The sequence below is a fragment of the Arachis hypogaea genome, chromosome 15, assembly GCF_003086295.3.
Source record: "Arachis hypogaea cultivar Tifrunner chromosome 15, arahy.Tifrunner.gnm2.J5K5, whole genome shotgun sequence".
In the NCBI taxonomy this organism is placed as follows: domain Eukaryota; kingdom Viridiplantae; phylum Streptophyta; class Magnoliopsida; order Fabales; family Fabaceae; genus Arachis; species Arachis hypogaea.
Genome location: NC_092050.1, coordinates 20806496 through 20867443, shown reverse-complemented (window position 1 = coordinate 20867443; position 60948 = coordinate 20806496). Strand labels below are relative to the sequence as shown.

Here is a 60948-nt window from a genome sequence, read left to right as displayed (position 1 = left end):
ATTTTTAATTATTTTATTAATATAATTATATGAATAATAAAATTTTATTAATTTTTTATTAAGGTGATACTGTATGTATCATTAAGGTGATACTAGTTTCGTTTCAACAATTTACTTCGATACAAATTTTAATTTTAAATTAATTTATTTTTTAAAAATATTAAAAGTGATCATTTTTAAATTTATTTTTTTAATTTTTTTTAAATTCTTCCAAATTATCATTCGTTCTCTCGCCTTTTTTTGCTACCATCCAAAATGCACAAAAGTTATCTTTCTTTTTAATGAAATGAAAATGAAATGAAAAGTAGAAACAGATAAAAAGAACCAATGTCTGCGATAATTTCTTATCATCTTCCATGTTCATAATAAAAATTGTGACTCTACGCATGACTCATAATTTTCCATTACAGTTAATTAAGCGTAGCCCTATGTTTTTTAATCCAATTCCCTACATTTATACATTATAAAACACTACTTCGATCAGAGAACCCTCGCTTCTTGTTCAATTCCAATTAAAATTCTTCATTTTATATATATAGTAAACACTGCTAATTTGTTATTTTCATTACATTTTAAATTTTTTTTGAAATTGTTGTTGTCGTTCATACTTTTTAAAATATTTTTATCAAGGTTTAAATTTATAGTTCAGGGTTTCTTATTTTTGTTGAAGTTATATTTTGCTCTAAATTCAAATGCACTAATTTTTAAGGAAATTAATTTTGTATTTTTATTGCTGGACAGAGAATGAAAATATAAGATATTAAATCTAAATATATATTTTGTGCATTTATTTAAATGAATTTTAATTATCGTTAGCTGAATAAAATAAAAACTAAAATTTGTTAATTACCTTGTTGTATTGATAAATATGTAATAGCTACTTCTAATGGAGCACATTTAAAATGTTGAAGAAAAGCATTATACTACTCATTTATAGATTATTTAGTTACTAGTGCAATTAAATATCTTTTAAATATTATTTTTTATTTAATTTAAAAAAATAAAAAATAAATAATTTTTTTAATTTTTTGACTAACTAATACATAAAAATACGTAAATATTTAAATTAATTAAATAATAATAAATTTTTAAAAAAATTAAATAAAAACTAAAAATTAAAATAAAGTCAACTAATATTTTTCTTTAGCTTAACATAGAATTAAAGTGAAAAAGAATACAAGTCTAAGAAAAGACAAACAAATGTTTGTTATAAGTTAGAACAGTAGGCAAGTACATACGCATTTACTGATTTACCTGTTAACGCCTGTAGTGATCTCAAATTCTCAATTGGAGTTACCGTAGAATACTCCGCATCTATTAGTTAGGCAAATTTTGTTTTCCGATAACGAAAAATTTGTTGTTAACTTAATATTGATAATTATATATAGAACAATGCAATATACTAAACCGAATTTATTATTTTTAACTAATATTTAATTAATATTTTATATTCTAAATCTTTAAATATTAATTTTAAATTTTAAACATAATTTTAAATTCTAATAGTATAAAAATAAAATATTAATAAAAAATATTGGTTAGTATTAATAAAAAATATTAGTTTTTTAATATTTTTCTTAAATAAATTTATATATTTGTTATATTAAGTTTATTTAACTATTTTGACAATAATTAAAAAATATAAAATAAATAAATAATAACTAAATAATGTAAATAGAATAATTTTAGATTATTTTAAATTAATTTTTTTATTGATTTCTAAATACTTTGTGTTCTTTAAATCTAATCTGATAGATGATTAGTTATATTGATCGAAAAAAAAATGTTCTTGAGTGAGAATTAGTCATAGGGCTTCTTTATGTTTAGTAACACTTACACTTCCAACTCATATTCAGTTAGCCAATAGCGTAGTAGCGTACCATTCCTAAACTTGGCTTTTACTCGGTTGTAAGGTCAAGTGCGCGGCAAACTGTAGCTATAGGCTTCTACTCGGTTGAAAAGTCAAGTGCGTGGCAAATTGTATCTATAAAAGCGGGCATAGGGAAAGCAGGAGTTTTATCACTTTTCACAAACTAACATAAGCAACCACGCACTAAGCCATCAATTTCATTCTCACTCAAATTAAAAATGATGACATGCAAATTGCAGTTAGGGGCATTTGCTAGCAGCAGCAACCATTCCAGGCAGCAAGGAGCACCCAATAAAGTGCGCTCCTGTTTGATGGTTGCCACTGATGATCATCAAGACACCTTTTTTAAGACTAACCTCCCTACCAAATTGGCCAAAACTTATGTGCCTACTATAAAACCCTTATTAGAGAAGGAGCTGCAAGAGAGTAATAATAATACTGATGCCCCCATCATTAACTCCGGTAAATTTGGTAGGTTTGGAGGCAAGTTTGTACCTGAGACACTTGTAGTTTGTTTGAGCCAGCTTGAAGCTGAGTTCAACAAGGCCCTACATGATGAAGCTTTTAAGGTTAGAAAATTCACGTCAAGCTAATAAGCTTCACATGCATTATGCATGAACAACAATGGAAATTAATGAGTTACGTTTCGTTTCGTTGTTATTGTGGAATGCAGGCAGAGCTAGCAGAGGCATTAAAAGACTTTGCAGGGAGAGAGACGCCACTGTATTACGCGCGGCGGTTATCGGAGTACTACAAGATGAACAACAATGGAAAAGGCCCTGACATATACCTCAAGAGAGAAGATCTCAACCACGGTGGCTCCCACAAGATGAACAACGCTCTTGCACAAGCCATGATTGCCAAACGCATGGGTAGAAAGAGCGTCGTGACGGCCACCGCAGCTGGACAACACGGCATCGCAACCGCCGCAGCCTGCGCTAAGCTTGGTTTGGAATGCACAGTGTTCATGGCCGCCAAAGAAATGGAGAAGGAAAGTTCTAACGTGCAGTTGATGAAACTGTTAGGTGCTAAGGTAGAAGGGGTTAATGGAAGCTTCAAGGACGCAGCATCGGAGGCATTTCGGTGTTGGGTGGGAGAAATGGAAAACAGTTACCACTTGACGGGTTCGGCAGTTGGGCCGCACCCGTGCCCGACGATGGTGCGTGAGTTTCAGTCAGTGATAGGGAGAGAAACGAGGAAGCAAGCGTTGGAGAAATGGGGAGGGAAACCAGACGTGCTGGTAGCGTGCGTGGGGACTGGATCTAACGCTCTTGGTTTGTTCCACGAGTTCTTAGAAGACAAGGATGTGAGGCTCATTGGTGTTGAGGCCGGTGGGTGCGGTTTGGAGAGTGGAAGACACTCTTCCACACTCGCCACTGGTGAAGTGGGTGTGTACCATGGAGCCCTCAGCTACCTCTTGCAAGATCAGGATGGACAAATTATTGGACCACACTCCATTGCCCCCGGGTCCGTATTTATCGATCTTATTATTATTAAATGTTGTTGGTTACCTATATTTTTTCTTATTATTATTATTAACTCCTAATTACTTAGTTACTGCATGCTCTTTATTTTTAACCTCAAAGTAATTGGTTCGTTGTTTCAATTTGCAGGATGGAGTATCCAGGAGTTAGTCCTGAGTTGAGTTACCTAAAAGAAACCGGACGCGCCGAATTCTGCGTTGCAACTGATCAAGAAGCTCTTGATGGTAAGGCACATTTCACCTTTATTATGCTTATTGAACACACAGAAATTAATTAATGCTTAAACTCTTGAAGGTTTTTACTTTTTACTAATTAATTGATGATGTTTGGCAGCTTATGAAAGATTATGCAAATTGGAAGGCATATTTCCATCATTGGAGGCTGCTCATGCATTGGCTATCTTAGATAATCTGGTCCCTACCTTATGTGACGGCAGCAAGGTCGTTGTAAACTGCAGTGGTTGTGGAGATAAGGATGCAGCTGTAGTCTTTGATCGCAAATTATTTCATGGAAAATTTTAAGCACACAAAGGGCAAATAAAGAAGAGAGAAAGAAGAGAGAGGGGGGGGGGTTTAAAAGCAAAATAAAATAAACATCCATGTTACGCCATGGGGAAAAATTTAAGAAAGGAATTGATAGAATGGAGGATTAGACAAATAGGAATAATTAATTCATTATTATTTTGTTTGTACCAATCCGTGTATAGTCCATCCTCACTTTGCCATTTTGGCCAAGTTGTATAGTATAAGTATAGTTGCTTTAATAATTTCTTCCCCCCATATGAATTGAAATCGTATATATGTTGTCTCCTTAAGCACAACTTTTCAACAGCCTCATACAATGCAAAAAATCTTTGATAAACATTAAGTCTTTGAAAAATATGATATATGAGCAATAAACTTCAACGAGCTAATTATAATGTAGTAATTCCATAACTTCATTTTTATGTTCCAAAGATTTAAGGTTTGTTAGTTTTTTAAGAAAAAAATATTTAAAAAAAAATGTAAATTATAGCTTCTAAAAAAATATTTTTTATTTTTTTAATACTTTTACTTTTATTACTAAAAATTTGTCAAATACATTAAAAAATAAAAAAAAATCTTTTTTCATTAATTTTTTTTATCAAAATAATAATAATATGGATGTTCCTATTAACCAAGAAAGCTATACTACAAAATAGTAAAAAAAAAAAAAAAAAAAAAAGGAAACGTATAAAAGGAGGACATAGAAAATTTTTTCCTATATGTTAATTTTTTTTAAAAAAAATCAAATGGTGGTAAATTAAATCTGGTCAATTCACAAGCCCTAAAATTTATTTAAATTTTTAATATCTAAGTAGAATTTAATTGATATACACTAACCTTTATGCTTATCCAATCAAATGCTTTCCTTAATAAGAACGAACAAGACTTTTGAATGGGTAAGCTACTAAACCAAAACATTTTCTTATATAGCAATACATATGCTTTTACTTTATTGAATGTCTATGTTTTTCTATATTTTTTTATTTTTTATATATACCTATTAAACTAAATCATGATTTTTTATAAATTGGGATAATAGATAACGAAAAAATACAAATTGAGAAGCAGCAATCGAAAACAAAATGAGTAGTGAAACTAATAAAAATTGTCGGAACGTAGAGTTTTATTGAATTCAATGAATTAAACGTGTTTATTGATACAGTAATGCAATGTAATTTTGCTGATAAATGAAATCTACTGCAGAATAGAGCACTAACAACAACAACTAACAGTATTTGACGGTAAGAAATTAGGAACACTACTAGTGCAACTATAGCTATACATGATTCAACTCTACCTTAAAAAATATTAGTAAGTCCTAATTAAGGGTGCACAAAACGGATGTTTGGTTGACCCGCATTCTTTTTCACTTACTACTCTCTTGGTAGGTTCCCTGCATACACAAACGAAACAAGGAAGAAGAGTAAATAATAGCAGTAGTAAGCTAATATAATGTAACTAAGATCATATATAAAAAGCAAATACCTATTGATTGAGGACATAGTAGAGTCAAAGTCAGATCTGCATTTGGAATGAACAATGGGCCCTAGTTGATGTCTGTCCAGGGAGGCCAAAGTTGTTCCCATGGGTGCCTTAAGGTATGTGGCTCCTCTATACATCCACTCATCCATTTCGTCGCTGTAAAACTCATCGAAGCCTTCTCCACACAATGCACATCGACTCTGATCCTTTTCAGCAGGAACGCCTAACTCTTCCTCATCTTTCATTTCCTCTGTATCCTCGGGAGCCAACGAACCCTGGAATCGATTCCTTTCCCGAAGCCTCTACACCACTTAGCCACATGCTCCCACTTGCAAACCATTTTTGAGATCCCTTCTGCTTCCGGCTTTTCGACATTCGGTTCCTAGTCACATGCCAATCCATATGTCTACTGTGCTCATCTTGCCTTTTGAATCGGAGACCGCAGCTCGTGCATTGTTTAGGAAGATCACCGTATAAGGCACTGATTACACCTTCAAGATATCTGGATCGAACTCCATCCCAATAAAATCCTAAAACATGAGTTCATTTAAATAACTATCCCAAATCAACAAACTAGAAAGGGAGGGAAACTAATGAAAGTATAGTTACCAGTACGGTGGGTGGATTGGTGGGTGGATTAGTTACTGAGATCACACCGTGGTTCACTAGTGAACTAATCAAATTAAGATATGCAGGTGGTGGTTGACTTGTCACCGAAGCATCGGCATGGGGATGAGACATCATTTGTGATGGAGCAGTTGGAAGGCTTGGATGTAAAGGTGGCAAGGTTCCCCCATGTAAATGTAAACTTTGGCCCTGCATATCAGGTAATGGATTTGAGATGGGCGTACTTATTGGGCACCATGACTAATTTGTGTTGAAGATGGAACTTGAGGTGGAAGAAATTGTAGTTGAGGAGGTTGTCCATGATTTTGCAGGTTAGAGGAAATTGGTCCAGGTTGATTAGGCAACTGGTCATGTATAAACAGAGTTCTATTTGGACCATGACCCACATTGGTGTTATTATTAACGTTTATTGGTTCAAACAGACTCCTAGGACGTTTTTGCAATGAAAATGCTGGATTCAAGCCGAAAGGACGGGTAGCATGAGCATTGACAGCAGGGGGAGCAGCCCCAATATTAAAGGGGTACTGTGAAGAATTAGATAGATCATTAGATAACTTCCTTTTCCTGGAGAATCTAACACTTGATTGCATAGAACTGCTGTTTCTACTACAGTCTACTAATCCTGGATTCATATCTTTCCAATCAAACTCCTCTTCTTCAGTGTCCTGCCATGATGCCAATGAAAACTTGCTCCCTAAACCATTTTTGCCAGGCTGCTCCACCAACAAAAGCTTAGTACTAGGAATTTCACAGCCTTAATTTGTCACAACTATATGCCTCAATAAGAGCTCTTGGACTTTGACGTTGTTGTTCATCATTGAGATTATAAGTCTTGGAAGTTTGAAATATGTTCCAACCATCACTAGAAAATCTATTTTGCTGTCATTCATTCAACCCTCTTTCTCTTGTATTACCTACAGTTTCTGTTGAGTCCAACCTATCACCACCAACCTATGACGATGAAAACCAACACACTGTCAGAATGCAGCTTATCTGTCTACAGGATCTCTCTTTCTATTAAGAGGTATAAACAGACACCTTTCTATTAAAACAAAAATTTGGCGACCACATCATTCAGGTTGAAACACACAATATATATATATATATATATATATATATATATATATATATATATATATATATATATTATTTTCATCAATCATGACAAATAGCCTTAACGTATCAACAAAATCACTGATATTTTTGCATACAACACATATTTCACACAAAAGCTTACATTATCCATAATTGAACTAGAGTGTTTACTCTGCTGGCTGACAATGATATTGAGATCGGTAATGATGGGGTTCACATTGGAGGTGAGTTCTGACAAGAGCCCATGTGTCTGAACAATTTTTTTGGTAGAGAAAGCCTTGAGGTAGGCTTGGCGTCGTGGAAGTAAGGCGTTAAACCGGCTGACGAGTATGGAAGGAGAAGGCTCGTGCATGATACCATTCTCCATTTGTGGGCAATGGAAGTTTAGAGAACTTTTAAACTTGATGAAGGAGAACTGGAATTATGTCGAATTAAGAGAAGATGAGATTGGATGAGATGTAAACGGGATTGTGGTCTCTAAATAATTATTTATAGAAGTCTAGTTAAAATTTGCTCAGGTTCAACAACAAATTTAATTTATTCAAAATTGACACTGAACCAGTGAAAGAACAGGGTCGAAAATTCGAAGGGAGCTCACCTGGTTGACTGGTTTCGAGACGCGACCAAACAAGAAGACAATGACCACCACCACCACCCGACGGAGTAGATGCTGCTTGACTGGTTCCGTCTGCTTCTGCCGCCGATGAAGCGAAGCAGGGGTACGAGACTGCGACCACGAGCTTATGAGTGCGAGACCGAGAGCGAGGGAGTGATGAGTGCAAGACTGAGAGCGAGAGAGTGATGAGGTGAGGCTGTGAGAGACTGAGAGTGACAACTGACGAGGTGAGGGGAGAGATGAGAGAGTGACGCGGTGAGGTGAGGCGGTGGAGTGTCGAGAGAGAAGAGAGATGAGGCTGGGGGTGGGGGTGGGGGCTCCATTCAGATTAGGAGATAATTAAATATATAAATAATTTTTTTATTATTAATAAAAATATAAGATATTTTAAATTTATTATATTTTATTATAAATAATTTTGTATATTTTAAATATTTTAAAAATTTTAAAAAATTTTATAAATATTAAATATTACATATTACATATAAATATTTTTATTAAAAAATATTTTTTAAATAATATTTTTATTTTTAAATATCAAATTTTTTAACAAATTTTAGATCAGGCCATACTAAATAACAAGACAGATTTAATACATAAAAAAAAGTTTATAGTAGGTCAAATTTAGACTAATTAACTACATGATAAACCAGACCTATTAAAATTAAAGCCTAACCTGTTTCTATTTCTAATTCTAAGTCCCTGTCACCCAATACTCTATGTTGTTGTCGTGCGTGTCAAGTCAGCATACCTTCGGATCTCCATAATCATATGAGCTTGCAGTAAAGGAATTCTTTGTTAATAAAGTTAGGTGGAAAAATAAAACCCTAAAGATGAAGGATTTTCACCAAAAAAAGACAAAAAAAGAAGTTTGTAGTAGTAAAAGCATATTAGAATTAGGTTATTTTTGTCACTTTTACTCTGTTAAAATATTAGTAGGTAACCCGCGCATTCGCTCAGTCTTAAATAGATTCTTTTCAGTTAATTTTACTTTTAATTCTTAGATTCTAATTAAATACAAAAAATTTAATTTAGTGTTACAATTGATAATAATGACTATTCACTTGTGAACATGGTCACAAATTTACGATATAAATATCAGATGATTAAACATATTTGGAATGAAAAGAGAAAAAATAATATAATTTAAAATTTAAAAACATATAGCAATTTGGTTAAAACTTTTGTGATGAAGTCAGTAAATTTCTTAATATGCTTGCATAATAAATTACTTATCTCTAATAACACAATTTTATCCGAATATTCTCATTAACTATTAAAGACCATTCAATTCTTTTTCAATAGCTATTAATTAAATAATTCTTTTCACACACTGCTTACAAAATAAAAATTATATTCTAGCTATTAAAACTAAAAACTAAACATCAAGCATCTCACTCATCCATATGCTCATCAAAATTATAATTCGAATCTTTTAGAATAGCAAGTTATTGCTTATCTCTGATAGACAGACCACTACCATATTTAACACTTGGACTATGTAAACATTTGGTACTCTGATTAATAACATCCTAAATAACATGAAAAAAGAACTGAACAATAATCTTTAGTATCAATATCTACTCATATACTTCATTGATTATACAATTTTATAGAGATCACCTTGCATTGTGGATCCCTCAAACATGCAATGTCACTTGTTGGGTTATTAACAGAAATCTGTATTGTTTTAGAAATAGATAAGTTAACACATATATAATTAACTTACATTAATAGTTTCAAAAAAGCTGAACAAAAAATAATTTAAATTCTCAAACTATAGAAACTACGTGTATACCAAATGACTTGATTTGAAAACAAAAATTGAAAACACTTGCAGTCACAAAATTATTTGAGCTTGAAACAGCATTACCCACAGATTAAAAATTTAGATGGAGGCAACAATTTGTTTTCTAAAGGAATATGAGAATCATCACTAAATCAACAAAATGTCTTTAGACAGTAAAACAGGGGTAAAAGGCAAAAAAGAAAAATGGTTCTATAATTATTGTTTAGATCTCAAAAAGATAAAATTAATTTAAAAAAAAAAACCTTAGTCATGCTACATAATATCAAGTAATAATATATATAAAATCTGAAATACAATGTGTTATATGAGAATATAATTATAAAAAGATAAAAAAAATACAAATATAATATAAAAAAACATAAATATAGTAATAGGCATAAATCTAGATTATCTCTTACTACTCAATTTTTGAACTTAGAATATATAAATTATAAATTATATCACCAAAGCAATCAGTAATATCTAAATTTATACTCTATTTTATATCACCAATTGCATGTATTTAATTTACATAATCACTTAAAGATATTGGTTGAATAGCTTCTTCTACTATATTATTTTTCTAAAATAAGAATTTTGAGAGTTGAAGCAGAGCTGAATAGAAAAAAAAAACTCTATCACAATAACTGATCTAATTAGATTAGTCTCTTTCTCTCCACAAAATAACTGCAATTCAAAAGATAATTTTTCAGTTTTTTAGTAATGTAAGAAAAATTTGATAATTCTCGTATTGTAGAATAAAGAACACAAAATCAAAGCTCATTCGTTCATATGCCTGAAAGGTCAATACAAAGAACACAAAATCAAAACTCATGACTCCATACAATAAAAAATCAACCAATTATGTATATATCACGTTCTTGTTATGCACATTTAACAATCCAACATTTTTTTCTTTCATTCACTTGCATATTGATCATGTTTTCAACTTAAACAAAGAACAACAAAAGAACATATTTATAGAAAATTTTGATGCATTGGTTAATCGTAAAGCAAACCTTCCTCCACTAATGCCTTTTTTATAAACAAGGAAGTGTTATGTCCAAATCAATAGCCGTAATGATGAAGCAGCAAACAATTAGGGACATCAAAAGAGAAAATTGTAAAAATTATATTACGCATCTTGTTCATGGATCTAACTTTAAAATTCAAGTGAATCAAAATAAGTATTAATTAACGGAGAACACAAAATTATACTGACAAATAGCAACACCAATATTTCTTTTCAATGCATACAAACAACATTTGTTAATTACTCAAGAGATAGAAGTTATTGGAGATAAACTGTTCAAACAAGTTTAGATAGGAAACACGTGCTTTGAAAATCAACATTTCCCCCATTTGTAGTAGGACGTAAATCACCCCATAGAACCAAAGTAGAAAAAATTGGATATATACATTGGGGCCGTCATCATTATTCACACATGAAAGAATAATAAATCTAAAGATGATACCAAAATTTTTCATCATAATTCATAACAACTTAATAAAGATTACAACCAGAGAATCAAACTTGGTGCACAGATGAATGAGCTTATATTAAGATCAAAGGTTTTTTGATTGCTTATTACTATCCTCACGCACAATCTTATATAGGAACTATTAAGGGTGTGAATGGGTCGGGTGAAGTCGGGTGAAGTCGGGTTTGATGTGACCCAGACTCGACCCGAAATATATACCGGGCCTATTTATTATTAGACCCGAACCCGGCCCTAAACCCGATGAAACCTATACACTTTCGGGCCATGATTATACCAGGTGAAAACTGGGCCGTTAACATTACATTACTTTAATACCTTCTTATAAGCTAGCATGTGAAAATATCCAAATTTCTAAGACTCCAACCATTATTTGACATGGTAAAATTCACTTAGAAAAATATAACAAGAACCAACTCTTCTCTGAAATTAAAGCGTAACCATAATCAATACCAATATTGTCTAATAACACCAAATATTTAAATCAATACAAATAACACAATATTATGCATTAGTCTAAAATCTTATGCATTTTAAACATAAAATATTAACTTATAGTCTTATAATAACTAATAACACAAAATATTAAGGTTTATAATACTTAAATTTCACATAAGAATAGCCATCATCCATCACAAATAACACAAAATATTAATTGTGTATGATGACCGGGCCACCGGACCGAGTTCGGGTGACCCGAGCTATGCCCCGAACCCGACCCGAAATAATGACCGGGTCTATTTTTGAGACCCTTACCTGGCCCTAGACCCGGTGAAATCACACCTAATTAGCCCCTAAAATGTTTGGGCCAGGCCGAATCGGACCATGCACATCCCTAGGAATTATTCACAAAATCCTAATTTCTAACACAGATCCAATTTCAATCGATTTGTATTGCAAGACTCAACAAACTCATACTTCCAAAAATTCACCTTCATCATCACACATTAAAAATTAAAAATTAAGTATTTCATTTACAAATTTTGCCTTCTTTTTTTTTTTTTTTGTTAAATTTCTGATCATTAAAATTTAATAAATTAAAGTAAACTTTAAAAGTATCAAATATACACTACAAATACACAAGATTAAATGATTTTATTAAAGAGAAAAAAAAATTTAAGTTACACTATTCTTTCTTCAATTGTATGTTAATTGTTAGTATTAGTTAGCAAAACCTTTCTTCAGCTAATACATTAAAAATTCAAGTAGCCAAACACCAGAGTAAGCAAGAAAGAATAATCTAGAAAACATCAAACCATATTCAATTATTCTTGAACCATGACTTTTGAAGGATGGTTTAATAACTAATACCAATTTAATCAAAAGAAATTTCAAACGAATTCAGCACAACCAAGTAAAAACAAAAAAGAATCTAGTATCCAATATTACACGACTTTAAAGCTTTTGTCATTGATAGTTAATTTTTTGAATGCCACAAAAATAAGAAATAAAAGACATGAATTGAGATAAAAGTTCTAACTCAAATTCTAAACACCTATAAAAAAAATTCAACATAAAAAAAACCAGAATTCAGAAATTTAAATCATTAAAAAAACTAGAAAAGAAGATATTTGAACGAGAATGAGAAAGAAGAGTGAACCACAAGTTAAAAGATGTATATTATCTATTTAAGATTCGACTTGGAAATATCTAAGAAAAGAGTAAGACTGAGGACAATTTCATTAATTATAGAAATTTGAATCAATCCTTTAAATATTTAAAGATATTCATCATATTAAATTATTTAATATATTAAAGTATTTAATAAATTTTATTTTTTTGTATGAAAATATTTTAGATACTATTTACATGAATAAATTAATTTTAATATATAAATTTTAAGCATTTCAATAATATGATTGAAATAGTTATTATTTAAACTGACTTAAATTATCTCGATTAATTTTTTTTAGAAGTTTTGAATTTTGATAAGAATATTGTTTCTTAATTAATAGTTACGTGGTATATGTGTGTAAATTAATATTATAACAAAAATAAAAGTTAATTTTTTAGAAGAAGGAAAACAAAAAAATTAATTTGTTTTTTATGTCATAAATATTATAACAAAAATAAATTTTTTAATTGAGTGAGAGATATAAAACTATTTTTTTATTTTTTATATTGTTTAAAAAATTTAGTTATACACATATTAATATATGATATAATTTTTTATACTTTTATTTAAAAGTGCTATATTTTGTATAAATTAATTATTTTAAATAAAATATAATTGATAAGATATATAATTTGTATGAAATAATAGTTCAGGTAATCAATAGAAAAAAACATTATATCATCATAAAGCAAAGCAAAAAAATTTCAATTTAAGAACACCCTATTCTTCACAATTTTTTTTGCTTCGGTTATAGTCAGATGCCTGATCCCATTTTCCTTCAACCATCTCTTCCCCAGCAAAACATTCTTGCACTCTATTTTCATTCAATTTCAATAACTTAAAACCTTCATTTGATTTTAGAAAAAAAATTTCTGGTCTCAAACACCACATCTCAAATACTCCAAATTAAATAAAATACCCATATCACCACTCACGTTCAATACCTAACTTCCCCCACTATATCCCCCCATCTAATTTTTTTTAAATAAAATAAAAAAAATTTTTAACTGTAAAATAAATTAATCTATTTTCATTTTTTAGGATTCAATTTTTTTTTAAGGTACGCTGACTTGACGCGCACAACAACAACATAGGATATTAGATTATTAGGTGGCAGAGACTTAAAATTCTATAAATAGTTATTTAGAGGTCACAATTCTGTTTACATCTCATCCAATCTCTTCTCTCAATTCGATATAACTCCCGTTCTCCTTCGTCAAGGTTAAAAATTCTCAAATTCTATTGCGCACGAATCAGCTACAATACAAATGGCGAATGGTATCACGCACGAGCCTTCTCCTTCCATGCTAGTCCGCCGGTTTAACGCCTTACTTCCCCAGTGCCAAGGCTACCTCAAGGCCGAAGAAATTGTTTGGACGTATGGGCTATTGTTGTCAGAGCTCACCTCCAATGTGAACTCCATCATTAGCGATTTCACTATCATTGCCGGCCAACAGAGGAAACACGCCAAGGGCATCGCGGATGCCATTTGCAATCGGATTCTTGAGGTCTGTCTCCATTGCTGCAGAAAGTTATCACCTTTTCGCACCATTTGTAACGAAAAAACCCTACTTTTATTGGGGTGGAAAGTTATCCCTCTACGGGCGTTGTTTCAATTTTGGCAGTTATCCATAAATCAGCATTTAAGTTTTATTTTTCTTTCCCAATCCTATTTTATATTTTATTTTTTATTTGCTTTAGGGTCTCATTTGATTGCCAAAACGAGGAAAAGTCATTACTTCCAATTCCAATGGGCTTTATCGTTCCATCTGTTCTTGCCTTTGATTTATTTGAGCGAGAGTTTAACCGCGAGAGAGAATGGATTCTAAATTATTAATTATTATTATTCGACTAAGAACAGAGAATTTTAGGATAACATAACTTTTCGGATAACTAGCAACTGGCACATGAATCCCATAGAAAGGACCAAACTAATCTTAAGACCCAAGAATAAAACAACGCATTTCAGGTCTTGACTGAACTGGAACGAAATTCGAAGAACATGTGTTAAGTTTTAAGGTTTATCTTGTCAATAAAGTCTCAATCCTTTGTTAAGATTGAGTTTCAGAGATCACTTTTCCTATTGTCACATAAAAAAAGAGGCATGATGACAATTGTTTGTAAAGAATGACTTTTTAAATGTTACTTTTGCTCCTGAGTTCTAAATTAGCAAATAACGATGATATTCTGTCAAGCATTTTTGCTGATATTTGTATAGTAGAAAATTAGTAAAGCTAAGCTATAATATTATTTAAATCTCGGTTGTTTACTGCTAGGTGCCTGCTGATAAAAAAATTCCTTCTCTCTATCTTCTGGACAGTATTGTGAAGAATTTTGGCCAGGAATATGTTAAACACTTCTCTTTACGTCTACCTCAAGTAGGTCAATTAGAGTATGGTTATTTCTATTTATATTTCATGTTTATTTTATTCTTTTATTGAAAGATTGAAACAATTTTATTGTGTGCCAAGGTTTACTGTGAGGCATACAGGCAGGTCCAGCCCAATCTGCATTCTGTTCTGCAACGTCTCTTTGGTACCTGGTCAAAGATCTTTCCTCCCTCTGTCCTAAGTAATATTGAAGCTCAATTGCAATCTTCACCAGCAGTTAATAATCAACAATCCTTTGCTAATCACCTTGGGGCATATGATTTTCGTGGACCGATTCTTGGGGCTCATGTTATTAAACCACAATCTTTGCAGCAGATGGAACACTCTAGTTCAATTATGGATAATGTAAGTTTTTGTGTGAAATATGTGTTGTATGCAAAAATATCAGTGATTTTATTGGTACGTTAAGGCTATTTGTCATGATTGATGAAAATAATATATATATATATATATATATATATATATATATATATATATATATATATATATATATATATATATATATATATATATATATTGGGTGTCTCAACCTGAATGATGTGGCCGCCAAATTTTTGTTTTAATAGAAAGGTGTCTGTTTATACCTGTTAATAGAAAGAAAGATCGTGCAGACAGATAAGCTGCATTCTGACAGTGTGTTGGTTTTCATCCTCACAGGTTGGTGGTGATAAGTTGGATTCAACGGAAACTGTAGGTAATACAAGAGAAGGAGGGTTGAATGAATGGCAGCAAAAGAGATTTTCTAGTGATGGTTGGAACATATTTCAAACTTCCAAGACTTATAATCTCAATGATGAACAACAACGTCAAAGTCCAAGAGCTCTTATTGAGGCATATGGTTGTGACAAAGGCCGTGAAATTCTTAGTACTAAGCTTTTGTTGGTGGAGCAGCCTGGCAGAAATGGTTTAGGGAGCAAGTTTCCATTGGCATCATGGCAGGACACTGAAGAAGAGGAGTTTGATTGGAAAGATATGAATCCAGGATTAGTAGACTGTAATACAAACAGTAGTTCTATGCAATCAAGTGTTAGATTCTCCAGGAAAAGGAAGTTATCTAATGATCTATCTAATTCTTCACAGTACCCCTTTAATATGGGGGCTGCTCTCTTTGCTGTCAATGCTCATGCTACTTGCCCTTCCGACTTGAATCCAGCATTTTCATTGCAAAAACGTCCTAGGAGTCTGTTTGAACCAATAAACGTTAATAATAACACCAATGTGGGTCATGGTCCAAATAGAACTTTGTTTATACATGACCAGTTGCCTAATCAACCTGGACCAATTTCCTCTAACCTGCAAAATCATGGACAAGCACCTCAACTACAGTTTCTTCCACCTCAAGTTCCATCTTCAACACAAATTAGTCATGGTGCCTTAATAAGTACGCCCATCTCAAATCCATTACCTGATATGCAGGGCCAAAGTTTACATTTACATGGGGGAACCTTGCCACTTTTACATCCAAGCCTCCCAACTGCTCCATCACAAATGATGTCTCATCCCCATGCCGATGCTTCGGTGACAAGTCAACCACCACCTGCATATCTTAATTTGATTAGTTCACTAGTGAACCATGGTGTGATCTCGGTAATTAATCCCCCCACCAATCCACCCACCGGACTGGTAACTATACTTTCATTAGTTACCCTCCCTTTCTAGTTTGTTGATTTGAGATAGTTATTTAAATGAACTCGTGTTTTAGGATTCCATTGGGACAGAGTTCGATCCAGATATCTTGAAGGTTCGTCATGAAGGTGTAATCAGTGCCTTATACGGTGATCTTCCTAGACAATGCACGAGCTGCGGTCTCCGATTCAAAAGGCAAGATGAGCACAGTAGACATATGGATTGGCACGTGACTAGGAACCGAATGTCGAAAAGCCGGAAGCAGAAGGGGTCTCAAAAGTGGTTTGCAAGTGGGAGCATGTGGCTAAGTGGTGCAGAGGCTTCGGGAAAAGAATCGATTCCAGGGTCGTTGGCTCCCGAGGATACAGAGGAAATGAAAGATGAGGAAGAGTTAGGCGTTCCTGCTGAAGAGGATCAAAGTCGATGTGCACTGTGTGGAGAGGGCTTCGATGAGTTCTACAGCGACGAAATGGATGAGTGGATGTATAGAGGAGCCACATACCTTAAGGCACCCATGGGAATAACATTGGCCACCATGGACAGACATCAACTAGGGCCCATTGTTCATTCCAAATGCAGATCTGACTCTGACTCTACTATGCCCTCAACCAACATGTATTTGCTTTTTATATACGATCTTAGTTACATTATATTAGCTTTACTACTACTATTATTTACTCTTCTTCCTTGTTTCGTTTGTATATCCAGGGAACCTACCAAGAAAGTAGTAAGAAAAAAAGAATGCGGGTCGACCAAACATCAATTTTGTGCACCCTTAATTAGGACTTACTAATACTTTTTAGGGTAGAGTTGCGCTAGTAGTGTTTCCAATTTCTTGCCATCAAATACTGTTAGTTGTTGTTACTAGTGCTCTATTATTGTTCGGGTGGGAGCCCCGGCAATAGATTTCATTTATCAACAAAATCACATTACATTACTGTATTAATAAGTACGTTTAATTCATTGAATTTAATAAAATTTTGCGTTCCGACAATTTTTATTAGTTTCGCTACTCATTTCGTTTTCAATTGCTACTTCTCGATTTGTATTTTTCTAGTTATCTACGATCCCAATTCATAAAAAACCGTGATTTAGTTTAATAGGTATTATAAAAAATAAAAAATATAGAAAAAAGACATTCAATAAAGTAAAAGCATATTATGAAGGTGCGTTTTCTCGTGGTTATCTTTGTCCCATAACTATAGTGGCTATAAGTGATTGAAAAATCAAAATAAAATACATGAAAGATAGAATGTTTGCTGACATAGTAAATTTTTTTCTTTTTTTTTTTATCTTAGCTTCTCAGCATCAACGAAATAATATACTAACAAAGAAGAAATGTGGGTCAGAACAAGAAAAAACATCATCTAATCATATAATTTCTCTGTTATCAGATTTGGTTTGTCGCTACAAGTAATAACCTCAAGTCGGTGAGGGATGTCTTCTTCTACCTGGAGTTACATAGAACCGAATGCGATCTTTGTTTTGACAGAATTTTTTGCTACAGTTCCAGCAATCGGTATCCATGGCCACCGCCACCCATCTGCCTCCGCGCCTCTTCCTTGATGAGATTGCTTCCTCCGTTCCCTGCCATAATCGGAGGCCCTATTTTCATTTACCCAATATCCAATTTTCTCTTTTTTTGTCGCCATCGCCTCCATCATCTTGTACCACACCACCATGGCTCCGTTAATTCTTTCCGCTTTCCGTTAGCTCCGACATGAAATTTGTCTATCTTATTCATGTATTTAGGTGAAATACATTCCCTCAATTAGTTATAAGTATGATTTGAACGTAACAAAAATTTTAATCAACTTTTTTTTATGGCCAAATATCACTCTTTTATTTGTTAGTTAATTTATAATCACCTATAGTCACTATTAATTTAGCCACCATAAACGTATATATTGCTATATAAGAAAATATTTTCATTTAGTAGTTTACCCATTCAAAAGTCTTGCTGGTTCTTATTAAGAAAAGCATTTGATTGAATTAAAAAAAATAAGGCTACTTAACTGTAATAAAAAATTATGAGTCATGGGTAATGTCATAGTTTTTATTATGGGTAATGCTCCTGCTGAAATGAGTTGGACATAATATATAAAGATGCGTGTTGATTTTAATGTGACAGATGAAATATCAACTGAGTCGAAGCATCAGTAAATAAAATATTTGTCGAAGTATAGGGAGGTAATTATGCTAGGTAGTGTATTAATTTGAGGTTTTAATCCTTTATAAGAATTGGATTAATCTTTTTGTTGCTGTTGGACTTTTTTATTAGTAGATACATTGAATTGGTAATATAAAGAATTGATCCAACAACAACAATAACAATAACAATAACAATAATAATAATAATAATAATAATAATAATAATAATATTTTTGTTAGAATATTTGGTGATGATATTTTTTGTGTTGTTCAAATATTCTATTTTTTATGTGATATTAATGATGTGTATGTCTAATATGTTTAGATTTTTTTATGTTGATAAAAAATGTATTTTTGGTGTTTAATATTATTTAGTTCATGAAAAAATTATATTTTTATATTTTTTGTTGAGTATTTAATTTGTGACGTCAATAATAATAATAATAATTAAAGCTTGATATATTTAATTTTGAATATTGCATTGTTATTGTCCATGTTAATAATAAAATTTTTTATTTTTAGATTTTAATTTTTTATGTTAATAATTAATTAAATTATATTCAGGAATTAAAATATTATTATCTGGTATGTTTTATTTTTTTTATTAAATATGCTATCGTAAATAACGTTAAATTATATTCAGGAATTAGAAAGGAAAAATAATTTTGGTTAGTATTTTGTAATTTGATGATTTTGATCTTTTATTTTTTTATAAAAAATTTGAAGAGCTCAGTAAATACAAAGTAATTAATGAATCATTAAAAGTCTAAAAGAATAGTGAATTTGTGAGAAAATAAAACTAATATATATATATATATATATTAGTTTTATTTTCTCACAAATTCACTATTCCAATTAATTTATTAATATAAATTATTCTTATTTTTAAATTCAATATATATATATATATATATATTGAATTTAAAAATAAGAATAATTTATATTAATAAATTAATTGGAGACTAAAATTATACAATTTTTTTGAATAAAAATTGGTTTTATATATGTCCTAAATAAATTTATATAAATCGAATCAGGCAAATTCAATTTTTAGGTATTTACATATAAATCGAATTTTGATTTATTATGTACATGATATACATAGTAAATCGAATACATACATAATAAATAAGTATGAATTAAAATAAAAAATTTATTATAATTATTTTTTTTAATTCATACATTAAAAATTTTTAATGTATTTATTAAAATAAAATTTGTATTTAAGGTTTATAATAATAGTTTATAGTTGTATGAATATAAAAAATAAAAATAGTAAAATATAAAGATAATTATTTATATTACAAATTCAAAAAATATATATTTAGAATCAAATTTTTGTATAGACATTAAATACTTATATATTAAAAATAATATAAAAAATAATGGATAAAACAAAAAATGAGACAGGAAGACAAATTCACAAATTCTTTTGAGGGAAAAGTAATAACAGATTTCAATTTTTTTTTTTTTTTGCTCACTTCTCAAAAAGAAGTTGGGATACTCTCAAGGTGAGTTTTGTTTCAGAGAAGTCCTAACACTCACCACATCTTCAATTATTATTATTGTTATGATTGTTGTTGTTGTTATTGAAATGTTAAATGAAGTCCTAACACTCACTACATCTTCAATTATTATTATTATTGTTGTTGTTATTGTTACATAAATGTTAGAAAACTATCAGAATTCATTATTTTTAATTATTAATTAGTTATCAATGTTTAAAAGTATGGAATAGAATATATTATTAAATTACTAAACTAAAAAAATTGAATTAATAACTAAATAATGACAAAAATAATAAATTCTGATGACTTATTATTATTATTATTATTATTATTATTATTATTATTATTATTATTATTATTATGCTTGGATTGATTCTTTACATTACCAATCTAATGTATCTACTAACAAAAAAGTCCAACGACAATAAAAAAATTAATCCAATTCTTATAAAAGATTAAAAGTTCAAATTAATCCAATTTCAACACTGTAGCATTACCCTTTATTATGAACATGGAAGATAATAAGAAATTATCGCAGGCATTGGTTCTTTTTATCTGTTTCTACCATTAGAAGGGAAGGTCTGTGCATTTTGGATAGGTAGCGAAAAAAGGCGATGCAACGAGTGATAAATTTGGAGGATTTTTTTTTTAAAAAAAAAAAAGTAAAAAGAAAAAGATGTAACGTACGTATATTATTTAACATTTAAGCAATGTTATAATTTTTCAGATATCCAAGTATAGGTTATTATTATGAAATAAAAATAGAGAGTGAATTTGATTATTAAATTAGATACAAAAGAAATTAACAAGACAGAAAGTTCATTCCCTTTCACATTTAATACAAGAATGATAGACACCAAAAAAAATAAAAAAATCTAATACAAGAACGGGCCATGGGGGGCCTATACATTTGAATTGAAACTGAACATTCAACAAGCTAGGGTATAGGGATACGACATACTCCATATGTTCAGCGAAATGAAAGCACATGCAGAAGAGATACATATTAAGGAAATATTAATATGGACCATTGTTTATATGGATAAAATTTAGGAAATATTATGGACCACAACGATTTTAAAGATGTTTACCTTTTTTAAGAATAATATGATCGTTTAAGAACTAAGCAGAAATATTTTTGATGTATGGTTTAGATAAAATTCATACGCTATTTATTTATTATGTGATATATAATTTTATATGATGTGTAATTATAAAGCAATACATTTAAGTCTGCTTGGACTATTCTCTTTATGATTGATTTTTTTTGTTGACAACTTGTTGATGGCGGTAATTGATTTCACAATCCATAAAAATTATATTATTTTCAAATTTGTTGCATATAAAATATGATTGGATCTTTTCTAAATGTATTATTAGTTCATAGACATAAAAGACATAACATATTTTTGACATCGATGAATTTAGGAAAATGTTTGGAGTTCATTTTTATAACTGTAGTTAGGTGGAATGAGTCTAATTTTTAGTTTTAATTTAGATATAAATTAAAAATCTATTAAGTAAAGACGTAATGTTAATAATGAATAATACCATTCATCTGAACAAGTATTAATTAGAAATTAACATCTCAATAACTATATATGATATCTAAAAATATTTTTATGGAATGAAAAAATATAATGAAAAATTAAATTAAAAATTTTGAATAATAATAATAATAATAATAATGACGACGGTAAGAAGAATTTTAACATGACATTGAATAAGCATAATAGTTAAGAAAACACTCACATGATAACATTTTTATATAAAGATGATATTATAAATCTTTAGATGATTAATCAAATATATTTAGTCAAACATATCAACTCATTCAATAATCTACAATGTTATTTTTATGTGAAGATGTCATCATAAAAATATTCACCAATTAATTATACCTGCGATGGAGGTTGTACGAGAGGGACGGCTTGGGAAATGCAGTGTGATTTTTTCTCTCATATATAATAATAATAATAATAATAATAATAATAATAATAATAATAAGGAGGTGAATTTTATGATGTCTATTAGTGTTTAACTTTTGTCTAATTTATTTTTATGATAATTTTTAAATATTTAATAATTATTTATTTTTATATTTTAAAATTAAATATTAATTTTTAATTTTTTTGGCAAATTAGACAAACACTTTTAAACACAATAATAATCACCTAATAATAATAATAATAATAATAATAATAATAATAATAATAATAATAATAATAATAATAATAATAATAATAATAATCGGGGCGGGGCCACATAGAACGTAATAAGGGAGACAATGACCTCTCCCAACCATCAATTTTTTTCTATAAATTATACATAAAATTTAATTTAGTTTCTATTAAATATTTTATTTTATTTTATTTTAAATATAAAATTATTTTTTTGGCCCCTCCTTCACATTGAAGTTAGCTCCGCCCCTACTACTACTATTACTACTACTACTACTACTACTAATAATAATAATAATAAGGGATAAGTATTGTTTTGGTCTCTCACGTTGAGGGTCGGAATCGAACCCGTCCCCGATCTAATTTTCGATTTAGAATCATCCTTAACGTTTTTTTTTCGTATTAAAATCGTCCTTTTTAATTTTTATTCCTAAACTACCCTTCCTTTTTAATAAAATTTAAAAAATTAAAAAAAAATAAAGCACGGTTGGGGTGGGGGGAGGGGAGGGGGAGGCGGGAGGGGGAGACCGGGGGTGGGATGGGGGTGGGGTGGGGAGATCGGGGGTGGGGGTGGGGGTGGCGGGAAGGGGAGACAGGGAGGGGGAGACCGGGGGTGGGGTGGGGGTGGGCGTGGGCGTGGATGGTGGTGGGAAAGGGAGACCGGAGGGTGGGGGAGGGGGAAGGGGAGACCGGGGGGTGGGGGTGGCGGGAAGGGGAGACGAGGAGGGGGAAACCGGGGGTGAGGTTGGGGTGGGGTGGGGGTGGATGGTGGTGGGAAGGGAGACCGGAGGGGTGGGGGAGGGGAGAAGGGGAGACCGGAGGGTGGGGGAACCGGGGATAAGGTGGAGGTGGGGTGAGGGTGGATGGTGGTGGGAAGGGGAGACCGGAGGGTGGGGAGGGGAGAAGGGGAGACCGGGGGTGGGGGTGGCAGGAAGGGGAGACGGGGAGGGGGAGAGGGGAAGGGGAGGAGGAGGGCAAGAGGAGACGGGGTGGGGGTGGGGGTGTTTTTTTTTTTTTAAATTTTATTAAAAAGGAAGGGTAGTTTAGGAATAAAAATTAAAAAGGACGATTTTAATACGAAAAAAAAACGTTAAGGATGATTCTAAATCGAAAATTAGATCGGGGACGGGTTCGATTCCGACCTTCAAAGTGAGAGACCAAAACAATACTTATCCCTAATAATAATAATAATAATAATATGGGTTTGTGAGTGTGAAAGTATAATTTTAGTATGTGGTAATTTAGTGAAGCAAATAATTTAACATTTGAATCGGTCAACAAGTTATTTTTTATTATTTGTGAACTAATTCCTCTATTTTTTTTATCAATTTTTTTTTTTACTATATAATTCTTTAAGGTTCAAAAGATTTTTTTTTCATCGAAAAAAGTTTCTTCTTTCAGTGATAAAAGTATATTAAAGATCTTAAAGTATCAAAAAACGAATCAAATTAGCAAAAAATTTAGACATTGATTTATAAATGTTGAAAAAATTAAAATCCGTTTTCATCAAACACCTCGTAGAGATTAATAGTCACATTGTGTCTTTATTCCCTATAAAGGTTACAGCTACCATCTATTCGAAAACACATATACTTTACTCCATATTTCAAATACCACAACTATAAAATGGTTATTTTATAAAGAAAGTCTAGGAACCAGTAGATTTTGTGGTTTTTAGTTATTAATAATATTTTTAATGGTGTGAGATTGTATCTAATGGTGTAAAATCATTCAATTTTTTTTTGATAGTTAAGTGTTGGCCAAAATTTAATAAAAATACTAGTCCTCTAGCACTCCTCTATTTTATATTCTTAATATTGCCACATTTCATCGTAGTAGAAGCCCTTTAGCATAAACCTTTGGTTAAAAACAACCGTTAACCTCCTTGGTGTCCATTATTTCCGATATTGTAACACTAACAATTAATATTTTTTTCATTTATCCTTATTATTATTATTATTATTATTATTATTATTATTATTATTATTATTATTATTATTATAAATGTTATTAATTATTTGTTTTTTATAATTTAGTAACAAATTTTTATTGTACTTAGTAATATTTTTTAGTGTAATGAGTATTTTTTACATTTTATATTTTAACTTTAATTATTCTATAAGAAAAAAAATTATTAATTTTGATGAAAAATATTTTATTTTAATTATAATAAAAACGTGTCATGTAACATATTTTAATTACCAAATTAATAATATAATAGAGTGAGAAGAATAAAAAGAAATAAAAAAAAAAGCGAAAAGAAGGAAAGAAAGAGCGAAATAGAGAAGAAAAAGAAAGAAAGAAACTCATTAATTTTATAAAAAAATATTTTATTTTAGTTAAAATAATAATAATAATAATAATAATAATAATAATAATAATAATAATAATTTTCCATACTCACTTAAAAAGTTGCAAGTTCTAATTTTTGTATTTTTGATAAATAGTAGTAGTAGTAGTAGAGAATGAGAGAGAAAGAAGAAATCAGATAGATAAAGAAGAAGAAAGAGTGAAAAAATTTATTAATTTTAGAGTAAAATATTTTATTTTAATTATAATAAAAATATATTATTTAAATTTTTTATTTTAAATTTTTTAAATATTTTATTTATTGACATGTGCAAGATGTAAAATATTTATATTTTTATATTGTTATTACATATATCTTGGGTACAAAGGGTAGAAAACAAATAAGCTCATAAATTGAGTATTATGTACTCGAGATGTGTAACACTTTAAGAGAAAATATATTATGGTGCATTTGAGATATGTTACATATAAGTAGATGTACATATTTAAGGTGTTGTGCATCTAAGATAAAGAAAAAAAAAATTAAGTTATTAATTTAAAATTTAGATGAATATAATTTAAATTAACAATTTTATTCAATCCAATATAAATAAACGTAGTTCTATTATTATACTCATATTTTTTATTTTTTTTTGGCTTTATCTATAGAGTGCACAACACTCTATATATATTACACAGATGTAACGTATTCTCAACCTAATAAATTTTATTAGTAAAGACAAAATAAATACATAAAAATAATAATAATAAATTAATATAAATATATTTAGATATCTAAAATTAAGTATATTAATAAAATTAAAATAATTTAATTAACATATCAAAAAGCATTTTAATTAAAAAGTAGTTTCCTCTTATTTTAATATTTTGACAATATTTGTATTTAACATGTTTAATATTAGTTCATTATCAAATATTGTGTTTGTCATATTATATTTTATTGATTATCTTTTATATAATATGAAAAAAAACATCTCAATATATAATTGTGTGAGAGAAATAAAAAAATATAATAATAAAAAAGACAAAAACTTAAATAAAATAATCACAATTTTATTTACATGTATTTAAGTAGGTCTAAATAATTAAATATCTTTTTTTTGTAAATTAATCATTCAATAATTTGTTGTTATTTAATTGAAGAGTTGATACTCTGTAAAATTTATGATAAAATTTTTTTCAAAGAAAATAATTATTATATGTAAGATTAAAACTAAACTAAATAAAATAATAAAAATAAATAAATGATATATATATATATATATATATATATAAGTTTTAAGAAAATTATTAAATACTAATAGTATCTTTTATATTTAAGAAGTTAAACTTAATTTTACTTAATTAATTAATTGTCTAGTGTGACACAAATTATTATTATTATCATTATCATTTCATTTGTTTGTTTGCTTTTTTGTTATGAGTAAAATTGATTTTTTGAATATTAATAAATTTAATTTATATAATTCAATAACGTTTATTATTTTGTTAATATTTAATAATATAAAATTTTTTAACGCATAAATAAAATTTTCTTAAATATGGCAGCAAATACACATTACAATAAAAAAAATTATATACATATATATATACTTTTTTTTCTAGAAACTTAATGGAGGCAAATGTTCACAGACCATAATAAATAAATCCATACCTGTATATTCTAGGTGCATTTAGGATATCACTATAAAAAAATATTGAATATTATCGAATTTAGTGTCTTGAGTTACCATAGATTTTATTAATTAATTTACAGAAAATTTTATTGTGAAATTCGTTACGTCAAATTCTTACCACCGAATTCACTTATCCGACGGTAAATTTGTGAGTAATATTTGAAGGAAAAAAGTGCGGAATAAGTGTGAACTTTTTTGTCATTGTTACTGTCGAATTGTTTCGACGATAACACATTTTAATTAAACGTTGCATTTTGGTGAGACACAGTAGGTTACCATCGGATTTATATCCGACTATGAATCCGATGGTAATCAAGTATAAAATTGAGAGCACGAATCCTCTCCCCTTTTATTTCAAAAATCCTCTATTTCAAATCCTCTTTTTCATTTCTCTCTCTACCCTACTCTCTTGCCGTTTTTTCGTTTCTCTCTCTACCTACTCCTTTCGCCGCCACTTCATATTTAGATACATTCTCATTTTCCATCTCCATGATATATATTTCTATTTTGAAATAATCTAAAATTATTCTATTTATAGTATTTAGTTATTGTTTATTTATTTTATATTTGTTAATTATTGTTAAAATAATTGTTACTGGAGTTGGCGGGGACGTAGCAAAAGGAGTCACATAGTTGAGGTTCGGGACCATGACTCGCCTGTGACGTCATAGGGTTGATGGGGTAGTCAGGATAGAGGGCGATGAGTGAGAAGTCCCTGGAGTACCGGTGGAAACTCTCCCTCTACCACGACCACAAAATCGACTTGTGACACCTCTGCTACCTGTCATCATGTATGCTAAGAGAATACCAATTAACACTAATCAGCATATATACAACACAAATTCTTCAACATTTATATTATAAGTTGACATAATCTCTCCTAAAATTGGACATATATCCAATTTTACAATTTTCACAAATCCAGCCAACTTCAATCCACAACATCAGTCAAAACTCAATTAAATTCACAACATTTCTAATAGAATATATTAACTTATTTTTACTATTGTATATATTTATAAGCGAATCATATATATTGATATTTAAATCTCAAAAGAATGTCATTATATGTAACGTTAATCATTATATATTTATTTGAAAATATAAGTGTTTTACTCAAATTTTTGTTCCATTGTTAACAACAAATAAATCAATAATTTTCGAGTTTTGTTTCACAATCTTAATTTAAGGAGCGGAAACGACTCCTTTTGTGGATGTCTCAAAGTCTCAATTGTAGTTTCGAAAGTAAAATTAAAGATGAAAATAAAACATGCAAGGTGCCGGAGGCAAAGTAAAATGCAGAAATTAAAGCAAATAGGAAATTAAAAGGAAGATGAAGGAAGAAACATGAACGTAAAAGAGAAAAAGACGTAAAAGTAGAGCAATTTTATTAATAAAAACTGAGAAAAAAGTAAAGTACAAGTGTTTGAGTTCAGAGGAATTACTTAAGATTCCCAATTTTACTCTGTGATGTCAAGGGGCTGAGAGTGTTTTTTGGGTTTCTAAACGTTTTCTAAGAAGAACTGAACTGATTACAACGTGTTCCTAAAACTCTATTTATAGACTAGCCTAATCTCAATGGGCAGTTACTCTTTGTACACCACTTGCAGGAAATTTGAAAATTTAAATAAATAACCAACTATCAAATGATCTAATTTAATTTAAAATAGATATAAATATTATATATAGGAACATTACCAAATAACTAATTATTTCTTTTTATAATTTTCTTATAAAAATTATATATAGTCTAACAAGATGCCCCCCAAGATTTCTCACTTGAAGATATGCAATGATTGAAAGTGAGAAAACTTAGTTGTTTATTGACATTTTTTTTTATTTTTGATATTGAGAGTCAATTGACATTTTAGACACATCCGCTTGACAGATTCAATACCTACTAGTAATAGACTTAACAAAATTTCTAAGTCTATAAAATTTTTACATTAATAGTTGAACTGTCAATGGGTCTATTCTTTTGTATGAAATTTTTAAGTGTGTCAAATGATATCTGTTCTAATTTCGGTACATTAAATGTGTATCAATTAACCTTTGTTTTGACCTTTAATATTTCAATTAAGAGTTTTTTTTTTTTTGACACACACTTTCATTGTTTTAATTGACATAATTTTCCTAACTTCAGAAGTAACAAAATCTTAACTTCGTGAAGTCGTTTCTTTCATATGTTAAACTCCAGGTGTCAATTAAATTTGATAAAATTTCTAATCCTATAAAATCTCCACACTAACATTCTAATAGTTTTGACTCCAAGCGCTAAGAGACTCAACGGAATTTCTAAGTCAATTAGGCTTTTGTATTTATGAAGTACATACCCAAATGTTAATAAGAGATTATTTTTGTCCAAGATCTTAAACTTGATGTATTTTTTTTAAATAAAACCATTCATATCTATTTTACACATCTCAATACTTTCATGATTAAATGCCTTGGTGTCAACTGTCAGTGGCTTGACTCCAGGATTATACATCCTGAACTCCACATGCATCTCATCATAGTAACATGTACTATTATCAGCAGGAACTTTTTCCACTCCCCCATCTTCGTTCCAGAAAATCAACTTTTGATGTAGAGTGGATGGAATAGCACCCATTCCATGAATCCAATCACGTCCCAAAAGCAAGTTAAAACCAGCTTTAGAAGGAACAATAACAAATAGAGTTGGCCTATTGACAGAACCAACCTCAATTGACAGCAGAACCACACCTCTAAAAGAAGAAGTCCTTCCATTAAAATCTGTTACCCCAATGCTACTTTTAATCAGCTCTTTTTCAGTCTTTCCAAGCCTTCCCATCATTCTTTCAGGCATGAGATTGATAGCAGCTCCCCCGTCAACCAAAATCTTATTGACTATCCTTCCATCAACACGAGCCTTGATACGCAGTGGACGTAAGTGTTCTTTATCATTTTCAGTAGGCTTCTCAAATAATCCTCCACCACACATATTGTCATCTAGCAATAAGCATTCGCTTCCAGGAAAGACATCATAACAATCATCTTCTAATGACTCTACTTTCTGGACTTGACTATACTCCTCAGGCAGTATTGACACCACAACTATAGGTTGCTTAACACCAAATATTGCTTGTAAGCTGTCATCAAAACCAGTGTCAAAATTATCAGTAATTAAATCTTCATCCTTTTCTCCCTTGTTTTCAACCATTACCCTCTTTCCAGCAAGATTCTTCTTGACATTTTTATGCCTGTTTCTGCAGACTTGGCCATGGTTGGCAAAGAAGAAAAATCTACTCCGTGTCCCTTGTATGGATCCAAAGGAACATACTCAGGTATATTCTCTTTCTGCTCAAAAGTTGTAAAAGGAGAATATTTTGGAATATTTTGACAATTTTGCCAAGAAGAATAATTAGGAACCTGCTGCATGTTAGGATTATAACAAGAATAAATTGGCTTTGAGGGAATAGGTACATTTTTTGGAATATATATACTACCTCCGTCTTGTGCATGATTCATGTTCCATAACTGAGATTCATAGTACTTGGGCTTAAAAGGTCTAGACTTCACCCATTTGTTTTTTCCTCTTGTAAAAGCAGTATGTTGATTCTACACATTTCTCACATTCTGGACCAATTTATTGTTTGAAATTTTGGTGGGAGGAGCTCTTGTCTTTTGAGAAAATCCATTAGGTTTTCCACCAATCATGACCACAGTCTTCATCTTCTGGTTGACGGGTTGTACCTTAGTGTTGTTGACGCACTTGTTTAAAGGAGTTTGACCGCCCAACTTTTGTTTCCCCTCGGCTATCTTCCGCTTTAGCTCGTTAGTTTCATTTTCTTTTTCAGCAATCTTCTTTCTCAACTCAGCCTTTTCTTTCTCTTCAACTTTGTATTTTTCAAACTCTTTTGCAGCTTCCTTGTCAAAAACAGCATTGCACTTTGGGCACATGGCGATGGTGTTGTCAGATTCTTTAATTCTCAACAAAAAATCTAACAGATCCTCACCAGGACGAGGATAAACTGGCTTCTTATCTTGCTCAAAGATCCTCAAGTCTTTATTTTCATCTTTAGCACTAACCATTGTGGCATCAACTTCTACCATGTTGACTGACAATTTGAATGGCTCAACATAATTTGAGTCAGCAGTAAATGGTTCAGTGTCCACCTTTATAGTAGTTTTATCTTCAAACTTCAACCTTCCCTCCTCAATTGCTTTTTGTATCAAATCCCTGAAACGGACGCAATTATTAGTGGCATGTGAGAACACCTGATGAAACTTACAAAATTTTTTATTCTTTATTTCATCAGCTGAAGACATCTTTTTTTCTTCTGGTAAAATAAGCTGCTTATCTTTTAATAAAACTTCAAATATTTGATCTGCCTTAGAAATATCAAAAGAATAAGTCTTATTTTCAGTTTTGGAATATGAAAAAACCTTTTCTTTTTCTTTAACAAGCTTCAAAGATTTGCATACATAAGGAGGACCCCCACGCAATTTAGCAATATAAACCTCTTTCTCATCTGAATCACTACTATTGGAAAAACAATCCACATATGCAACCTTTTTAGAACCTTTTTTGAAATTTTCTTTTTCTTTCTTAATTTATTCTATTTGTCTTACTCTTTCAGCTAACTGGAAAAGATCTAAAGTATGTTGATTGACAAGTTTCTTCCTAACTCCAAATTCTAACTCATTAGTAGCCATTTTGACAACTTCAGATTCTGGAATCGGAGTAAAACATTTATTTCTCATGTTTCTAAACCGTGCCAAATAGGTGTCAATGGATTCTCCCTCTGCACGTTTAACAGAGAATAAATCTATAAGACTAAATTTTAATTCACCTCGAAAAAATTGATCATGAAAATTTCTTTCTAACTGTGCCCAAGAATGAATAGAATTTGGTCTTAAATTGGAGAACTATGTAAATGCATTTTTCGTTAAAGAAGAAGGAAAGTATCTCATCTTAAGATATTCATTAGAAGCTGCTTCTCCAATTTCAACAGTATATCGAGCAATATGCTCTACTGTAGACTCATTTTCTTCTCCAGAAAATTTTGTAAGGGATTTTGGAATTTTCCAACCCCTTGGGAGCTCTGCTTGTTGGACACATTCAGAAAAAGCAGACACAAAATATGGCATATTTAAGCAACCAACATTAAATCCCAAACGGTTTAAAACTTGTTCAACATTTCTTGCTAGATTATAATGCCCCCTAAGTTGTTTTGCCTAAGTCTTTCTAACATATCATCAGTATTTTGACCATGTCTAGGCATATGGACATCATAATTAGGAATTGCTCCCCCGTTATGATTGACATTATCAAATCTTAAACCCAAGTTGTCATTTTCTTCTAAATTTACCACAGTAGCAATCCTATTGACTTGCCTATTTAATTGTTCAATTCTAGTGTTTGTGTCTTCTAAAAGAGGATTTAAAACTGTCACCATTTGATGAGTTAACATGTTTACTAGATCATGGTGGCTTTCATCCATCTGTTGCCTAATATTTGCTAAAGATCCCACAGTTTGACTAGGTTGATTAACGGGCATTGCTCTTGACATGTCAGGAAATACAGGTCTGGAATTTTCTACTCTAGTGACAGTGGATGTAGTAGAATTAGATGCACTATTATTTCCTATGTTAATAGAATGTGAAAAATTTTATTGTGATATGTGTGAACCTGACGCCCCAGAAACAGGTACATTTGACATGCCATATGGATTTTGATAAATAGGATTTTGAAAAGTTGAGTAGAGAGGCACAGGCAATCCTTGTGTCACCATGGAGGGGACATACCCCGGTGGCAAGCCATATGGCGGCCACCCCACGGGATTTATGTGAGTTGCATTTAACCCTGTATGGGCATGGCTAACGCCATCATGCCTCACTGACATCAAGGTAGGCTCTGTATTTGAAACCACAGGAGAATTTCCGGATTCATTTCCTCTAATCTCATCACTAGAAGTAGAAGAAGATGCTGCAGAAGTATTTGACATGTCAACTGACACTGATTTCCTTGGCTCTTGACGCACGAACTTACCACTGTGCAACCACATGCAAATTCAAAACTCTTGATTTTTCTTTTGACAAACTACAATCTATTGACAATGTCCCACCGGGCGTGCCAATTTGTTTTACTCAAATTTTTGTTTCATTGTTAACAACAAATAAATCAACAATTTTCGAGTTTTGTTTCACAATCATAATTTAAGGAGCGGAAACGAATCCTTTTGTGGATGTCTCAAAGTCTCAATTGTAGTTTCGAAAGTAAAATTAAAGATAAAAAGAAAACATGCAAGGTGCCGGAGGCAAAGTAAAATGCAGAAATTAAAGCAAACAGGAAATTAAAAGGAAGATGAAGGAAGAAACATGAACGTAAAAGAGAAAAAGACGTAAAAGTAGAGCAATTTTATTAATAAAAACTGAGGAAAAAGCAAAGTACAAGTGTTTGAGTTCAGAGGAATTACTTAAGATTCCCAATTTTACTCTGTGATGCCAAAGGGCTGAGAATGTTTTTTGGGTTTCTAGCGTTTTCTAAGAAGAACTGAACTGATTACAACGTGTTCCTAAAGCTCTATTTATAGACTAGCCTAATCTCAATGGGCAATTACTCTTTGTACACCACTTGCAGAAAATTTAAATTTCTTGTAGTTGTTCCCATACTTCTTGCTTGCTGTTAATTTCAAAATTTAAATAAATAACCAACTATCAAATGATCTAATTTAATTTAAAATAGATATAAATATTATATATAGGAACATTACTAAATAACTAATTATTTTTTTTATATAATTTTCTTATAAAAATTATATTTTGTCTAACAATAAGAAATTAAGTTAAATTTCACCAAGATTTAAAAAATGAGTATTAATTATTACCTTAAAATAAATGATTTCTTCACTAACTATACAGATGAATTAGAATAATCCTAAAAATAATGCACTTATATTGACATAGTAAATATGTACAACCTAATAGTTTAAATCTAACATATCTTAACAACTTAAATCCTCTAGTTAAAACTAAAAATTAAATCTAACTCGAACATAATACTATTTATTAACTAAAACACAAATTACACATAGAAGCATATAATCGAGCACTTAGTGTGCAAAAGCATCAAACAACAAGAAATTGCACAACTAAAATTTCCTTCAACATTAATTCACACAAATTAGCATCAATGGCACAACAATCAGCAATTCATTGCAAAAATTCAGCAAAAAATCAATTAATTCAGTCCAAATAAATTCAAATTCAAAAAACATACAATATGTTGAACTATATATAAACTAACAACAATTCTAATAAAAAAAAAAATTCTAATCTTAATCTAAATCATCTAACCAGCAAAAAATAATGATAATAAATTCTACTTACTAACTAGAAATTAACATATAACTAAATCCTAAATTAACTAAAACAGAACAAAAAAGTGATCATGGAACCTGAGCCTCAAACAGAGTAAAAAAACTCAGGGGAGGGAGATGCAGTGGCAGCAACAGCCGCTGCCAATGGAGTGCCACGACAGTGTTGGAGGAAGCTCTGACAGTGCTGGGAATCGTCGAAAGTCACCAAAAATTGGGAAAATAGGAACTCTGTTCTACTGCGCTGAAGATTTAGTGTGGGAGAGTGGCAAAGGCGAGCTAGAGGAAGAGAGCTGTTGCACAAGTGGTCACCGTCGGTGTTGAAGTTGCTGACGGCGAGACGAACAGAGACGGGGAGAAGATTTCGCGGCTGATGCTAGGTTGCGAAGGGGAGAGAATGAAAGAAGGGAAGATTTTATTGAAGGTCAGTCACTAGTTATGTATATCTGTTTAACAAGATTTTGTGAAAGTTGAAAACTTGTTTGTTAATGATTCTTTTGATAGTAGAACATTAAGAGTTTGTCACTATATGTGCGTTTTGATTGCTTTTAGTTATGAACTTTGATGTTTAAAATTATTTGTGAACTTCTAATATTAAATTATGGATAATTTATTATGTGAAATTGTAAAATTTTAAATTTTATTAAGTTAAAAATTATTGAATTTATATATTTAAAATTATATATTGAATTTTAATAATTTTATTTAATGTTTAATTAAATCGGTTGAATTCCAATTAAACTTTAATGGAACCAATGAACCAATAAACCAGTAATTTTACCGATTTATTGACCAGTCTGTTCTCGCAACTTGGTAAAATGATATTAACTAGACTACTATGTACTTATGTGTTTACTTAGCTATATTATTTTTTTCTCTTATAACTTAAATATATATTAATTTAATTAGGATGTGATTAACAAAATTAAAATATTAAAATAATTCTAAAAACTTCTAAGTAATTATAAAAAGAACGGCATAAAAATTAAAAAATAAAAATATTTTAATTTAAAGTAATAATTATTTTTTTATTATATTTTCTCTCTTTTATAACTATAAACAATTAAACTAGATATCTTTTAAAAAGTGTACAATATTCAACTTTTTATTGCAATAATTTAAAAAAATAAAATAAACACATCTAAAAATTATAAATCAATTTAGTGTTTTTTTAAAATTAAATACACTTCCAAAATACAAACTAAATAAAACTGAAATTTAAAATTTAAAATTTAAATTTTTATTTCAAATTTAATATATTTAATTATTAATATATTACAATTTAAATACACATCGAAAAATAAAATTAATAAAAAATTCAAAATTTTTATTTTAAAATTCTAAAATAAACCTTGACATCCTCCGCTGTTCATCCGCGACATCCTCCTCGGCCCTCAACTTGGACGCCACCTTCCCCTCATCGGCTCTTATCCGCGCCACCTTCCTCCTCGGCGCCCAACCTCGACGCCGCCTTCCCCTCCTCGGCGCTCATCCACAACGCCGCCTTTCTCTTCATTGGCGCTCATCTTTGTCGTCGCCTATTCCTCCTCCTTGTCGCCGTTCGTCTGCATCAGCATCATCGTTCGTCCGCACTGAAAACATACCTAAGATTTGGATGAGTCTTTGTTTAGAGAGCTTTTCTCTGCGCATTCTATGACACCATTACTTTTTTTATTGTTCTGTATAATATTTTTTTTTGTAATTAAAAATCAAATAAAATGACCTGAAAAGATTTTCATATATATATATATATATATATATATATATATTATAATGTTAAATTATTTTTGTATGTGCAATTTCTGTATTTTAGAAGTGTTTACGTTCTTTACTGAATTTTGGATGTGTTTACGAGAGTTTTAATTGTCTGCAAAGAAATATTATGTGTTTACGTTCTTCATTGATTTGGGTTGTGTAAACATATAATTTTGTATGTATAATACTATAAATTTTGGACGTGTAATAGGAATAAATTTGATTTGGGTTGTGTAAATGTATAATTTTGTATGTGTAATACTATAAATTTTGGATGTGTAATAGGAATAAAGTTGAAGGAGTGTCTTGTACAAGAGAATGAAATAGAAGAAAACCGTGTTATTGAGAGAAGGAACATAAAAGAAGAAAATAATAACTAACTATGAATAATTAACTATGAAGTAGGTAAGAAGTTAGAGAAATTTTAGGTTTTAAAATTTAAATTAATCTTAATTACTAATATGTAGCTAAAAAATAGGAATATGTTTTAATTCAAAAATAGTTAACTAATATTAAAGGCTAACCAAAGACTGAATTTTATTGTACAAATAATATTTTTCAATTATAAATAACATCTTACAATAAATAATTCTACTTGAATTGAACAGATCTACTAACATTGTTAAATATTTTGTGTCAAAATTGAAAAATAACTTTGTAATTCATATTTAATATATTTATTTAAGATTTTATCATTTTATAATTATATAGTATATTTTTACTTTTAGTAAAATTTACACTTTATTTTATAACATAATAAGATGATAAATTTAATTACAAATATATAAAGAAATAAATAAATTACTTAGGAATATTCTTTTAGAAATAAAATTTATATAAAATAAAATTCTACATTATTGTCCATCAATCTTTTAACATAGCTTTTTTCTTTCTGAGTTTAATTTTGATGTATTGGGAGTATAAAATATTTCACATAATTGTATAATCGCGTCTGTTTTTTTAGAAAAACAGTCATGCAGTCAATATAAAAAATAATTATTTTTGCTAATATGGTGTTATATGATTAGATATATGTGTAAAACTTCTTTGTTAAAATTAAATTTTTTCTATTAAATAAAAGCAATAATGAAGAATTTTTTTTTAATTTAAAATGAGGAGTGATTTAAATGAACACAAAAGTAAAATTGTAAAAATGATAGGCCAGCAATCAATTGGGTTCAACTTTTTTTTTCCTGCACCCCATTTCATGAATCTTAGCAATGAATTGGGTTTTCCCATTGTTGATTTCTGGCTACGCTATTTCATGGCTGTCATTCCTTTTTTTTTCTTGGATAGGATGACTGCCATTTCTGAGATTCCACTTCGTAGGTGCTACCGTAAATCAATTTCGCATGGGCTCCTCTTGAGTTGGGCTTGCTTATTTTTATACGAAAATGTTACTCATCCAACAATAATTTAGCCTTTAAACATCTTTTAAATTTAATTATTCTATTATATTAAATTTTTAATTAACTAATTAATTATGTTTTCTATTTTAAAGGAACCACTGTCAATTTCATCATTATTACAACTATTTCAGTAAAAAAAAAAACTTCAAAAACACCAAAAAAAAGTATTTTTTAAATAATTAACGGAATAATAAAATAGTAAATTAAAGAAAAACCGAACAAAAATAATTAAACAAAACATCATAGTTTTTGGTGCAAATAAATAACTATCAGAATAAATTACTATTTGTACCCATAAAAGATATAGATGCTGACAAATATACTCATATAAGAATAAAACGACACGAAAGATGGCTTCCGTGTGTCAAGAGTACCCGGACGTGGATTACACAATTAGTCTGTTAGAGTATTCTTGGCACACGAAAACTATCTTCTGTAAATATAATTGTCGTTTTATTCTTATATGGATACATTTGTCAACGTTTGTATCTTTTATGAATACAAATAGTAATTTATTCTAACTATTATTGATCAAAGTTAAAGATGTTGACGGAAGAGCTGCGACGAAAATAGTAGAAAATGCTGCTGCAGCGGCCACGAAGATCAAGTTGGAGGCAGCGACCTTCAAGCTGCGACGAGCGAAGGCGACGATATCAAAAGGGTAAGTTCTCTCAAAAAATGAATAAATTATTTTCTATTTTCATTCTATTTCAATAAATTTAGTTTAATTTTATATATACATTTTGAGATGTAGTTTTAATTTTAGATGTGTTTATAATTTATTTTGTGCATAAATATATTATTTTAGATGTATTGTGAATATTTAATGTAATATTTTAAGTGTACTTATAACATATTTAAAATAACAAATAACAAAATTAACTTATCAATTAAAAAGTATCACATCTTTTTTTTCTTATTCAATTATATTTTAGTTCTATAAACTTGTGTTTTAACATTATTTTTTCTCTTTTTTTCGCGTGATTATTTTTTGGATAGTTTTTTTTATTATTTTACATACGTTCATGATACATCTAAAATAATAAGATAACACATAAAATTCTTTTAGTACACATCTAAAATTTATTTAAATTTGTGTTTATATTTTTTTTAACATAAATGATTTTTTAATACATCTAAATTAAAATAATAAGATAATATACAAAATATTTTGAGTATACGTCTAAAATTCGTGTTTATATTTTTTCTAATATAAATGATTTTATAAAATTATAAAATTGTATGCTAAATAATTTTTTAATACATCTGAAATTCATCTAAAAATAATTGTGTTCATTAATTTTTTTTTTTATCAAAGATAAGAGACTCGAACCCGCAACCTCTTAATTGAGTATGGAGTTTGAGTTATAACTCATTGGTTTGTGTTCATTTTTTTTTACCAAAGATAAGAGACTCGAACCCACAACCTTTTAATTAAGTATGGAAAGACTATGCCATTTGAGCTATAACTCATTGGCATTGGCTTGTGTTCATTACTCTTGTTAATTAGAACTAAAAAATGATATATATCAGTCTTAAAAACAAAAATATTGATTTTAATAGTATTATTTTAATTTTAATTTAGTTAGAGTTTAATTTTGATTTGTTATTTTTATTTTGTTAAATCTAATTTTAAATTTTAAATACATGAAAAAATATTTAAAACATAATATCTAAAGAAAAATAATAATTATAATAAATAATAATTGAATAAAGGATGAACTATAGTATAGTTGATAGCTAGTTACATCAGATTTTTGTAATGCTTTTCTGTCATGCGTATCTTGAGAAACAAAACTTTTTTCATATTTGTTTCGGTCAGAAAGCTTTCAAATTCTGTTTATTTTTTTTTAATTTGTTATGCTAAGAACCAAGGTTTTAAAAATCGGATTGAATTAATCTGTTTAACTGGATTAATCGAAAATTGATTTTTTTATTGATCCGATTAACTTACAAAATTATTCTACAAAAAATTAATTAAAAAATTAGTCGAATCGACAATTAACTGATAAATCAACTAAACCGATTCGATTTTTTAAAAGTATAATTCACTCTTTCACAAGTTAAAATTGGCAATGGGTAGGATAGGGTAGGGTAGGGTTTGGACTCTACCTTAATCTTATTCACAGGTTGAAAATTCTTTTAAAATTTTATCCTACTTTACTTGTGGGTTGAAAATCTCTCAATCCTAATTCTGTCGCATCCTAATATTCTAAACCCTATTCTATCCGACTGTATCTGTAGAAAAATAAAATATTTTTAAGTAAATATAAAATTCAACCATTACAAATTTTATACATATTAATAAAATAGAAAATAAAAAACTAAGTTTAAATTAAAATTAAAAACAATAAAATCTTAAAAAATCCAACATAAAATTATAAATAATATGACCATCAATTAATTTAGTGGTTATTTCAAATTTTTATAAAAGAAAAATTGTGAATTCAACGCTCACTTTTTTCACTACATACATAACTTATATATATATTAGAAATGCAGATAAAATATGATAGAATATACCTTAAATCCGTATATAGAAAATCCGAACGAATTAGTCCGGGTTAAATACCCCGTATATATTGCCAGCGGATTTGTCTCATCTGAAGTTGTTCATTTACTTTAGAGGAAAAAGTAACGCAATCTAAACCCTTAATAATATAAATGCTTTTGATTCTCTTAGATAAATAAATACATTAAATGTAGACTCTTTAATAGAATTAGTTGAAAATCGTGCGACAACTGCAGCAACTTCCAAGACTGCGTAATTTGTTCTTTTTATTTATCTTCTCTCTCTTTTATTTAGTTTTTTCTTTCTTTTTCTTCAAAAAAAAAAAAAAATTTCAATTCTATTATTTCACAACATTTACTTTTCTTTTTATGTTTTATTATCATGTTCTTCCATGATATTGATGTTGTTTTGGTTATCTTTTTCTTTTTTATTTTTGTCTTCTGTAACTTTCATTTAAAGTTTTGTCATGAAAAAGATTAACAGTGATCACTAATAATTTTTCATCTTTTTTAAATCTTGAACAATTTTTTGAAAAATCTGATAAAAAGTATAAAATAAATTAATTTAAAATGGATCAAGAAATGTTTTTTTTATTTTAATATAAAAAAATACTCATATAAATATATTTAATCTTTTTTAGATAAATGTACTCAATTTTTTTTTGTTTATACTTGAAATAAGAACTGAACTGAGAACAAATTAAAGAATGTTTAGAGTAATTAATGATATGATGTTGGTTTAATAAATCTCTAATAAATTGATATTGATATATATTAAATTAATTTATTTATATTTTTATGTGTTTATAATGCTTGTTTCATGTCTAATGTTATAATTTAAATTTAAATGTGTGAATGGTTAAAGAAAATATAATAACTAAATGATAGAATGAAAATATTTTTTTTGTTGAAAAAAAGAAAGAAAAAACTAAATAAAAGATAAAGAAGATAAATAAAAAGAAAAAATTACACAATCTTAAAAGTTATTGCAATATTTTTAACAAATTCTATTAAACAGTCTACATTTAATACATTTATTTATCTCAGAAAATCAGAACTATTTATATTATTAAGTATTTAGATTATGTTACTTTTTTTTCTTTAAAGTAAATGAACAACTTTAGATGAGTCAAATCCATTGCCAGCAGTACCCAGTACCCACCCCACTCCTTTCTCTATCCCTCTCACTCAGAGGCGAGAAGAGCAGCCACCACCCACCATCCCACTTCAGAGCCCAAATCGCCGAGCCCTTCTCTTCCTTCTCTCTTTCTGTCGCCCTCTCTGTTCGATCTCTCTCTGTCGTTGCTTCGCTGTGGGTCGTCGCCGCTTCTCCCCTCCTCGCCATACGTCTCCTCCTCGTTGTTTCTGCTTCTCCTCCTCGCAGTCACTCGACCGGTTCAATAATCGGTTCGGTTCTCGCATGCTAGAAATTCTGAAACGGCATTCGTTTTTTTAGGAATTTGAAGAGAGATTCTGAAACCTAACCTTACGTCCGATTGCGAAACAGTCAGCCATAGCCATCAATCGTCTCTTGTATCGGTTGGAGATGGAGTCATTATTATACGCAGTTTCGGAAAAAGATGCATTTGCTTTCTCTGTTGCAGAATTGCTTCGATTAGGGAAGAACGAGATCGATAACTCGCATTCCCCCCCTGTTCTTCCTGCGTCCATTTGTGCCCAATCAAATTTTGGAATGCAACACATGCGCGCTTTCCATCATTCTAACAAACCTTTCTTACTGGGCCGTGGTGAATCCTGGGAACTCCACTGCCACAACAGCAAGCTGCGGATATCAGAGCCTGACTTCATGCCTCCACCACCGAGACCTCATTCCGATCCTTATTTCGTTGCAAATATTAGAGGCAACATTTACTTGTTTGCACGCGTGCCCAGTGTAGGTTTTTGGGTTCTTAAATCCGGGACATGGGGTTCCTTGCCCGCTCCCCCACTTTCTCCTGTTGATCCAACACTCAGGCGCGCTGGTGTTCTTAAATCTCCTTGGTGTCAATGGTTCGCTTCTGATGACAAGCTTTTCCTGCTTGCATATCAACCTGGAAAAGAAGAAATAGTTGTCTATGACCCCCAAAGTGACGTCTGGGAGAAAGTGGAGGACAAGGACACCTACTTCCAGTTAAGCTCATTTGGTTTTGATTCAATGAGTACTGTCTCAGTTCCAGATGTAGGCAATAATTGCAGTGTGGCACTTACATTTAGGGGGGAAAACATTAGAGCAGGGGAATATTTTAACATCAAACTATATGCTCTGCTGCTTGATAAGCAAACTAACCTTGTCCGTTGCTGTCAATCGCTTGACGAGTGTTCTAATGAGATCCAAGTCCAACAGTCCAAAGTTTGGTGGTATTCCCCAAGCATGAAATGTGTTGACCTTGGCAATGGCATGGTATGTGCTCTCATCATTGGGAGCACACAATTAAGGCGTCATGCTGGTCTAGAACCTCTCCTTTGGATATTGGTATTTACCCTAGCCTGGACACAAGAGGACCAAAGATTCCTATCTGTTGTTGATGTTTCTGTGAATCAAGTCTACACCAGGCACCTCGCCAATCCCAAGGATCCTGATTGTCTGCACAGTGCCTTTATTGTAACACCCAAGTAAACTTGCTTTCTCTCACTCAAATTGTATTCTATAGAATAGTAATTGAAGCATGAAGGTTCCAGTTGGAAATTAGGTCGCTTTTGTGGGTTGGGTGGATTCGGGGATCAGAATTCAGGTTATGTGAATAGGAGCGAGATTGGGGCATTGAGTTCCTAGTTCTCTTTTGGATAACAAAATAGTTTCAAAGTCTTAATATAGTGATATATTTTGGTTTTTGTGGGATAGAATAAGGTGGTGTGAAATGATAGAGGCGTTTTGAGAGCAGGCTTAGAGAATATTTTGCTAATATTGTGAGAGTGTTTAATACTTATAGTTCAAAAGATAAATCAGTTATATATTACAAAAACAATCACTATTTAGAAAGAGGGTTAGAGGGGGAAAAAAAGGGAGGGGACTTTGATAAAATTATTCACGATGGCCAACCTACCCGATCATCTGATCTGTATATGTTTGTTTTACAGGGATTTTAGCACTGCATTTGTGGAGCAGAAACACTCACTGAATTGGCCGGGTGACAAGACAAAGAAGGATAGCCAAGCTCAACTGCCACGAACATACACCATGAAGAACATTTTGGGGGAACTTCAAACCATGAGGATTTATATGGAAGGAAGATTACAAAGTATTGAAGCAAGTCTTGCAAGGCAACAAGATGCTATTGATCATCTCTGCACGCATTTCGGGATTCCGAATAGGTGTGGCATAATCCCTCATCCGCGCACAAGTCAAGGTGACGAGCAATGAAGAGAAAGAGGATTGATCATTGTTGGTTTCACATGAGGATTTTTTTTTTCTGATCACTATTATTCTCACTACTACATTTTATATATTTAGTAACATTTGTCTCTTAACATTTGTTAAAATGTTAGCATTATAGATAAAATATATTTTAGATAACATTTACCATAAAACGTTAGTAAATATATTTAATTTTCTTAAAAAATTTAAAGAACTGTTACCAATTCCTATTCCTAAACACACTAGGATTCATACTCTCCCAGAAACCCTCTCGCGAACCGTTGCATGTTTTCTCGCTCAGTGCTTTCAATCGGTGCTCACAATCATTGTTTCCTTTGAAATCAAGAATAAAAAAACCATTCTCCATCACAATCTCTTCCTCTTCCTCTTTCTCTGTATCGTGATTTGTTCTCCTTGAAACCTTTCTCAATCTCAATCTAATTCTAGGGTTTGATTATTCTCAATTCTGATTATTTCATTTTCGTTTCATGTTTGTTCCGATTTCTTTTTAATTTTGTTCCAAAAAATTACGTGCAGAAGAAGAGTTGCATTATTCTAATCTGATCGTAGTGTGCGTGAGTGATTGAATCGGAAATGCGATGAAAAGGGGAAAATTCAAGAGCAAGCCCACCGGTTGCCACCAGTTCTCCACGCCAGAAGATCTCTCCGTAAGCATTGCATGTTCTCACTCTCACTTTCACTCTCAGTGCTCTGAATCTCTCAATCTTGCTCTGTCTCCTTCTCATATGCCAATGGTAATAATAATTAATTAAATGTACGTAATGTTTAGCATTCTTATCTCAGTCATATTTTAATTAATTAAATGTTTTTTGCTATGTTTTGCTCTATACATTTCGATTTGGTGCAGCATAGGTTGGTTAGATGTAGCTGCCCAATACATGTTTGATATAATGTCTGAATCATAGCATATATGTATTGCTTTCATTGAGACTTATGAGGATATTATGAAGTGTTAGCACATTTCGTCTTTTCGATTGCTTTTATGTATTTGGTTCTTTTTTCATACCGAATTCATGTATTTTCACATATCTAGTTCTATTTTCATTCATTATTAGTATTATATATGTTTTGGCATTTGAATTATTCTATGATTGAAGGTGTTAAAGCAGGGCTAGAACTGCTTTGATCACTAATATCTCTTGTCATTCCTTCTTTTTTTCTTCTCTGCATAAAAATATTAGATTCAGAGTTGAATTGTAAAGCAACTTCTTAAAAATAGGATACTAGGAGAATGCAGAAGAACATTCATTCATGATAATTGAATAATTAGGCATTAGTTATTTGATTAGTCTATAGAAATGAAGTGAAGTTTAATTGTTATAGTGATTGCTTATAGTCTTTATGCACTTGCTTTTTTTCTTTTTTTTTTTATCTGAAAGTAGAGAATCACATTATTCTCATTATTAATGCCTACCAACAAGGAAATCCACCAAATCCTATGGTCTCACATGCAGATTGATTGTTGGCTTGAATGAATCTCAAAATAGCCGTTCTATGTTAATGTAAAGCATATGAGATTTTTTTTATTTTTATTTTTTGGTACTAATTGAATTTCTTGTATCTGGATCTTATTGACGAAATGATGTGTGTGTGTACACTTGTGTTGACTTTATTTGAAACAGTATTGAGACTGAAAATCCTTTTTCCTCCACAATTTTTTTGCTATCAACAATTTAGACTAACATACAATTCTTTCTGGTTTGATAAAGTATGTCTTAATAAATTACTGCCAATTTATAACTCTTTAGTCTCAACTCAAGTTGTGTCTCTAGTGAAAGATGTTGTAACTTATATATGAGAATGTAAAGCTTAATAACCATTAACAAATCTAGAATTGGATTTCATGACTTATGAAAAATTTGAAACCCTTCTGTTTAAGAGTTGCCTTAGTGAGAGTATAGTCACTAGTTAGTATTCAGTTCAAATTGAAAGTTTTTCATTTCCTTGCCCTTTTTGATTTTTGAAATAAAATGTCTACTTTTTATCAAATCCCCTTTTGGAAGGTAACTTATTCATCACGCCTACCAATCCTTTTCTTGTGTCATTATATTTGGAAATTTGAGAAGTATTGCTTGTTGCCCAGTTGAAGCATTCTATTAATTTTTTATTACTATTCTTAGTGTTCTCACATTCAACATTCCTATTTGAATTTGATATATTCCATTAGTTTCTTCCATCCAATTATACATTCGACACTGTCTTATTTGAGTATGGGGTTATTCACTAGATTATGTCATTGTAGGCATTGTTGCATGTGGAATTGTGGATTGAGGGACTTCTACAATCTACCTATTCTAGATTTTTGCTCAAATTACACTCTGTACAAACGGAGATTAATGCTCACAACTCAGGAACCAATGACAGTTCTTTGGGCTGTTTTTAAGATTGTAATTGTGTGTTTGAAGCTGTACCTTGTTGCTTTATTTTAAATCTGCTTTAAATTTGCCAGAAACATACTACTAGCACCTCTCTTTTCTAAATATGCATTTTTGATAATAAAAGTCTTTTCCATGAGAAAAATGAAGTCAGATCAAACCCAAATTATAATTCATGTAAGAGAAATCACCTCTTTTTATCTTTTTATTTTTATTTTTATTTTTTGGTACTAATTGAATTTCTTGAATCTGGATCTTATTGACGAAATGATGTGTGTGTGTGTACACTTGTGTTGACTTTATTTGAAACAGTGAAGATTAGTCCTAGTTTTGTTGATGCTGCCATTGGGAGGATTGCTTAGAACACAAAGGATTGCTTAGATAAAATTTACATGGTTTTGTTTTGTTAGTATGTGTGCCACCGTGTAAATTCTGTGGTCTGTTTGATGGAGTTAATCTTTCCTTCACCTTCAGGCTTTCGGACTTCGCTAGCTATGGAGTTTACATAACACATTCTTTCCTTGATCACTTGTGTCCTTTCAGGCAAAAACAATGGGAAAGGATACTACATTTATGAAAAGGGTAGCAAGCCAAAACTCGATCTTTCAATACTACCAATTGTTGAAGAGTTGAGAAGACTTGCCAATATTATGCCTGGTGGAAAGGTGCTTTTCTTTCGAAAATTCTGTATTGCAAGTGATTGTTTGATCATAAGCTTCCTCTCTCACTAGATTGAATCTATATCTTCTTGAATTTGCTCGTCGGCACTAGCTTGTGTAGTGAAGCCGGTAGCATTTATTCCTTTTGCAGCCTATATCTATTACTGACCAAGAGATTTTAGAGATGATTCTCTTTCCAATAGTGAACGAGGCAGGCTGTGTTTTAGATGAAGGAATGGTTATTCGAGCATCAGACCTCGACATTGCTTGTGTTCTTGGGATGAGCTTCCCTAGTTACAGGTGGGTTTACCCTTTCCTTTTTCTTTCCTCTTCTAAAATATTGAAGGGCTAAAGCTAAGAAAAAGAATTTATAAAAGCATTGCAAAATCATTTGCTTCCATGTAATAATTTGTAAACTATTTGAACTCTTAAACCATCATTTATGTTACTGCCCCTTTTGTACTTATCTAGTCCAGCATGTTTTATGATCAGCTTTCTGATTGGGGCGAAGCATGTATATAACAGCCTAAAGAAATGGTCAGAATTATATGGTAACTTCTATAAGCCATCAAGGTATCAATGAACACAAGGCTTCTGCAACCATGCAAGCTCAACTCCTCAAGACCTACCAAATTTTGCATTGTTGAAGGTAATTCTTGTACTCCTGATTCATCTAAGATGAGCACCATTAAATTTTCCATATCCTCTTCTATCTCAGGGAGCTTCTCGAGATTTGAGCAGCCACGAAGATATAGTTTTCTTAGCCATTTCAGCTTAAAAAGGTTAATTGGAAGGGATGTGAGGGATTCACAATAAGAGAGATCTAACCAACAAAGCTCTGAGAGACTTGGAAATAATGATGAAGGTGAACCTTCTCTTAACACTTTCAAGTTTAGTAAGTGTATATTATCCATTTGTTCATCATCTAAATTAGCAGCAGCAGCCCCATTGGGGTCAAAAGTGTCAGAAAATTTTTATAATTGTCATTTCACTACTAGTTTGTCTTATGTTACCTTTCTTGTAGTTTTCTATCTCCTTCTTTATTGTCATTGATCAAAGAAACAAACATAGGAGTTTATTTGCTAGTATATATATTTGGAAGCTAGACATGTGTGACTGTTTGAGTAATAAGAAAGGTTCCATTTCCATTTCTTGTATCATTCTGACAACAATGATTTGTACTGTTTATGAAACCCCAGCTGCCACTAGTCCATGGATGATGGGGAATCCCTTGTGCACATTGTTTTTATATTTATTTTGGTTTAGCTCCATTCCTTCACTTGATTTTTGCTCCTGCTTAGTCATCCAATAATATAAGTTTTCTGTTTCTTGCACCTGTGTTTTTAATGTATCCTTCTTCAGATGTGTGCTAATTCCTGATATTCTTTTTAAGTGAACACTTATAGACTGCTAATTTATTTTCTTATGTTGCTTGAATTTTGCTTTCACTATGGCCTTGGGGTAACTCACCGATTCGAAGCCAACCAATAGAATGTTACATTCATTTGAGTTGGCTATTGTTCTCTGTACCTCTCTTAATTCCTTTTTATTTTTATGGCCTTGCAGAAATTTGTTCTGCAGAAATTGGTGGTATTTCCTCTCAAACTTCAGAATTTGTGGCTTTTGAACAATTATATGGGGAACTGTTTGGATAAGGTAAGAATATTAGGATAAATCAATGAGATTCTTCATTGCTATGCTGATTAAAAGTTGAAAAGCCTGAAACTTTTCTCCTGTTTTCTGTGATGAACTGTTTCCTTCAATATATATAGCACATTCTTACAAAAAGTTTAACTATGCTGTGCTTGTAATTTTAAAGTGTTACTGTTTGACTATGGTTTTTTAGTATGTCCAAGACCTACTTATTTGCCAGCTGCATTGAGATATTAACTCTCAAATATTCGTCCTGCTTGTATAGGATCTGTAGCTGTTAGGTTAGACGGGTAATAAGCAAGAATGGGGACAAAAAATAGTAGAATGCAACAACTGATGAAAAACTATGTAAGAATTAGAAAAAGGGCAATATATTACTTTTTCTCAACTGTTCAAAAAGATCTAAATATTAGAAATGATTAATGGTTCTGATTACACTGCCTAGGCAACTAACGAAAATAAATTTCTTGTTGTAGCTTGTAGATAGCTATCAGATAGGTCAGGAAGATCATGTTAATAACCAATTTTATTTTTTATTTTTATTTTATCAGAGGTGAATGGTTGGAAAGTGAAAACTTTACTTGGGATTCCAGACCACCTGCAGAGGTGATTCCATGATTATTTTTCTTCAGGTTTTATTTCTGCCCACTATATGAGTTCTTATTGCTTTTTTGTTTGATGTGCATCAGATGAACTTGATTGACAGGTTTAAGGGAATGGTAATAAGTCGTCGCAGCGATAAGCTAGTCAAGCAGATAAATACCTTTTTCTAGGATTAGTATAAGGATTAAGTTTTTTATGTACATAGTATCACTTTTTCTTTTTCTTTTTTTTTATATGGAATGTTTATAGAGTTTAAGTGCTATAAGTATTTTTTCTTTTTCCATTTTATTTGCATCACGAAGCAAATTTGTACAATGATTATTGATTAATGAAAGAGGCTATAAAACTTTCATTTTGTGAATTTAATGAAATATTTCATGCTGTAGTAATTAATTTTAGTATAGTTATATTATGTATAATATAAAATAAATAGTATAATATAACTAAAAAATGTTACTAAAGATCTTTTGTAACATTTTTTAAGTGTTACAAAAAATATCTATGGTAACATTTTTCTAAGTGTTATATAAAATATCTATTGTAACATTTTTTGAGTGTTACAAAAAATATCTATGGTAACATTTTTTTAAGTGTTACAAAATTTATTTATTGTAATATTTCTTTAAGTGTTATTAAAAAAAATCTATTGTAACATTTCTCATAATATTACTATAGAAGATCTATTGTAATATTTTTATTAAATGTTATTAAATTTTTAAAAAAATGTTAATAAAAATTTTTAGTAACATAAGGTATATTTAATATTTGTTAAAATATTATTAATATATATAGGTAACATTTTAATATAATTTAGTAACATTTTTTAAATGTTAGTAAAAGTCAATTATGTAGTAGTGTCGGATTTAACATTAGTAAGCTTAGAATTGTATAGCACTTAGCTTATGTTTAGGATTTATAACTTGTGGATTATGGCTTTGAATATTATATGCATAAAATCATGAATGTTCTTTTTAAAGAATGACTTAAATGTGTGGACTTGGTATCTGTACACTTATTAACTTTCTACTTGAGGGGAATGCTACGGTATTAGATAGCGCCTGATTCAATGCTCCTTGAAGTTTTGGAGTATTAAAATTCTTTTTAAAGAGTTAAACAAAAGTTAACATTTATATTTATTTTTTGTTTTTTTTATTTACGTTTGGACCAAGATTATTATTTTAATTTGGGCCATTTTAAGCTCATTATATTTTTAGATTAATATTACTCATATTAAACTATTATAATATTAAAAAAAAAGATTATTATAATATTATTATAAAAGGTTTAAAAAATTGAAAAGGCAAACATATTTTTTGGTATTAATTTTAAAACACTAAAATATTTTTTAAAATTAAAGTTATTTAATTTGAATTAGAAATTTAATTTAATTTTAAAAAGAGTAAAACTAAAAAATTATATTTAAATTTAAATAAGATAAAATTATCTTTTTTAAAAATTAATTTAAAAATTATAAAATATTTATTTAAATATTAATAAAAAAGAAAAAATATCTTTTTGGTATTGTCGGTGTTTACATGCATCAAAAAGCTAGAAATTTAAACAATAAAAATTATTTTAGGATTAAATTTGTTTAAATAAATTAGAAAACATAATTTTAAATTTTGATTTATCAAATACTCTTATAGATAATTTTATAAAGACAAAAATGTCCTTATAAAAATTAAGGATCGACTTACAAGCTCGAACAACCAATCCAACAATAAATTATATAACTTTTATCTAACCCTAATCTCCTTTAATTATCATTCACTTTTTTTTATTGTAATTTGGATTGATATCATTTATTAAAGGATAAAATTAAAATTTATTTCTATGTATTATTTTTGTCGCCAATATTTTCGTTCTATTTACGTCCCTAATGTTTCAAATCGTCTCAATTTTGTCCCGCCGTCAATTCTTTTAACAGATCCCTAATGGCAGGACAACATTGAGCCAATTTTAAAATGTTAGAGATTTAAATTGGACGATTTAAACGTGAGGGATAACTTTAAAACTTATTCCAAACGTTGAGGATAAAAACAATACTTTCCTCTTTAATAAATTTATAATGTTAAAATTTAAATTTGATTTTAAAAGACTAAAATGCACTTTTCATATAATTTTAAATGATAAAAATACTCTCTAAATAATTAAAGTTGTTTTATTAAATTAAAAAATAAAAATTTGAATTTGAAATTTTTTTTTCTTTGGTAACTAAAAGAAACAACATAGGAATGTGAATTTGAGTTTAATTAATAGAACCAAATATATTATTTAGTATTAAGTTTAAATATTAAGATGTTCTTTTAGGATTAAATTACTTAAATGGATTAGAAAGTAAAATTTTAAATTTTAATTTAAAACATTAAAATAGGAATAAAAATAGAAGACCAAAACAGTTAAAATAGGGGCAAAAATTGAAGACAATTTAAAAAATATCCAAAATAAAAGAATAAAAAAATTAAAATAGGGGATAAAAATTTTAAAACATCCTAAAAATATTTTATTTCAAATAAAAATAGAAACAAGAACAGATCCAAAATACAAGAGTTGATCCAAGATAGACTAAATAGAGCAATCAAAAAAAGAAAACATTGCTCAGGCAAATGAAACGACAACAGAAAAGTAGAAGCAAAAGGGCAGTAGAAAAGCACGGCAGCAGGAGAGGATGCTGAAGGTGCCGAGAACAGAGGAGTACAACAACATCACCATTCACACCACAGGGGAAAAGTAGGCGGCGAGTAACCATGGTGAAGAGAAGACAGCTAGGATGCGGGTACGATTGCGGTCTGCAGGACACTAAGCAAGTGAGGCGAAATAGCTTCGAATACGTATACGTTTATTTTTATCAAATTAAATTAAGTTATTAATTAAATTATATGAATAAAATTAGATTAATTAAAAATAAAAACATATTAGTACGATTTAGATCGTATTGTAATGAGTTAATAAAATTCTAAAATAAAATAAATCTTAAAAGATAAAAATAAAAAAATTATTATGGAAACAATAATTTTTTATTTTGTTTCAGTAAAAAAATTAACACTAATAAAACACAAATTAAAAATAACGTTGCTTAATAAATAAATAAAAATGAGAAATTAATATTTTTATGATTATTTTATGATATTAATTGTTTAATGATGTTATCAATATACAATAAAAACTCTATTAATAAGATACCTCTTAGAATATTGCGCCAATGTACATTACAATATTGATAATGTAAAGGAGTTTTAAAACTCCAAACAATACAGGAGTATTGTAACATCCACCACTTAAAATGTAATTAACAATTAGAGTTACGTTTTTTTATATTGAGTCAAACAAAAATTAGACCAATCATAACTTTTAACTAAAAGTCTAAAACAATTAAATGTTAGCTTTCTTCATTTTTTTTTTGTTATTTTTGTTTTTCAACATTTTATTCTATTTTATTACATTTAAATATAAAAAAAAAAATTTTTTTATCAGAAAATAAAAATTTATCCTCCTCCTCTTTCTAGACTAGACGACCTCCTCCTTTTATTTCATTTCTCCTGTTTATGTCTATTATAATTATTTAACATTTAAAATGTTATTTATAAAATAATTCTAATTTTGAAGTAAAATAAAATTTATGTGATATAAAACAATCATTGTACAATTTTAATTAACTTGGTCTCATTTTTGTTAAATAATAAATATTTTAATAATTATTAATTTTTTTTCTTCAAAGACAATAGGTTATTTTATTTTAAATGAAAGAAAATATTTTGTCCAAAATTTAAGACTACACAAAAGAAAGTGGGGTTCTCTCATCCTTCGCTTAAACATTAGCGAGGCACAGTAAAAAGAATGAAACTAAGAAGAAAGTAAAGTTGGAATTAAGTTAGGGTTTCAGTAGGTAAATTTACAAGTTCCTGATTTTGTTTGGTAGCAATTGCCAGAAGTTCTTCAGGATTCATATAGATTGGCGTTCGAACACCCTCCTACACCTTTCTTACATATATGCTAGACAATAATTAAAGCAAAACGGGCGGAGTTTTTACTCACAGATCGGTAACCCGGGGCAACAATTTGGGGTCTCCACCAATCGAAAAAGGAGATGCAGTTCGGATTTGGGGTCAGGTGCGCTATTGGACTCTTGCTCCAAGTTTCTGAAGCATCTGGACAGTTGAAGATGCAATGTAACAAGGATTCTGGTTCAGCATTGCAAATGGGACAAGTTGGTGAAGTACTTGGGAATTGCTGATTTATGGGCTGCATGACGGGAAGTTTTCCATGGAGAAACTTCCACTCGAATACCTGAATCTTGTGTGGGGCTATCAGACTCCAAAGAAAATTCCAGATTTTCGATTGTTGCATGATATTTAGACAAAATTCTAGAGAAACATGGTGGAAAAGGTAAGCAACTTTATATCCTGAAACTACATCACATATCTTGGATATGTTGAGTGTCCATTGAATTTCATCCTCTTCTTCTTCTGGTACTGTATATAGAATTTTCTTGGCAACATCTTGAGAGAATATTGAATTAATTAGGGACTGATTCCATTGCTTATGTGCAGAGAACATATCACGAACTAAGAAGATTGAATGTCCAGCTTGGGACTGACTTGTAAGAGCTGATACTGAGATTGGATACGGAGGTGGGAGCCATGGATCTCTAAAGATTCGAATTGTTGTTCCAGAACCAACTCTCCATTTTAACTCCTTTTCAACGACACTTCTACCTGCAAGGATACTCCTCCATCCCCAAGAAGGTAAGGACCCCAACTCTGCATCTATAATAGAATTATATCTGAAATACTTTTCTTTTAAGATTCTAGATAATAAAGAATTAGAATTAGTCGCAATTCTCCAACATTGTTTACCTAGGAGAGCTAAATTTTGTGCATGTAGATCTTTAAAGCCAAGCCCTCCTTCTTTCTTAGCCCTTATCATTGTATCCCAACTAATCCAAACCATACGATGTTCCGCAGCTTGTTGACCCCACTAGAATTGATTAAGAATGCCATTGATTTCCTTGATTAGATTATCTGGAAGTTTGAAACAAGACAGGGTATATATCAGGATTGCTTCTCCTACTATCGTTAGTAATACTTGTCTTCCTCCATTAGATAAAAGACATCGTTTCTAGCCTTTGACCTTTTTGATAACCCTTTCTTTGACAGCAGAAAAGGTGGTATTTTTCGATTTATTTACTAAAGAAGTCAGTCCCAAATACTTGTCTTGAGCTCCAATGTATGAAATATTCATAGTAATAGTAAGTGATGTACGCATATCGTGATGAGTGTTATTGCTGAAGAAGATTGCATATTTATTAAGGTTAACTTTTTTGTCACTGAAGCTTTCAAACTCCCCTAATAAATCTAAGATCCTTCCACAATTGTCTGCTGATGCCTTACAGAATAATATAGAATCATCTGCAAAAAATAAATGATTAACCTTAGGACATCTTCTTGTAACCTGGATCTCTTAAATTTGCTAGTTCTGCTCTGCTTTGTGTAGCAAGAAGGAGAGGCCTTCTGCACAAAATAGAAAAAGAAAAGGAGATAGAGGGTCACCCTGACGGATGCCTTTATTTGGTTTAAAAAAATCGCATGATTGTCCTTTCACAACCGCAGAGTAAGAAACCGTCATTACCAATTCATGAATCCAACCTATCCACGTAGAATCAAATCCCATCTTCTTCATGATAAACCACAAAAACTGCCACTCAACCTTGTCATATGCTTTACTCATGTCAAGTTTAAGGGTCATCTCATACTCTAAACCTCTCTTTTTCTGCTTGAGGTAGTGCATGAACTCATGTGCTATCATGATATTATCTGAAATGAGTCTCCCCTTTAGGAATGCGTTCTGATTAAGGTTAACAAGTTTATTCATACACCCTTGTAATTTATGAACCAGTATCTTAGAGATGATTTTGTAGAATATAGAGGATAAACTAATGGGTCGTACCTAGGACATGTCACAAACATCATGAATCTTAGGAATGAGGCAAATATTAGTGTGGTTGAAACTCCTTAAAATGCGCCCTCCTCGAATGAAACTTCTAATTGCCTTGAATACATCCACGCCCACAGTATCCTAGTAAAATTGGAAGAATTTAGCTGTCATCCCATCTTCTCCTGGAGCACTCTGCGGATGTACACTAAAGGTAACTTTCTTTACTTTCTCAAAAGAGACCGGATGTTGTAGCCTATGGTTCATGCTAGCTGTAACCTTAGGCTCAAAGTCTAAAAAAAAGGCCCAGGATTTGCCTGATTGGTGAAAGTAAAGATGCCCTTGAAATACTCCTCTGCCACACCTGCGATGGCTGCATTAGAAGTAGCCCACTCTCCATTCTCAGTCTTGAGTCTCCAAATCTTGTTCCTCCTAGATCTAGCCTTAAATTTTCGATGGAAGAAGCTAGTGTTTTTGCCTCCTTTTTTTAGCCATTTAATTCTAGATTTATCATTCCAATAGAGCTCTTTATTCAAGTAGGCCTTCTCTAATTTTTGCTCAAGTTCCATGATTTTAGGACCTCCCATTAAACTCGATGCCCTCATTTCTTCTAGCTGCCCTATAATTTCATCAATCTGTTTTTTAGAGTTTGAAAGACTACTCCTCTGCCATATGACCAGCTGATGTCGAATGAGTTTAAGCTTTTGAGCTAGTCAAAACATGGGGAGCCTTTAATTTCTGTGTTCCAAACCTCACTAATAAAAATTTGGACTAAATCATCCTCACACCATCGGGTTTGGAATTTAAATCTTCTTTTTGAACGTTCAGTTTGTGGATTAGTGTCAAAAAGGAGAAGGGCATGGTCTGAACCCATCTCGGCCAATCTAAGAACTGCTAAATTAGGGAATAGTTGCAGCCATGTTTCTCCCACTAAGATTCTATCTAATCGTTCTTGACTCAATTTCCCTGCTTTCTGCCTATTACTCCAAGTGAAAGGTCTACCAATCATTCCCAAGTCAAGTAAAGCATTATCACCAATAAAATAATTAAAATCTGCTATAGAAAACTATGATTTAAGACTACCTCCACATTTTTCACTTTGATCAACAATAGCATTAAAGTCTCCCAAAACACATGAGCTACCTTGTTGCTGTTGTAAGATTGCTGACACCTCTTGAAATTGTGTTGAACGGATCTGTTCATGCCTGCTAAAATGAACACTAACGAGATTCCATTCTACATTAACAGATGTGTCTTTTACCAAAGCCACGATGAAAAAATCTGAACTATCAATTATTTACACTATCACATTGTCCCTCCAAGCTAGTGCCAAGCCTCCAGCGCTACCCACTAGATCAATAATCTTCCAATTTATAAAACCACATGACCTTAACTTCATTTCTACTTGTCGAGATTGGTTTTTAGTTTCGCATAGAAAAACCATCTCGGGGGAGTGAGATTGTGACGTACCTTTGAGATTGTGGATTGTGAGAGGTCTCCCCAAATCACGACAATTCTACGTAATGAGCTTCATATTTCTTCGGATGCCATTGAACGGTTGGCACCCTCCACCCTCGTTTCAGCAATCATATCATCAACCATACAGATCTTCTCAGCCTCATTTTCATTTTCCTTCCCTTGATTTTTTCTTTTTATTCCTCCAAACAACTTACTTGAATCAGTCCCTTGTCTAGCAAGTTGTTTCCACTTAGAACCCCTGCTGGTCATTCTTTCATTAGGTAAGTTCTATGGGACAGATCCATTAGTGTTCATAGTACTAGTAATATCTTGCAGGACTAATGCCTCACTAGTCTTCTTAATTGACAACCAAACTACTTCTGAAAAATTATCATCCTCCTTATTACCTCCAGATGTCTCCATAGAGTTATTTTTTGTCCCTTTGACACTCAAGCTGGCAAAATTATCTATCAACCAGTTTGGGGTTAGTTTTTTTTCGATTGGGGAGTGCTTGAGTTTGAGTTATTGAAGTTGGAGTTATCCCTAATTCCTCCACATTTGATCCTCTTGCCCATTTGATCTGCTTTGACCCACTCACCAATACGATCCTGTTTAATAGCGCCTACTGATGAATCCTCCATGAATTTAGAACAATGTTTGGAATCATGTCCTAAATGAGCACAGTAGGTACAGAAAATTCCAATCCTTTCGTATCGCAATCAAATTTCCAGCACCTTACCATTCAGTTCAGCCATACGAATACTGTCTTTCACCCTTTTATCACCATTCAGCCAGAGTTTGATCTTGAAAATTCGAGATTCTCTTCCACAAATAGAGAAAAAATCAATGTCTATCACCTCTCCAATTTCTCTCTAAGTATTTTTTCAACTTGAATAGTTTCGAACTGCTCAGACAGACCCCAGAATTGGATCCAGATTGGAAAACAAGTAATGCTTTTCTAGTCATGTTCATCCGATTTAACCCATCTTCTCACATGCAAGATATAATCCTTAAAGAGGCAAGGAGATCCTTTTTCAATTCTGAGATCATCAAGATCATTCTTAAAGAAGAATTGGAATTGATTAGGACCTCTCTCAATCGATCGGAACCCTTCCGGTTTATCCCATATCGCCCTTAGGGTATTGTTAATTGTTTCAATCGAAAATACCTTATCTACAAAGAGTCTCCCCGAGAAACTCTTAATACAAGCCTCCAACCTCTGAGAATAATCTTCCGTCTCCAATACCACAATATCCTCCTCATCCTCCTCACTACATGGATCAATTTTAAAGTTCTTCCCTTCACTGAAATTCATATTGGATTGAGAATGCTAATTGAGGAGAAGTTGATAATAAGGTAACGAGAACTAGGAGTATAAATTATTGTGATCAAAGAAAAAGATAGAAATAGAAAAGTAGAAAAGAAGTGGAAAGATCAAAGCTCTAAATAGAGCACTGATAAAACCCAAGCAGAACACTGATAAAATTCTAACAGAACACTAAAAGAGAATACGTACATTTTTAATAACTATTGATTAGTACACTAAATACTACTAATGTGATGAGTTGAAATGATATTGCACCAAAATGGTTTTATCAGAAGACAAATAATGCACCATTAAATTGGTTTTTGTATTTATGAAAATAAATCATTTTTTGCTATACACATATAATATTACCATTGTTTTGCAGAACTAATTTATTATGGTTTAATTATTTTATTTGTTTCTATATTTTCATCAAATTTGTAATTAGGTCTATATTTTTTTAATTGAGTATCTATACTACTTTTAATTTTATAATTAAATCCTTACTAACGTAAAAATATTAGAATTAACAGAATATTTTTTCAAAAATTAAAGATACTTATAATTAAGAATCTAATTAAATATTTGATCAAATTTTTTTGAAAAAAATATTTTATCAATAATGTACCAATCAATAGTTATTAAAAGACTTATTATTTAACAAAAATGAGACCAAGTTATTTAACATAAATGATTGTTTTATATCAAATAAATTTTATTTTACTTGAAAATTAGAATTCTTTTATAAATAACATTTAAAATTCTAAATAAATATAATAGACATGATCTTAATAACATAAACAGGAGAAATGAAATAAAAGACGGAGGTTGTCTAGTTTAGGAAGAGGATGTCCATAGATTTTGTTTTCTGGTTAAAACAAATTTTCATTTCGTTATATTTAAATGTATAAAAATAACATAAAATGTTGAAAAAAAAAGAGATAACAACAAAAAAATAAAGAAAGCTAACATTTAGTTGTTTTAGACTTTTAGCTAAAATTTATGATTGGTCTAAAATATTTATAGTAACATTTTTTTGTGTTACAAAATATATCTATTGTAACATTTTTTTAAGTGTTACTAAGAAAGGTCTATTGTAACATTTCTCATAATATTACTATAGAAGATCTATTGTAACATTTTTATTAAATGTTATTAAATTTTTAAAAAAATGTTAGTAAAACTCTAGTAACATAGGGTATATTTAACATTTGTTAAAATGTTACTAATATACATAACTAACATTTTAATATGATATGATAACATTTTTTAAATGTTAGTAAAAGTCAATTACTTAATAGCGTTCCCTTTGTTTCTAACGTTTGCTTGGGGTCCTTCTACTATTACCTCCAATGATGGAAATCGCTACTATGTTTCCTTCATTGATGTTTTCTCTCGTCATGCCACGATTTATCTCTTTACTAACAAATATAAAGTGTTTTGTGTTTTTAAACAGTACAAGGCATACATTGAGCACCAAATAGGTTACTCCATTCAAGCACTACAAATGGACAATGGCAAAGAGTATCTTTCCAAGTGTTTTGTCATTTTTCTTCAATCACATGGCATTGCTCATCGTCTCACTTGCCCTTACACACCCCAACAAAATGGTATTGACAAACGAAAACATTGACATATTGTTGAAACGGGGTTAGCCTTATTTGCCATTGCATCCCTACTATTATCTCCTTGGACTCATGCTTTTTCTACCGTAGTCTTCTTAATTAATCGCATGCCATCAAAGAACACTACTAACACATCCCCTTTCAAGCTTATGTTTAATTGTATTTCAAATTCCACCATCTTAAAAGTGTTTGGTTGCATTTGTTATCCACATCTTCAACCTTATAACAATCATAAATTGGAGTATCATTCACAATTCTAAATCTTTCTTGGCTATGCAACCTAACAAAAAGGATACAAATGACTTATTAAAAAAGGAAAAAAAATCATTTCCAGGGATGTGCTCTTTGATGAAAAGAAATTTCCTTCTTCTGCCTTTTTTGACATAACCTCTTCCTCTACTCCTTTTAATACTGCATCATCTGCATAGTTCCTTCCCACTATAGCTGCTATTCCTCCTTCTTCAATTACACCATCTTCTTCTCCTGCCACATCTTCTAATCCCACACTTCTCTCTATTACTATTTCATCACAGCAGTCATCCCCTCCTTCAAATCATACTCCTTCTGACCCTCCCTCTTACACTCATCACAACTCTATACTATATCTTCTATCGACATTGCTCTTCCATTTTCCAACCTACCCATAACCAATACGACAAATACTCACCTTATGCTCACCCGTTCCAAAATACACTCTTCCAAACCCACTGTTCTTCATACTTTCAATTCAAATACACTTACTCACACTAACTCTTAGATGCCAAAATCTATCAAATCTGCCTTTAACTCCTCATAGTGGAAGGATGCTATACTCACAAAATATCATGCTTTAATTCAACATCAGACCTGGAGCCTTGTGGAGTTACCACCTAATGTCAAATTAATTGGGTGAAAGTGAGTTTTTACTGTGAAAAAGAACTCCAAAGGTGAAGTTCTATGATATAAAGCACGCTTGGTTGCGAAAGGTTTTAACCAAGCGACTAGCGTAGATTATGATCAAATTTTCTCCCCTATTATAAAGCCGATCACGATCAGAATCATACTCACTCTGCCTCTTTCGAACGGTTGGAAAATCAAACAATATGATTTTCACAATGTCTTCCTAAATGGGGTGTTTCAAGAAACTCAATACATGACACAGCCCTAGAATTCACTCATTTTAACTCATAGTTGGTATGCAAACTCCACAAAGTCATCTATGGCTTAAAACAAGCACCACGTTAGTGGTATATGATACTCACTTGTAAAAGGCCTTCAATATGTGACAATGACCTGACATTGCCTTCACTGTAAACAAATTAAGCCAATTCTTGTTTGCCTTAACATAAGAACATTGGGTTGCACTCAAACAGGTGCTACATTACTTGGTAGGTACACTCACTCTCATGTTAGATTTTTTTTTTAAAATCTACTTATTTGCGCTTAACCGCATTTGCAAATTATGATTGGGTTTCAGACCTAGAAGATCACAAGTCCACATCCGGGTATTGCGTGTATTATGGCTCGAACCTCATCTCATGGAAGAGTCACATCTCTACCGAAGCAAAATTTTGGTTTCTTTCTGTTGTTTTTGCTGAGCTTATATGGGTATAGAACCTACTCATTGAAATTCATCAATCATGTAAGGTTCCACCTACTATCTTTTATGACAACCTCTTTGCAATCTTACTTGCCTACAATCCTGTTCTGGATAATCGCACGAAGCATTTTGAATTAGACATTTACTTTGTCCGAGATCATGTCACAAAAGGTCTTGTTGCAGTGTCTCACATTATAACCAGCAAGCAAATTGCTGATCTATTTACCAAGCTAGTCTTAAGTCAATTGTACGTTTCATAAGTTTAGAGACAAACTCAGACTATCGAGTAGATCGCCTTGAGTTTGCGCAGTTGGGAGGGAGGGGTAGGAAGAATAGATGATATATAGTTTATATAGATAGTCAAATAGGGGGATATATATATCCCCTGCATGTAGTGCTATGTACAATAAGATCATCTACTCAATTACTACTACTTAGTTTTATGTGTTATTACTTCTCTGTTAAATTTTAATATTCTTTTTTTATTCAATTTCAATTCATGTCTTTTTTTTTATTATTTAGTATCAGATTTTAGGTATTAGATTAATCCTTATTACTTTATGTTTGTTCTTGTGTCCTAAAAAAAAAAGAGTCCTAGTGTCTCTTGTGTCTTTCTTTATGTTCTTGTCGTCATTTTCTACCTTATACTAAAAAAAACATTCAGTGCAAAAAGAAAAAAAAGAAAAAAGAAAAAATATCTTTTTGTATTTGTCATTTTCATAAATTATTTTTTCAACTATAAAATTTAAGGGCGAATCTTTGTTTAAGAGGAAGAGAATGATACATGCTTCAAATGTCAGTGATATGAAGAATTCAAGTATTCTTTAAAAATTATTAGTTTATATTTTTAGAATGTTGAGTTTAATTTAATATATTTTGATTTTATTCATTTAATTACTAAATTGGATTTTATATTTATGGGCTTA

General features: G+C 30.7%; 4 protein-coding genes across 25 annotated transcripts; 3 read left to right on the top strand and 1 right to left on the bottom strand.

Annotated features, from left to right (window-relative positions):
• The first annotated feature begins 2011 nt into the window (after positions 1–2011).
• On the top strand, positions 2012–4168 carry LOC112749907 (tryptophan synthase beta chain 1). Its single transcript, XM_025798338.2, has 4 exons — positions 2012–2439; positions 2544–3337; positions 3484–3578; positions 3688–4168. The coding sequence occupies exons 1-4, from the start codon at positions 2089–2091 to the stop codon at positions 3873–3875; spliced, it is 1428 nt and encodes a 475-aa protein (XP_025654123.1). The 5' UTR covers positions 2012–2088; the 3' UTR covers positions 3876–4168.
• An 815-nt stretch (positions 4169–4983) lies between these two features.
• LOC112749906 (uncharacterized) lies at positions 4984–14121 on the bottom strand. The gene is made up of 6 exons (XM_072217795.1): positions 14007–14121; positions 7681–8015; positions 7225–7497; positions 5970–6938; positions 5364–5890; positions 4984–5271 (listed from the first exon to the last, which is right to left on the bottom strand). Exons 1-4 carry the CDS (start codon positions 14119–14121, stop codon positions 6870–6872), a joined length of 792 nt encoding a protein of 263 aa, XP_072073896.1. The 3' UTR covers positions 4984–5271; positions 5364–5890; positions 5970–6869.
• A 1206-nt stretch (positions 14122–15327) lies between these two features.
• Positions 15328–17937, top strand: LOC112748070 (polyadenylation and cleavage factor homolog 4-like). The gene is made up of 4 exons (XM_072217794.1): positions 15328–15336; positions 15649–16578; positions 16694–17232; positions 17916–17937. The coding sequence occupies exons 1-4, from the start codon at positions 15328–15330 to the stop codon at positions 17935–17937; spliced, it is 1500 nt and encodes a 499-aa protein (XP_072073895.1).
• A 22507-nt stretch (positions 17938–40444) lies between these two features.
• Positions 40445–48484, top strand: LOC112749904 (uncharacterized). 22 transcript variants are annotated; one of them, XM_072217635.1, is made up of 11 exons: positions 40445–42070; positions 42536–42804; positions 43350–43567; positions 45752–45873; positions 45980–46167; positions 46360–46516; positions 46586–46732; positions 47434–47523; positions 47786–47868; positions 47997–48126; positions 48210–48484. In XM_072217635.1, exons 1-3 carry the CDS (start codon positions 41004–41006, stop codon positions 43397–43399), a joined length of 1386 nt encoding a protein of 461 aa, XP_072073736.1. In that variant the 5' UTR covers positions 40445–41003; the 3' UTR covers positions 43400–43567; positions 45752–45873; positions 45980–46167; positions 46360–46516; positions 46586–46732; positions 47434–47523; positions 47786–47868; positions 47997–48126; positions 48210–48484. The 22 variants fall into 22 exon arrangements, with proteins under 22 accessions (XP_072073736.1, XP_072073745.1, XP_072073742.1 ...); XM_072217644.1 differs by lacking the exon at positions 47786–47868 and having other exon boundaries at positions 43353–43480; positions 46050–46167; positions 48072–48126; XM_072217641.1 differs by lacking the exon at positions 47786–47868 and having other exon boundaries at positions 43353–43480; positions 48072–48126.
• Positions 48485–60948: the final 12464 nt, after the last annotated feature.

Coding starts and splice junctions, on each gene's coding strand:
- LOC112748070 (XM_072217794.1), top strand. Junction 16,579..16,693: donor TGAACCATGGTGTGATCTCG/GTAATTAATCCC, acceptor CTCGTGTTTTAG/GATTCCATTGGGACAGAGTT. Junction 17,233..17,915: donor ACTATGCCCTCAACCAACAT/GTATTTGCTTTT, acceptor TTTTTATCTTAG/CTTCTCAGCATCAACGAAAT.
- LOC112749906 (XM_072217795.1), bottom strand. CDS start 14,121: ATGGAGACAGACCTCAAGAATCCGATTGCAAATGGCATCCGCGATGCC. Junction 8,016..14,006: donor TGATGGAGTTCACATTGGAG/GTGAGCTCTGAC, acceptor ATCTGAATGGAG/CCCCCACCCCCACCCCCAGC. Junction 7,498..7,680: donor TCTCGAAACCAGTCAACCAG/GTGAGCTCCCTT, acceptor ACATAATTCCAG/TTCTCCTTCATCAAGTTTAA.
- LOC112749904 (XM_072217636.1), top strand. CDS start 41,004: ATGGAGTCATTATTATACGCAGTTTCGGAAAAAGATGCATTTGCTTTC. Junction 42,071..42,535: donor GCCTTTATTGTAACACCCAA/GTAAACTTGCTT, acceptor TTTGTTTTACAG/GGATTTTAGCACTGCATTTG. Junction 42,805..43,349: donor TCATCCGCGCACAAGTCAAG/GTGACGAGCAAT, acceptor AATTACGTGCAG/AAGAAGAGTTGCATTATTCT.
- LOC112749907 (XM_025798338.2), top strand. CDS start 2,089: ATGATGACATGCAAATTGCAGTTAGGGGCATTTGCTAGCAGCAGCAAC. Junction 3,338..3,483: donor CCACACTCCATTGCCCCCGG/GTCCGTATTTAT, acceptor TTCAATTTGCAG/GATGGAGTATCCAGGAGTTA. Junction 3,579..3,687: donor TGATCAAGAAGCTCTTGATG/GTAAGGCACATT, acceptor GATGTTTGGCAG/CTTATGAAAGATTATGCAAA.